Source organism: Salvelinus fontinalis, chromosome 36, assembly GCF_029448725.1.
Source record: "Salvelinus fontinalis isolate EN_2023a chromosome 36, ASM2944872v1, whole genome shotgun sequence".
NCBI classification, from domain to species: Eukaryota; Metazoa; Chordata; class Actinopteri; order Salmoniformes; family Salmonidae; genus Salvelinus; species Salvelinus fontinalis.
This window is the reverse complement of record NC_074700.1, coordinates 32,820,438-32,892,526: the sequence shown is the minus strand read 5'-3', so window position 1 is coordinate 32,892,526 and position 72,089 is coordinate 32,820,438.

The following is a 72,089-nucleotide window of genomic DNA, read 5'->3' as shown; positions in this document are numbered from 1 at the left end:
ATTATGCCCCCAGCCTTTAGTTACTATGGCCCCAGCCTTTAGTTACTATGCCCCCAGCCTTTAGTTACTATAACCCCAGCCTTTAGTTATTATACCCCCAGCCTTTAGTTCTATGCCCCCAGCCTTTAGTTACTATGGCCCCAGCCTTTAGTTATTATACCCCCAGCCTTTAGTTACTATGCCCCCAGCCTTTAGTTACTATGGCCACCGCCTTTAGTTACTATGCCCCCAGCCTTTAGTTACTATAACCACAGCCTTTAGTTATTATGTCCCCAGCCTGTAGTTACTATGCCCCCAGCCTTTAGTTACTATGCCCCCAGCCTGTAGTTACTATGTCCCCAGCCTGTAGTTACTATAACCCCAGCCTTTAGTTATTATACCCCCAGCCTTTAGTTACTATGCCCCCAGCCTTTAGTTACTATGCCCCCAGCCTTTAGTTAGTATGTCCCCAGCCTCTAGTTACTATGTCCCCAGCCTTTAGTTACTATGCCCCCAGCCTTTAGTTACTATGCCCCCAGCCTTTAGTTACTATGCCCCCAGCCTTTAGTTACTATGCCCCCAGCCTTTAGTTACTATGTGTCTAGTTACTATGCCCCCAGCCTGTAGTTACTATGCCCCCAGCCTTTAGTTACTATGGCCCCAGTCTTTAGTTACTATGCCCCAAGCCTTTAGTTACTATGCCCCCAGCCTTTAGTTACTATGCCCCCAGCCTTTAGTTACTATGCCCCCAGCCTTTAGTTACTATGTCCCCAGCCTCTAGTTACTATGCCCCCAGACTTTAGTTACTATGCCCCCAGCCTTTAGTTACTATGCCCCCAGCCTTTAGTTACTATGCCCCCAGCCTTTAGTTACTATGCCCCCAGCCTTTAGTTACTATGCCCCCAGCCTTTAGTTACTCTGCCCCCAGCCTGTAGTTACTATGCCCCCAGCCTTTAGTTATTATGTCCCCAGCCTCTAGTTACTATGCCCCCAGCCTGTAGTTACTATGCCCCCAGCCATTAGTTACTATGCCCCCAGCCTTTAGTTACTATGCCCCCAGCCTTTAGTTACTATGCCCCCAGCCTTTAGTTACTATGCCCCCAGCCTTTAGTTACTATGCCCCCAGCCTTTAGTTACTATGTCCCCAGTCTCTAGTTACTATGTCCCCAGCCTCTAGTTACTATGCCCCCAGCCTGTAGTTACTATGCCCCCAGCCTTTAGTTACTATGGCCCCAGCCTTTAGTTATTATACCCCCAGCCTTTAGTTACTATGCCCCCAGCCTTTAGTTACTATGGCCCCAGCCTTTAGTTACTATGCCCCCAGCCTTTAGTTACTATAACCACAGCCTTTAGTTATTATGTCCCCAGCCTGTAGTTACTATGCCCCCAGCCTTTAGTTACTATGCCCCCAGCCTGTAGTTACTATGTCCCCAGCCTGTAGTTACTATAACCCCAGCCTTTAGTTATTATACCCCCAGCCTTTAGTTACTATGCCCCCAGCCTTTAGTTACTATGCCCCCAGCCTTTAGTTAGTATGTCCCCAGCCTCTAGTTACTATGTCCCCAGCCTTTAGTTACTATGCCCCCAGCCTTTAGTTACTATGCCCCCAGCCTTTAGTTACTATGCCCCAGCCTTTAGTTACTATGCCCCCAGCCTTTAGTTACTATGTCTCTAGTTACTATGCCCCCAGCCTGTAGTTACTATGCCCCCAGCCTTTAGTTACTATGGCCCCAGTCTTTAGTTACTATGCCCCAAGCCTTTAGTTACTATGCCCCCAGCCTTTAGTTACTATGCCCCCAGCCTTTAGTTACTATGCCCCCAGCATTTAGTTACTATGTCCCCAGCCTCTAGTTACTATGCCCCCAGCCTTTAGTTACTATGCCCCCAGCCTTTAGTTACTATGCCCCCAGCCTTTAGTTACTATGCCCCCAGCCTTTAGTTACTATGCCCCCAGCCTGTAGTTACTATGCCCCCAGCCTTTAGTTACTCTGCCCCCAGCCTGTAGTTACTATGCCCCCAGCCTGTAGTTACTATGCCCCCAGCCTTTAGTTATTATGTCCCCAGCCTCTAGTTACTATGCCCCCAGCCTGTAGTTACTATGCCCCCAGCCATTAGTTACTATGCCCCCAGCCATTAGTTACTATGCCCCCAGCCTTTAGTTACTATGCCCCCAGCCTTTAGTTACTATGCCCCCAGCCTTTAGTTACTATGCCCCCAGCCTTTAGTTACTATGCCCCCAGCCTTTAGTTACTATGCCCCCAGCCTCTAGTTACTATGCCCCCAGCCTGTAGTTACTATGCCCCCAGCCTGTAGTTACTATGCCCCCAGCCTTTAGTTACTATGCCCCCAGCCTTTAGTTACTATGCCCCCAGCCTTTAGTTACTATGCCCCCAGCCTTTAGTTACTATGCCCCCAGCCTTTAGTTACTATGTCCCCAGCCTCTAGTTACTATGCCCCCAGCCACTATGCCCCCAGCCACTATGCCCCCAGCCTGTAGTTATTATGCCCCCAGCCTTTAGTTACTATGCCCCCAGCCTGTAGTTACTATGCCCCCAGCCTGTAGTTACTATGTCCCCATCCTTTAGTTACTATGCCCCCAGCCTTTAGTTATTATGCCCCCAGCCTTTAGTTATTATGTCCCCAGCCTCTTGTTACTATGCCCCCAGCCTTTAGTTACTATGGCCCCATCCTTTAGTTACTATGCCCCCTGCCTTTAGTTACTATAACCCCAGCCTTTAGTTATTATGTCCCCAGCCTGTAGTTACTATGCCCCCAGCCTTTAGTTACTATGCCCCCAGCCTTTAGTTACTATGCTCCCAGCCTGTAGTTACTATGCCCCCAGCCTTTAGTTACTATGCCCCCAGCCTTTAGTTACTATGCCCCCAGCCTTTAGTTACTATGCCCCCAGCCTTTAGTTACTATGCCCCCAGCCTTTAGTTACTATGCCCCCAGCCTTTAGTTACTATGCCCCCAGCCTTTAGTTACTATGCCCCCAGCCTTTAGTTACTATGCCCCCAGCCTTTAGTTACTATGCCCCCAGCCTTTAGTTACTATGCCCCCAGCCTGTAGTTACTATAACCCCAGCCTCTGGAATAGCCTGCCAGAGATCCTGTGGTAGCTGAAACATCTTAAAACATATATCTATAGCTTAGCATTTCGTTTTAGTTATTTTTTTGTTTATTTTTATCCTCTTACGTTTTTTGTGTAGTAAAAATGTCCATATATATATTTTTTTTTTGTTGTTTTTACTGTGAAGCGCATTTTGTTGCATTCTGTCTGAAATGTGCTGTATAAATAAAGCTTGATTTAATTTAATCTGTTACAGCATGTTCCGCGCTATTGAGTCTACAAACCATAGGAAACCCCACCCAGTTGACTACTGACGACTTTAAAATGGCAAAGCAAAGCCCTAAATGGTGCTGCACATGCTAAAACAGCCTATTGGCCATTAGCCATCTGTCATTCTTTATGGTAATGCCGTACGACCCCTGTGACTGCTATCCACCATTCATAGTGACAATATAGTCTACCAGTCTGTCTATCTACCATTCATAGTGACAATATAGTCTACCAGTCTGTCCTCTATCCACCATTCATAGTGACAATATAGACTACCAGTCTGTCTATCCACCATTCATAGTGACAATATAGTCTACCAGTCTGTCTTTCCACCATTCATAGTGACAATATAGTCTACCAGTCTGTCCTCTATCCACCATTCATAGTGACAATATAGTCTCCCAGTCTGTCTATCCACCATTCAGAGTGACAATATAGTCTACCAGTCTGTCCTCTATCCACCATTCATAGTGACAATATAGTCTACCAGTCTGTTCTCTATCCACCATTCATAGTGACAATATAGTCTACCAGTCTGTCCTCTATCCACCATTCACAGTGACAATATAGTCTACCAGTCTGTCTATCCACCATTCATAGTGACAATATAGTCTGCCAGTCTGTCTATCCACCATTCATAGTGACAATATAGTCTACCAGTCTGTCTAACCTGTTCTCTATCCACCATTCATAGTGACAATATAGTCTACCAGTCTGTCCTCTATCTACCATTCATAGTGACAATATAGTCTACCAGTCTGTCTAACCTGTTCTCTATCCACCATTCATAGTGACAATATAGACTACCAGTCTGTCCTCTATCCACCATTCATAGTGACAATGTAGTCTACCAGTCTGTCTATCCACCTTTCATAGTGACTATATTGTCTGCCAGTCTGTCTATCCACCATTCATAGTGACAATATAGTCTACCAGTCTGTCTATCCACCATTCATAGTGACAATATTGTCTGCCAGTCTGTCCTCTATCCACCATTCATAATGACAATGTAGTCTACCAGTCTGTCTATCCACCATTCATAGTGACAATATTGTCTGCCAGTCTGTCTATCCACCATTCATAGTGACAATATAGTCTACCAGTCTGTCTATCCACCATTCATAGTGATAATATAGACTACCAGTCTGTCTATCCACCATTCATAGTGACAATATAGTCTACCAGTCTGTCCTCTATCCACCATTCATAGTGACAATATAGTCTACCAGTCTGTCTATCCACCATTCACAGTGACAATATAGACTACCAGTCTGTCCTCTATCCACCATTCATAGTGACAATATAGTCTACTAGTCTGTCTAACCACCATTCATAGTGACAATATAGTCTACCAGTCTGTCCTCTATCCACCATTCATAGTGACAATATATATTTTTTATTTTTTATTTTTTTTTAACCTTTATTTAACCAGGTAGGCAAATTGAGAACACGTTCTCATTTACAATTGCGACCTGGCCAAGATAAAGCAAAGCAGTTCGACACATACAACAACACATAGTTACACATGGAGTAAAACAAACATATAGTCAATAATACAGTGAAAAAAAAAATAAGTCTATATACAATGTGAGCAAGTGAGGTGAGATAAGGGAGGTGATGGCAAACAAATATATGTATAAATAAATAAAAATATAAAAGGCCATGGAGACGAAGTGAGTACAACACAGCAAGTAAAATAAAAACTAAAAAAAAACACTGGAATGGTTGGTTTGCAGTGGAAGAAAGTGCAAAGTAGAGACAGAAATAATGGGGTGCAAAAGAGCAAAGTAAATTAATAAATAAATACAGTAGGTAAAGAGGTAGTTGTTTGGGCTAAATTGTAGATGGGTTATGTACAGGGGCAGTAATCTATGAGCTGCTCTGACAGCTGGTGCTTAAAGCTAGTGAGGGAGATAGGTGTTTCCAGTTTCAGAGATTTTTGTAGTTCGTTCCAGTCATTGGCAGCAGAGAACTGTAAGGAGAGGCGTCCAAAGGAAGAATTGGTTTTGGGGGTGACTAGAGAGATATACCTGCTGGAGCGCGTGTTACAGGTAGGTGCTGCTATGGTGACCAGCGAGCTGAGATAAGGGGGGACTTTACCTAGCAGGGTCTTGTAGATGACCTGGAACCAGTGGGTTTGGCGACGAGTATGAAGCGAGGGCCAGCCAACGAGAGTGTACAGGTCGCAGTGGTGGGTAGTATATGGGGCTTTGGTGACAAAACGGATGGCACTGTGATAGACTGCATCCAATTTATTGAGTAGGGTTTTGGAGGCTATTTTGTAAATGACATCACCGAAGTCGAGGATTGGTAGGATGGTCAGTTTTACAAGGGTATGTTTGGCAGCATGAGTAAAGGATGCTTTGTTGCGGAATAGGAAGCCAATTCTAGATTTGACTTTGGATTGGAGATGTTTGATGTGAGTCTGGAAGGAGAGTTTACAGTCTAACCAGACACCAGGTATTTGTAGTTGTCCACATATTCTAAGTCAGAGCCGTCCAAAGTAGTGATGTTGGACAGGCGGGCAGGAGCAGGCAGCGATCGGTTGAAGAGCATGCATTTGGTTTTACTTGTATTTAAGAGCAGTTGGAGGCCACGGAAGGAGAGTTGTATGGCATTGAAGCTCGCCTGGAGGGTTGTTAACCTGTTATGGCTGCACGCTGTAACAGTCCTGACCTGTTTTATGTTGTTTTTTATGTGTTTTGGTCAGGGCATGTGTTTTGGGTGGGCAGTCTATGTTATCTGTTTCTATGTTGGTTTTGTTTGCCTGGTATGGCTCTTGATTAGAGGCAGGTGGTTTGCGTTTGCCTCTAATTAAGAGTCATATTTAGGTAGGGCATTCTCACTGTTTGTGTGTGGGTGATTGTCTCCTGTGATGTCTTCGTCGTTGTCGATGTATTTCACTTTCGGGACTGTTTGGCTGTTCGTGTGTTTTGATGTACGTTCCTGTCCGTAAGTTTACGTTATGTAATGTGAGTTTATGTTCAGGTTTCGTTCTACGTCGTTTTGTTATTTTGTAAGTTTTGAAAGTATTTTGTTTTGTTTCGTGTTGCCATCAGTTCATCATTTATAAATAAAAGATGGCTTATTTCCCTGACTCCGCATTTTGGTCTGAAGATCCTTCTCTCCTCACCTCATCTGAGGATGAGGAAAGCGACAGCCTTAACAGAATCACCCACCTACAAACAGAGACCAAGCGGTATGGGAATGCTCGACGGAGCAACAGGAACTTCTGGACTTGGGAGGAGATCTTGGACGGTAGAGGACCTTGGGCTCAACCAGGGGAATATCGCCGTCCAAAGGAGGAATTGGAAGCAGCGAAGGCTGAGCGGCGCTGGTATGAGGAGGCAGCGCGACGACGCGGTTGGGAGCCCGTGAGTAAGACCAAAAAATTTCTTGGGGGGGGGCACACGAGGAGTGTGGCAAAGCCGGGTAAGATACCCGAGCAAACTCCCCGTGCTTACCGTGGAGGTAGTAGGCGTCGTACTGGTAAGAGACCGTGTTATGCGGTAGAGCGCACGGTGTCCCCAGTACGCGTGCTTAGCCCAGTGCGGGCTATTCCACCTTGCCGCACTGGGAGGGCTAGGTTGGGCATCGAGTCGAGTGCCATGAAGCCGGCCCAACGTATCTGGTCTCCAGTACGTCTCCTCGGGCCGGTGTACATGGCACCAGCCTTACAGGTGGTATCCCCGGTTCGCCTGCATAGTCCAGTGCGGGCTACTCCACCTCGCCGCACTGGCAGGGCTACGGGGTCCATTCAACCTGGTAGGGTTGGGGAGGCTCGGTGCTCAAGAGCACGTGTCCTCCTTCACGGTCCGGTAGACCCGGTGCCACCTCCATGTACCAGTCCTCCGGTGGCAGCCCCCCGTACCAGGCTGTCTCTCCGGGTTCTCTCTCCTGCTGTTTCCTCCTCTCCAGCGCAGCCGGTGCCTAGACCACGCACCAGGCTGTCTCTCCTTCTCCTCCCTAGTCCAGAGCTATCTGTCTCCCCAGCGCCATCTGAGCCATCCGTCTCCCCAGCGCCATCTGAGCCATCCGTCTCCCCAGCGCCATCTGAGCCATCCGTCTCCCCAGCGCCATCTGAGCCATCCGTCTCCCCAGCGCCATCTGAGCCATCCGTCTCTCCAGCGCCATCTGAGCCATCCGTCTCCCCAGCGCCGTCTGAGCCATCCGTCTGCCATGAGCCTGCAAAGCCGCCTGTCTGCCATGAGCCTGCAAAGCCGCCCGTCTGCCATGAGCCTACAGAGCCATCCGCCAGACAGGAGCCGCTAGAGCCGTCAGCCAGACAGGAGCCGCTAGAGCCGTCAGCCAGACAGGATCTGCCAGAGCCGCCAACCAGACAGGATCTGCCAGAGCCGCCAACTAGACAGGATCTGCCAGAGCCGCCAACCAGACAGGATCTGCCAGAGCCGCCAACCAGACAGGATCTGCCAGAGCCGCCAACCAGACAGGATCTGCCAGAGCCGCCAGCGAGCCATGAGCAGCCAGAGCCGTCAGAGAGCCATGAGCAGCAAGAGCCGTCAGAGAGCCATGAGCAGCAAGAGCCGTCAGAGAGCCATGAGCAGCCAGAGCCGTCAGAGAGCCATGAGCAGCCAGAGCCGTCAGCCTGCCATGAGCGTCGAGAGCCGTCAGCCTGCCATGAGCGTCGAGAGCCGTCAGCCTGCCATGAGCGTCGAGAGCCGTCAGCCTGCCATGAGCGTAGAGAGCCGTCAGTCTGCCATGAGTGTCGAGAGCCGTCAGCCTGCATGGACCTGCCAGAGCCGTCCAGCCAGGACCTGCCAGAGCCGTCCAAACAGGACCTGCCAGAGTCCTTCAGCCGGGATCTGCCCCTTGTCCCGGTGCTGCCCCTTGTCCCGGTGCTGCCCCTTGTCCCGGTGCTGCCCCTTGTCCCGGTGTTGCCCCTTGTCCCGGTGCTGCCCCTTGTCCCGGTGTTGCCCCTTGTCCCGGTGCTGCCCCTTGTCCCGGTGCTGCCCCTTGTCCCGGTGCTGCCCCTTGTCCCGGTGCTGCCCCTTGTCCCGGTGCTGCCCCTTGTCCCGGTGCTGCCCCTTGTCCCGGTGCTGTCCCTTATTCCGGTGCTGGTCCTTATCCTGGTGCTGCCCCTTGTTCCGGTGCTGCCCCTTGTCCCGGTGCTACCCCTTGTCCCGGTGCTGCCCATTGTCCCGGTGCTGCCCCTTGTTCCGGTGCTGGCCGTTTATTTAGGGGAGGGTAGTGTTAGGGTGGTCATTAGAAGGGGTAGACAGAAGAGGGGAGTGACTATGTTGGTATGGGGACAGCGTCCTGAGCCGGAACCACCACCGTGGTCAACTGCCCACCCGGACCCTCCCCTGGACTTTGTGCTGGTGCGCCCGGCGTGCGCACCTTGAGGGGGGGGTACTGTAACAGTCCTGACCTGTTTTATGTTGTTTTTTATGTGTTTTGGTCAGGGCATGTGTTTTGGGTGGGCAGTCTATGTTATCTGTTTCTATGTTGGTTTTGTTTGCCTGGTATGGCTCTTGATTAGAGGCAGGTGGTTTGCGTTTGCCTCTAATTAAGAGTCATATTTAGGTAGGGCATTCTCACTGTTTGTGTGTGGGTGATTGTCTCCTGTGATGTCTTCGTCGTTGTCGATGTATTTCACTTTCGGGACTGTTTGGCTGTTCGTGTGTTTTGATGTACGTTCCTGTCCGTAAGTTTACGTTATGTAATGTGAGTTTATGTTCAGGTTTCGTTCTACGTCGTTTTGTTATTTTGTAAGTTTTGAAAGTATTTTGTTTTGTTTCGTGTTGCCATCAGTTCATCATTTATAAATAAAAGATGGCTTATTTCCCTGACTCCGCATTTTGGTCTGAAGATCCTTCTCTCCTCACCTCATCTGAGGATGAGGAAAGCGACAGCCTTAACACACGCTGAATATTGAAAAAACTGGAAAATGTGTGCACATTTTCAGACGGCCTCCTAAGAAACTTTTTATTTTCCAATATGCATATATTTACTACTGTTGGATAGATAACAGTCTGTAGTTTCTAAAAAGGTTTGAATTGTTTCTCTAAGTCGAACAGAAATATTTTTACAGCCATTTTCCCAGCCGAATTGAGTTTTCCAAAATGCGATGTGTCTCTTTAAGACCTTCTCTATAAAAGGCCCTTTGACTTAGGACAATAGGGACACGTCACAGGCGTTCGTCAGACTGTAATGCGGAAGTGAGAATTGAAAGGAGTCGAATATCTCTTCCATGGACTGAATAACACACCTTCTTGTGAGACCTGCGCAGTTAAAAAAAAAATCCGGGCGCGAAGGATAATTTGTTCTCGGCTTCTGGAACAAGGTAGATAACGTTGAATATGATGCCTGACTACGATATTATTTGATACATGTCACAAAATCATCCTAAAGTATGTTTTTTCAATATACTTTAATTATATTATTGCAATTTATTCTGGACTTTAGATGTGAAACGACGGAAGAATTTTTTGAAGAAATGCTTTCTAGCTCCGCAATGCTATCGTGCCTGCTAACCAAAGAGGGAAATAATTCGTTCTGGAACCCAACTAAAGACTCTACTGGACATTGGACCCCGTTACAACATTCTGATGGAACATCAAGAAAGATAAGACCCAATTTGGGATGCTTTTTCATATATATGTCGAACTGTTGAATGCTAACTCTGCTAACTGTGCTAGGCTAGCGCTTGACCAGAATCAATGCTGCCTTATGCTAGCTTCTGTTGTTAGCTAATATAACGATATATTGTGTTTTCGCTGTAAAACACTTCAAAAATCGGAAATGTTGGCTTTATTCACACGATATCTGTCTTTCATTAGTTATCCACCATATGTTTTTCTGAAATGTTTTATGAGGTGTAATTAGTAGCCGACGTTGGTGTATGTATTTTCTCTGGCTACTCCCGGCTGGATTCAGACTCAAGCTATGTATTAGCATTTTTGGGTAGCATCAATGTAAAACTGATTTATAGCTAAAATATGCACTTTTTATGAACAAAACATAGATTTATTGTGTAACATGTTATATGACTGTCATCTGAGGTAGTTTTTTCTGGGCTCTTTAGGTTGGTTTTAGTTTATTTCGGTTGGTTGTGCATGCTACTTCAATCATAATTCATACTTCATAATCATAATTCATACGTGTCTGTCCACTTTTGTATTTGGTGGTGAGCTAACATAAATATATGTGGTGTTTTCTCTGTAAAACATTTAAAAAATCGGACATGTTGGCTGGATTGACAAGATGTTTATCTTTCAAATGCTGTATTGGACTTGTTAATGTGTAAAAGTTAAATATTTTTAAAAAATAGATTTTGAATTTCGCGCCCTGCAGGGGTGTCATTTTCGGTCCGATTTCGGGCTTGCACCCCAAACAGGTTAACACAGTGTCAAAAGAAGGGCCAGAAGTATACAGAATAGTGTCGTCTGCGTAGAGGTGGATCAGAGAATCACCAGCAGCAAGAGCGACATCATTGATGTAAACAGAGAAGAGAGTCGGTCCAAGAATTGAACCCTGTGGCACCCCCATAGAGACTGCCAGAGGCCCGGACAACAGACCCTCCGATTTGACACACTGAACTCGATCAGAGAAGTAGTTGGTGAACCAGGCGAGGCAATCATTAGAGAAACCAAGGCTGTCGAGTCTGCCAATGAGGATGTGGTGATTGACAGAGTCAAAGGCCTTGGCCAGGTCAATGAATACGGCTGCACAGTATTGTTTCCTATGTCCTCTATACACCATTAATAGTGACAATATAGTCTACCAGTCTGTCCTCTATCCACCATTCATAGTGACAATGTAGTCTACCAGTTTGTCTATCCACCATTCATAGTGACAATATAGACTACCAGTCTGTCCTCCATCCACCATTCATAGTGACAATATAGTCTACCAGTCTGTCTATCCACCATTCATAGTGACAATATAGTCTACCAGTCTGTCTATCCACCATTCATAGTGACAATATAGTCTACCAGTCTGTCTATCCACCATTCATAGTGACAATATAGTCTACCAGTCTGTCCTCTATCCACCATTCATAGTGACAATATAGTCTACCAGTCTGTTCTCTATCCACCATTCATAGTGACAATATAGATTTTTGTAGTTCGTTCCAGTCATTGGCAGCAGAGAACTGGAAGTAGAGGCGGCCAAATGAAGAATTGGTTTTGGGGGTGACTAGAGAGATATACCTGCTGGAGCGCGTGCTACAGGTGGGTGCAGCTATGGTGACCAGCGAGGTGAGATAAGGGGGGACTTTACCTAGCACGGTCTTGTATATGACCTGGAGCCAGTGGGTTTGGTGACGAGTATGAAGCGAGGGCCAGCCAACGAGAGTGTACAGGTCGCAGTTGTGGGTAGTATATGGGGTTTTGGTGACATGAGTGAAGGATGCTTTGTTGCGGAATAGGAAGCCAATTCTAGATTTAACTTTGGATTGGAGATGTTTGATGTGAGTCTGGAAGGAGAGTTTACTGTCTAACCAGACACCTAGGTATTTGTAGTTGTCCACATATTCTAAGTCAGAGCCGTCCAGAGTAGTGATGTTGGACAGGCGGGCAGGTGCGGGCAGAGATCGGTTGAAGAGCATGCATTTAGTGTTACTTGTATTTAAGAGCAATTGGAGGCCACGGAAGGAGAGTTGTATGGCATAGAAGCTTGCCTGGAGGGTTGTTAACTTCTACCTAGTCAGAAACCCGGATCCGGGAGCACCCCCCACCCCCCACCAGTAAAAAAGCTGAATAGCATAGCTAGCATAGCGTCACAAGTAAATAGTAGCATCTAAATATCATTCAATCACAAGTCCAAGATACCAGATGAAAGATCCACTTCTTGTGAATCCAGCAATCATTTCTGATTTTTAAAATGTTTTACAGGGAAGACACAATATGTAAATCTATTAGCTAACCACATTAGCAAAAGACACCATTTTTCTTTGTCCACCATTTTTTCTCTCCACCAGTAGCTATCACCAATTCGGCCAAATATAGATATTGATAGCCACTAACCAAGAAAAAACCTCATCAGATGACAGTCTGATAACATATTTATTGTATAGGATAGTTTTTGTTAGAAAAATGTGCATATATCAGGTAGAAATCATAGTTTACAATTGCACCCACCATCACAACTCGACTAGAATAAATACAGAGAGCAACGTGTATTACCAATTTACTCATCATAAAACATTTCATAAAAATAGACAAAGCATAGCAATGGAAAGACACAGATCTTGTGAATTCAGACAATATTTCAGATTTTCTACGCGTTTTACAGCGAAAACACAATAAATCGTTATATTAGCATACCACATGTGCAAACGTTACCCCAGCATGAATCCAAGGCAACGGGAGCGATAACGTTATGATCACCAAAATATATTAATTTTCTCAGAATTCTTCCGATGACACTTCTGTAACATCATATTACAACATACATATAGAGTTTGTTCGAAAATGTGCATATTTAGCCACAAAAAAACGTGGTTATACAATGAGAATAATAGCAAAACTGGCCTGAAAATGTCGGGCGCTATCTTTGAGAGTGATCTAGTCTAATCGATAGCTAATCATAAACTTGACTAAAAAATACAGGGTTGACAGGAATCGAAAGACAAATTAGTTCTTAATGCAATCGCTGACTTACATTTCAAAAATTATCCTTACTGTGCAATACCGGGTCCGCCAAGCGAAGCTACACATAACAAAATGGCGATATATGCGTTTAAAATTTTTCAACAGAACAGCGATTTATCATCATAAATAGTTCTTACTGTGAGCTGTTCTTCCATCAGAATCTTGGCCAATGTATCCTTTCTCCGGTCTAATCGTCTTTTGGTCAAAAGATGTCCTCTTGTCCCGTCGAAATGGCCAATAACGTTCGGTATGTACAGGAAACGTGCCCAGCTCATGGAAGGGTGTCACAAATAAATGCCTCAAAATCGCACTAAACGGATATAAATTGCTATAAAACGGTTTAAATTAACTACCTTATGATGTTTTTAACACCTATAACAAGTAAAAACATGACCGGCGATATATTACTGGCTAAACCAAGGATTGGAAAGAGGTCGGTCCAACGTCCTTCTCGCGTCGAGGAAGGTGTAGGCAGTGTTTGTATCCTCATAGCATTCACAGGGACATTAAAACTGACCTGGGACCAGAGGCCAAGATTTCTGAAATCTCACTCCCTGTCAGGAAAAGTGCTGTAGATAGAGTTCTGTTCCACTCAGAGACATAATTCCAACGGTTATAGAAACTAGAGAGTGTTTTCTATCCAATAATAACAATAATATGCATATTGTACGAGCAAGAATTGACTACTAGGCAGTTTAATTTGGCAATGTCAAAGAAAATAAAGTGCTAACAGCACCCCCTATTGACAAAAGGTTATTAACACAGTGTCCAAAGAAGGGCCAGAAGTATACAGAATGGTGTCGTCTGCGTAGAGGTGGATCAGAGACTCACCAGCAGCAAGAGCGACATCATTGATGTATACAGAGAAGAGAGTCGGTCCAAGAATTTAACCCTGTGGCACCCACATAGAGACTGCCAGAGGCCCGGACAACAGACCCTCCGATTTGACACACTGAACTCTATCAGAGAAGTAGTTGGTGAACCAGGCGAGGCAATCATTTGAGAAGCCAAGGCTATCGAGTCTGCCGATGAGGATGTGGTGATTGACAGAGTCGAACGACCTGGCCAGGTCAATGAATACGGCTGCACAGTATTGTTTCTTATCAATGGCGGTTAAGATGTCGTTTAGGACCTTGAGCGTGGCTGAGGTGCACCCATGACCAGCTCTGAAACCAGATTGCATAGCGGAGAAGGTATGGTGGGATTCGAAATGGTCAGTAATCTGTTTGTTGACTTGGCTTTCGAAGACCTTAGAAAGGCAGGGTAGGATAGATATAGGTCTGTAGCAGTTTGGGTCAAGAGTGTCCCCCCCTTTGAAGAGGGGGATGACCGCAGCTGCTTTCCAATCTTTGGGAATCTCAGACGACACGAAAGAGTTAGTACAGGCTAGTAATAGGGGTGGCAACAATTTCAGAAGATATTTTTAGAAAGAAAGGGTCCAGATTGTCTAGCCCGGCTGATTTGTAGGGGTCCAGATTTTGCAGCTCTTTCAGAACATCAGCTGACTGGATTTGGGAGAAGGAGAAATGGGGAAGGCTTGGGTGAGTTGCTGTGGGGGGTGCAGTGCCGTTGACCGGGGTAGGGGTAGCCAGGTGGAAAGCATGGCCAGCCGTATAAAAATGCTTATTGAAATTCTCAATTATAGTGGATTTATCAGTGGTGACAGTGTTTCCTATCTTCAGTGCAGTGGGCAGCTGGGAGGAGGTGTTCTTATTCTCCATGGACTTCACGGGGGCTGTTTGATGCTAATGCAGAACGCCATAGGATGTTTTTGTGTTGGTTAACCTGTTGGGGATGGGGGCGCTGTTTAGACTATTTATGCTAATGTGGCTAATTTTTTAAACGGCTTCCCACAAAATCCTTGATCGTACAATATGCATATTATTATTATTATTGGATAGAAAACAGTCTATAGTTTCTATAGGAGTTGAAATTTTGTCTCTAAGTGGAACAGAGCCCATTCTACAGCAATTTCCCTGACATGGAGTCAGATTTGAGAAACGTTGGCCACTTTTCTGAAGTCATTTAAACGGGCACTGTCGTTGCTATGACTATACGGACACTTCTTACGTCTTCCCCTGGATGCCTTTACGTGATGACGATTCCAACGGGCTCGATTGCTCGTTCACAGGCCCTACAAATGAAAAAAACCTTTAGCTAGCAAGTCTTTTCTTGCTGCGTAACGCGCGTGGAAGACACCGACCCTCTCCTGTTCCAAGCGTTAGTTTAGCCTGTTATATTTCTCCGGTCATCTTTTCACTCGTTATAGGAGTTACAAACATCACAAAGTAGTTAATTTAAAGCGTTTTATAGCAATTTATATCCGTTTAGTGCGATTTTGGGACATTTATTTTTGCAACGATGTGAAAAGTTGGTCACGCTTTTCAGTTCATCCCGAACGTAGTTGACATTTCCACATGGCAAGAGGACAGCTTTCCACCAAAAGACGATTTCTCCCAAGAAAGGATCCTTTGCCCAAGATACTGATGGAAGAACAGCTCAAGGTAGGACATTTTTATTATGATAAATCGTGTTTCTGTCGAAACATTTTAGTGGCTTAGGACGCCATGTTTTTTGACGTAGCTTCGCTTGGCGCAAACTGTATTGAAAAGTAAGGATAAATTAAAAAATGTAATAACGCAATTGTATTAAGAATTAAATTGTCTATCAATCCCTGTCCACCCTATATTTTTTAGTCACGTTTATGAGTATTTATGTATAAGAGTAGATCACTGTCTAAGTGGCGCAAGGACAAATTCTGACCAGCTGAGTTACATTTCACATTGTCTAACCATGATTTTGGTGGCTAAATATAAACATTTTCGATCAAACTGTATATGCATGTTGTAATGTGATGTTACAGGAGTGTCATCGGAAGAATTCTGAGAAGGTTAGTGAAAAAATTAATATCTTTTGGCGATGTTGACTTTTATCGCTCACTTTGGCTAGAATCAATGCTGGGCTGCTAATTGCTATGTGCTAAGCTAATATAACGATTTATTGTGTTTTCGCTGTAAGACACTTAGAAAATCTGAAATATTGTCTGTATTCACAGGATCTGTGTCTTTCGATTCGTGTATGCTGTGTATTTTTACGAAATGTTTGATGATTAGTAGTTAGGTAAACACGTTGCTCATTGTAATTATTCTAGTCCATTTGTGATGGTGGGTGCAATTGTAAACTATGCCATATACCTGAAATATGCACTTTTTTCTAACAAAACCTATCCCATACCATAAATATGTTATCAGACTGTCATCTAATGAGTTTTTTTGTTGGTTAGGGGCTATAAATATCTTAGTTTAGCCGAATTGGTGATGGCTACTGGTGTTGGTGGACAAATAAAAGATGGTGGAATATGCTAATGTGTTTTTTAGGTAATAGATGTACATCTTTACATATTGTGTCTTCCCTGTAAAACATTTTAAAAATCGGAAATGTTGACTGGATTCATAAGATCTGTGTCTTTCATTAGCTGTATTGGACTTTAATGTGTGAAAGTTAAATATTTTAAAAAAATATTTTTTTTGAATTTCGCGGCACTGGTTTTTCAGTGGGGGGGGGGGGGGAGTGCCGCTAGCGCCACGCTGATCCTAGACAGGTTAAGGGCAGTCAGGTCTGGAGAGAACCAAGGGCTATATCTATTCCTTTTTTTTGTTCCTGGTTCAAATTTCTTGAACGGGGCATGCTTATTTAAGATGGTGAGGAAGGCATTTTTTTTAAAATAACCAGGCATCCTCTACTGACGGGATGAGATCAATATCCTTCCAGGATACCCTGGCCAGGTCGATTAGAAAGGCCTGCTCGCTGAAGTGTTTCAGGGAGCGTTTGACAGTGATGAGTGGAGGTCGTTTGACCGCTGACCCATTACGGATGCAGGCAATGAGGCAGTGATCGCTGAGATCTTGGTTGAAAACAGCAGAGGTGTATTTAGAGGGCAAGTTGGTTAGGATGATATCTATGAGGGTGCTTACGGCTTTGGGGTGGTACCTGGTAGGTTAATTGATAATTTGTGTGAGATTGAGGGCATCAAGCTTAGATTGTAGGATTGCTGGGGTTTTAAGCATGTTCCAGTTTAGGTCACCTAGCAGCACGAGCTCTGTAGATAGATTGGGGGCAATCAGTTCACATATGGTCTCCAGAGCACAGCTGGGGGCAGAGGGTGGTCTATAGCAGGCGGCAACGGTGAGAGACTTGTTTTTAGAGAGGTGGATTTTTAAAAGTAGAAGTTCAAATTGTTTGGGTACGGACCTGGATAGTAGGACAGAACTCTGCAGACTATCTTTGCAGTAGATTGCAACACCGCCCCCTTTGGCCGTTCTATCTTGTCTGAAAATGTTGTAATTAGGAATGGAGATTTCAGAATTTTTGGTGGTCTTCCTAAGCCAGGATTCAGACACGGCTAGAACATCCGGGTTAGCAGAGTGTGCTAAAGCAGTGAATAAAACAAACTTAGGGAGGAGGCTTCAAATGTTAACATGCATGAAACCAAGGCTATTACAGTTACAGAAGTCATCAAAAGAGAGCGCCTGGGGAATAAGAGTGGAGCATGGCACTGCAGGGCCTGGATTCACCTCTAAATCACCAGAGGAACAGAGGAGTAGGATAAGGGTATGGCTAAAAGCAATGAGAATTGGTCGTCTAGAACGTCCGGAACAGAGAGTCAAAGGAGGTTTCTGGGGGCGATAAAATAGCGTCAAGGTATAATGTACAGACAAAGGTATGGTAGGATGTGAATACAGTGGAGGTAAACCTAGGTATTGAGTGATGATGAGAGAGATATTGTCTCTAGAAACATCATTGAAACCAGGTGATGTCATCGCATGTGTGGGTGGTGGAACTGAAAGGTTGGATAAGGTATAATGAGCAGGGCTAGAGGCTCTACGGTGAAATAAGCCAATAAACACTAACCAGAACAGCAATGGACAAGGCATATTGACATTAAGGAGAGGCATGCTTAGTCGAGTGATCATAAGGGTCCAGTGAGTCGTGAGGTTGGTTGGGGTCACGGCGAATTCAGACAGCTAGCCGGGCCATCGGTAGCAAGCTAGCATAGGATGGAGGTCTGTTTTTAGCCACCTCGTGCGTTTCCGACGGTAGATTACTGGGGTTCCGTGTGGTAGAGGGGATCAATCCAATTGGCAAAATAGATATAGTTATAGTGACCCAGACAGCTAACGATTAGCGTGCCGCAGATGGGCGTTCAGGTAACGTCGCGACGGAGGGGCCAGTTGGATAACTCCCTCGGGCAGATAACGTCGGTAGTCCAGTCGTGAAGGCCCGGTGGGGCTCCGAATCGGCAGTAAAACGGGTCCGGATAGGTGATTGTAGCCCAGGAGTGGCTGATGGAACTCTTCAGCTGGCTAGCTCCGGAATAATTGATGTTTGCTCCAGGATCGACGTAAGCCAATAGTCACACGGATAGCAGCTAGCTAGCTGCGAGATCCAGGTGTAAATGTCCAGAGCTTGCGGTTGAAATCCGGGGATATGGAGAGAAAAATAGGCCCGCTAGGTTCTGGTCTGAGTCGCGTTGAATACTAACGTTAGCCAGTAAACTGGCTAGCTTCTGGCTAGGTTCTGGTTAGCTTCTGGCTAGCTTCTGGTTAGCCTACCTGGTTAAATAAAGCCTACCTGGTGAAATACATTTTTTTTTTTATATAACATGATGCTCTGGTCTGGTGGCTAACATTTAAACAGTATAACATGATGCTCTGGTCTGGTTGCTGACATTTAAACCGTATAACATGATACTCTGGTGGCTGACATTTAAACAGTATAACATGATGCTTTGGTCTGGTGGCTGACATTTAAACAGTATAACATGATGCTCTGGTCTGGTGGCTGACATTTAAACAGTATAACATGATGCTCTGGTCTGGTGGCTGATATTTAAACAGTATAACATGATGCTCTGGTCTGGTGGCTGACATTTAAACAGTATAACGTGATGCTATGGTCTGGTGGCTGACATTTAAACAGTATAACATGATGCTCTGGTCTGGTGGCTGACATTTAAACAGTATAACATGATGCTCTGGTCTGGTGGCTGACATTTAAACAGTATAACATGATGCTCTGGTCTGGTGGCTGACATTTAAACAGTATAACATGATGCTCTGGTCTGGTGGCTGACATTTAAACAGTATAACATGATGCTCTGGTCTGGTGGCTGACATTTAAACAGTATAACATGATGCTCTGGTCTGTTGGCTGACATTTAAACAGTATAACATGATGCTCTGGTCTGGTGGTTGACATTTAAACAGTATAACATGATGCTCTGGTCTGGTGGCTGACATTTAAACAGTATAACATGAATCTCTGGTGGCCGACATTTAAACAGTATAACATGATGCTCTGGTCTAGTGGCTGACATTTAAACAGTATAACATGATGCTCTGGTGGCTGACATTTAAACAGTATAACATGATGCTCTGGTCTGGTGGCTGACATTTAAACAGTATAACATGATACTCTGGTCTGGTGACTGACATTTAAGCAGTATAACATGATGCTCTGGTGGCTGACATTTAAACAGTATAACATGATGCTCTGGTGGCTGACATTTAAACAGTATAACATGATGCTCTGGTCTGGTGGCTGACATTTAAACAGTATAACATGATGCTCTGGTCTGGTGGCTGACATTTAAACAGTATAACATGATGCTCTGGTTGCTGACATTTAAACAGTATAACATGATGCTCTGGTGGCTGACATTTAAACAGTATAACATGATGCTCTGGTCTGGTGGCTGACATTTAAACAGTTTAACATGATGCTCTGGTCTGGTGGCTGACATTTAAACAGTATAACATGATGCTTTGCTCTGGTGGCTGACATTTAAACAGTATAAGATGATGCTCTGGTCTGGTGGCTGACATTTAAACAGCATAACATGATGCTCTGGTCTGGTGGCTGACATTTAAACAGTATAACATGATGCTCTGGTCTGGTGGCTGACATTTAAACAGTATAACATGATGCCCTGGTGGCTGACATTTAAACAGTATAACATGATGCTCTGGTCTGGTGGCTGACATTTAAACAGTATAACATGATGCTCTGGTCTGGTGGCTGACATTTAAACAGTATAACATGATGCTCTGGTCTGGTGGCTGATATTTAAACATTATAACATGATGCTCTGGTCTGGTGGCTGACATTTAAACATTATAACATGATGCTCTGGTCTGGTGGCTGACATTTAAACAGTATAACATGATGCTCTGGTGGCTGACATTTAAACAGTATAACATGATGCTCTGGTCTGGTGGCTGACATTTAAACAGTATAACATGATGCTCTGGTGGCTGACATTTAAACAGTATAACATGATGCTCTGGTCTGGTGGCTGACATTTAAACAGTATAACATGATGCTCTGGTGGCTGACATGTAAACAGTATAACATGATGCTCTGGTGGCTGACATGTAAACAGTATAACATGATGCTCTGGTCTGGTGGCTGACATTTAAACAGTATAGCATGATGCTCTGGTGGCTGACATTTAAACAGTATAACATGATGCTCTGGTCTGGTTGCTGACATTTAAACAGTATAACATGATTCTCAAAATACCCAAAGTCACCAAGCCAAATGTCCTTACAGCTGAAAGCATTAGTAAAAATAGAGGCTGTCTCCACCCCACATAGACTTATCAGAGCAGGAGATCTGTGTCTGTTTGAGGTTAGAGCTATATGTGAACAACATCACCCACACCTCTGTTATTCTGTCACACATTTTACATGTATTTTTATATGTTTTGGTCATTTAGCGACTTACAGTAAGTAGTGAGTCATTTACAAGACGCTCTTGTCCAAAGCGACTTACTGTAGATACATACAATTTTGTACTTTTCCAAGCTCTCTACCAACTGAGCCACACAGAACACAGACTGAGCCACAGACACTCAAACTGAGCCACACACACAGACACACATGCAGAGAAACAAAAAACACACACACAGAGACCCTCACGGACTCACAGACACACACAAACACACACAGGGATGCACGTGTACCTCCCTCTTCTTCCCTTTGTTGACTGTTGCAGCAGGTCTATTTTAGTCTGAATGGGAACGTACAGTTGAAGTCGGAAGTTTACATACACTTAGGTTGGAGTCATTAATACTCATTTTTCAACCACTCCACACATTTCTTGTTAACAATGTCAAAATAAGATAAGATAGGTGAATATTTATAATTGTCATGCGTTGACCTTAGTTATCTATGTTTTAGCTTGTCTAGGGTTTTTGTATATCTAGGGGTTTTTGTAAGTCTATGTAATTGTAGGTCTATGGTGGCCTGCATTGGTTCCCAATCAGCTGTTTATCGTTGTCTCTGATTGGGGATCCTATTTAGGTAGCCATTTTTCCATTTTGGTTTCGTGGGTTCTTGTCTATGTGTAGTTGCCTGTTCGCACTCATTTGTATAGCTTCACGGTTTGTTTTGGTATTTTTGTTATTTTTGTTTAGTGTTCATTCTTAGAATAAAGAGAATGTACCAGGCTGTGCCTTGGTCTCCTCCACATGACAAACAAACTACAGTTTTGGTCGTTTTTGACATCTACTTTGTGCATGACACAAGACATTTTTCAAAACAATTGTTTACAGACAGATTATTTCACTTATAATTCACAGTATCACAATTCCAGTGGGTCAGAAGTTCACATACACTAAGTTGACTGTGCCTTCAAACAGCTTGGAAAATTCCAGAAAATGATGTCTTGGCTTTAGAAGCTTCTGATAGGCTAATTGACATAATTTGAGTCAATTGGAGGTGTATCTGTGGATGTATTTCAAGACCTACCTTCAAACCCAGTGCCTCTTTACTTGACATCATGTGAAAATCAAAAGAAATCAGCCAAGACCTCATAAAAAAACTACTACTTCAACCTTTTTTTGCAATTTCCAAACGCCTGAAGGTACCACGTTCATCTGTAGAAACAATAGTATGCAAGTATAAACACCATGGGACCACGCAGCCGTCATAACGCTCAGGAAGGAGACGCGTTCTTTCTCCTAGAGATTAATGTACTTTGGTGCGAAAAGTGCAAATCAATCCCAGAACAACAGCAAAGGAGCTTGTGACGATGCTGGAGGAAACAGGTACAAAAGTATCTATTTCCACAGTAAAACAAGTCCTATATCGACATAACCTGAAAGGCCGCTCAGCAAGGAAGAAGCCACTGCTCCAAAACCATCATAAAAAAGCCAGACTACGGTTTGCAAATGCACATGGAGACAAATATCGTATTTTTTGGAGAAATGTCCTCTGGTCTGATGAAACAAAAATAGAACTGTTTGGCCATAATGACCATCGTTATGTTTGGAGGAAAAGGGGGAGGCTTGCAAGCTGAAGAACTCCATCCCAACCGTGAAGCACGGGGGTGGCAGCATCATGTTGTGGGGGTGCTTTGCTGCAGGAGTGACTGGTGCACTTTATAAAATAGATGACATCATGAGGGAGGAAAATGATGTGGATATACTGAAGCAACATCTCAAGACATCAGTCAGGAAGTTAAAGCTTGGTCGCAAATGGGTCTTCCAAATGGACAATGACCCCAAGCATACTTCCAAAGTTGTGGCAAAATGGCTTAAGGACAACAAAGTCAAGGTATTGTAAGGGAACTCCCCCCTCAAATGAATGGGAACATATTGGTACGAACCATATGCACGGTGTCCAATACCACCCAATTCGGCGTTGTTTCATTCAAAGTTGAATGCAAATGCCATATGGCAAATGCCAAGTTTAAAAATCCAACAGATGGCGAGTGCGCTTCACCGTGGTTTTTCATATTGCAAATGTAACACAAGTCAAGAGTAAAATTTTGAAAAACTGAAAAAAAAATCAAAGTGCTTTCAGGACCGTTTCTTGAAATTCTTTCGATTTTCTTTGTCAATTATTGTAAGAACTGTATGAATATACTTTTGTCCAATTTTATTATCATAATTATTATATATATGTTTTTACATAAGGCATATGTTTTTGACCATTTGCAATATGATTTCATAGGAAGTCAAATGTCACTTTTTTTTTAGTTGGCCAAATGCCATAAAAAAATTCCAAATGCAATATGAAAGATTTGAAAGTACCAAATCAGGATGTTATTGGCCATGTACGATCATAGGAAGTCGGTTTACAAACCCAAAAGTCAGTGAACCAGGTCCAAATGGCATTTTATACTGCCAAATTTTTTTTCTGAAAAATGTCCAAATTGACAAGGACACATACATGACAAGTACAGGAGAGGGCTCAGAACGCACCCTTGTGGGGCCCCAGTGTTGAGGATCAGCGGGGTGGAGATGTTTCCTACCCTCACCACCTGGGGGTGGCCCGTCTGAAAGTTCAGGACCCAGTTGCACAGGGCAGGGTCAAGACCCAGGGTCTCAAGCTTAATGACGAGTTTGGAGGGTACTATGGTGTTAAATGCTGAGCTGTAGTCGATGAACAGCATTCTTACATAGGTATTCCTCTTGTTCAGATGGGTTAGGGCAGTGTGCAGTGTGATTGCGATTGTGTCTTCTGTGGACCTATTGGGGCGGTAAGCAAATTGGAGTGGGTCTAAGGTGTCAGGTAGGGTGGAGGTGATATGATCCTTGACTAGTCTCTCAAAGCACTTCATGATGACGGAAGTGAGTGCTACGGGGCAATGGTCGTTTAGCTCAGTTACCTTAGCTTTCTTGGGAACAGGAACAATGGTGGCCCTCTTGAAGCATGTGGAAACAGAAGACTGGGATAAGGATTGATTGAATATGTCCGTAAAGACACCAGCCAGCTGGTCTGCGCATAATCTGAGGACTCGGCTAGGGATGTCGTCTGGGCCGGCAGCCTTGCGAGGGTTAACACGTTTAAAAGTTTTACTCACGTTGGCTGCGGTGAAGGAGAGCCCGCAGGTTTTGGTAGCGGGCCGTGTCAGTGGCACTGTATTGTCTTCAAAGCAAGCAAAGAAGTTGTTTAGTTGGTCTGGTAGAAAGACATCGGTGTCCGCGATGGGGCTGGTTTTCTTTTTGTAGTCCGTGATTGACTGTAGACCCTGCCACATACGTTTCGTGTCTGAACCGTTGAATTGCGACTCTACTTTATCTCTATACTGACGCGTTGCTTGTTTGATTGCCTTGCGGAGGGAATAACTACACTGTTTGTATTCGGTCATGTTTCCGATCGCCTTGCCATGGTTAAGGCAAGGCGAAGTAGTTCGCGCTTTCAGTTTTGCGAGAATGCTGCCAATCAATCCACAGTTTCTGGTTGGGGAAGGTTTTCATATTCACCGTGGGTACCATATCACCAATGCACTTGCTAATAAACTCGCTCACCGAATCAGCGTATACATCAATGTTATTGTCTGAGGCTATCCGGAACATATCCCAGTCCACGTGATCGAAGCAATCTTGAAGCGTGGAATCAGATTGGTCGGACCAGCGTTGAACAGACCTGAGCATGGGCGTTTTATTTTCTGTCTATAGGCTGGGAGCAACTAAATGGAGTCGTGGTCAGATTTGCCGAAAGGAGGGCGAGGGAGTGTCACGCCCTGACCTTAGTTCCTTGTTTATGTCTCTATTTTGGTTTGGTCAGGGCGTGAGTTGGGGTGGGCATTCTATGTTTTGTATTTCTAGGTGTTTTGCCTGGTGTGGTTCTCAATCAGAGGCAGCTGTCTATCGTTGTCTCTGATTGATAACCATACTTAGGTTGCCTTTTCTTTTTTTTGCCTCATTCCCACCTGTGCTTGGTGGGTAGTTGTTTTGTGTATTGCACCTTGCAGAACTGTTCGTTTGTTGCTTTGTTGTTTTTGTTCAAGTGTTTGTATTTATTAAAAGTATTATGAATAATTACCACGCTGGTCCTCTTCTCCTTCTCCCGACGACGTTCGTTACAGGGAGGGCTTTGTATGCATCGCGGAAATTAGATGATCCAGAGTTTTATCAGCCCGTGTCTCGCATTCGCTGATAAAATTTTGGGAGTCTTCTTTTCAGATTAGCCTTGTTAAAATCCCCAGCTACAATAAATGCAACCTCAGGATATGTTGCTTCCAGTTTACATAGAGTCCAATTAAGTTCTTTCAGGGCCGTCGAGGTGGCTGCTTTGGGGGAGGGATATATACGGCTACCAGTTTAACTGAATCATCATTATAATCCACAGATGAGAAACAGGATCCATGCTGAGAAGTATATTCTGTTTTTACAATATATTGATCGGATTGACCCCAGAGGTTAGTCTGTATATTATATTGATGGATTGACCCCAGAGGTTAGTCTGTATATTATATTGATGGATTGACCCCAGAGGTTAGTCAGTACATTATATTGATGAATTGACCCCAGAGGTTAGTCAGTACATTATATTGATAGATTGAACCCAGAGGTTAGTCTGTATATTATGTTGATGGATTGACCCCAGAGGTTAGTCAGTACATTATATTGATGGATTGAACCCAGAGGTTAGTCAGTATATTATATTGATGGATTGAACCCAGAGGTTAGTCAGTACATTATATTGATGTATTGACCCAAGAGGTTAGTCAATACATTATATTGATGGATTGAACCCAGAGGTTAGTCAGTACATTATGTTGATGGATTGAATCCAGAGGTTAGTCAGTACATTATATTGATGGATTGACCCCAGAGGTTAGTCAGTATATTATATTGATGGATTGACCCCAGAGGTTAGTCAGTATATTATATTGATGGATTGACCCCAGAGGTTAGTCAGTATATTATATTGTGGTCATCTACTCTACTGGAGCTGCAGCTACTATCAGGTCCAACATTATCTTGATTAAGATTAGTTAGAAATACTGTATAAAATAAATTATACAATACTGAGCTATATGGTATGCTCCAACATTTTGTATTTTATATTAATACGGAGAACAGCATTTTTCAGCCCTCCTTCCATCCCTCCATCCAGCCCTCCATCCATCCCTCCATCCAGCCCTCCATCCATCCCTCCATCCATCCCTCCTTCCAGCCCTCCATCCAGCCCTCCATCCAGCCCTCCTTCCATCCCTCCATCCAGCCCTCCATCCATCCCTCCATCCATCCCTCCATCCAGCCCTCCTTCCATCCCTCCATCCAGCCCTCCTTCCATCCAGCCCTCCATCCAGCCCTCCTTCCAGCCCTCCATCCATCCCTCCATCCAGCCCTCCATCCATCCCTCCATCCAGCCCTCCTTCCATCCCTCCATCCAGCCCTCCATCCATCCCTCCATCCAGCCCTCCATCCATCCCTCCATCCAGCCCTCCATCCATCCCTCCTTCCATCCCTCCATCCAGCCCTCCATCCATCCCTCCATCCAGCCCTCCTTCCAGCCCTCCATCCAGCCCTCCATCCATCCCTCCATCCATCCAGCCCTCCTTCCATCCAGCCCTCCTTCCATCCAGCCCTCCATCCAGCCCTCCATCCAGCCCTCCTTCCAGCCCTCCTTCCAGCCCTCCATCCAGCCCTCCTTCCAGCCCTCCATCCAGCCCTCCTTCCATCCCTCCATCCAGCCCTCCATCCAGCCCTCCTTCCAGCCCTCCTTCCATCCCTCCATCCAGCCCTCCATCCAGCCCTCCTTCCAGCCCTCCTTCCAGCCCTCCATCCAGCCCTCCTTCCATCCCTCCATCCAGCCCTCCATCCAGCCCTCCTTCCATCCCTCCATCCAGCCCTCCATCCAGCCCTCCTTCCATCCCTCCATCCAGCCCTCCATCCAGCCCTCCTTCCAGCCCTCCATCCAGCCCTCCATCCATCCCTCCATCCAGCCCTCCATCCAGCCCTCCTTCCAGCCCTCCTTCCAGCCCTCCATCCAGCCCTCCTTCCATCCCTCCATCCAGCCCTCCATCCAGCCCTCCTTCCAGCCCTCCTTCCAGCCCTCCATCCATCCCTCCATCCATCCAGCCCTCCTTCCATCCAGCCCTCCTTCCATCCAGCCCTCCATCCAGCCCTCCTTCCAGCCCTCCTTCCAGCTTTCATTCCATCCAGCCCTCCTTCCATCCAGCCCTCCTTCAATCCAGCCCTCCTTCCATCCCAGTCTCCACTTCCGGGTTGGAGCGAGTAGTCGCATTTCGCTTTGCTCCACAGGTAGTATTACATTTCATTTCATTTCATTACAGTACAACGGTTTGATTTGTTTGATCTTAGCACTTCTTTTCTTAGCTAGCTACATAGCCGTCTTTGTATCAAAGATATTAGATTATCATCGAATTATCGAACCTCAACACTGCTAGCTAGCCAGCTAGCCAACTTCTACCGAAACAGTACAACGGAACGATTTGATTAGTGTAGTGTTAGCTAGCTACATAGTTGTCTTTGCTGTCTTGTATCCAAGATAATTGTGTAGTTTAGAGTAATTATCTAGCCAGTTATCGAGGTTACCTAGCCAGCTCCACTTTCAAACAAAGTCAGCTAGCCAGCTATTTTCGCCGTCCTAACGAGGTTACCTAGCCAGTTATCGAGGCTACCTAGCAGTAACACTTTCAAACAAAGTCAACAACGCAGCCACTGCTAGCTAGCCTACTTCACCAGCCAGCAGTACTGCATCATTTTAATCATTTTAGTCAATAAGAGTTTTGCAACGTAAGCTTAACTTTCTGAACATTCGAGACGTGTAGTCCACTTGTCATTCCAATCTCCTTTGCATTAGCGTAGCCTCTTCTGTAGCCTGTCAACTATGTGTCTGTCTATCCCTGTTCTCTCCTCTCTGCACAGACCATACAAACGCTTCACACCGCGTGGCCGCTGCCACCCTAACCTGGTGGTCCCAGCGCGCACGACCAACGTGGAGTTCCAGGTCTCCGGCAGCCTCTGGAACTGCCGATCTGCGGCCAACAAGGCAGAGTTCATCCCAGCCTATTGTCGTGTCTTTCCTATCGTTAAATTGAGGACTTATAGTTTTTATCATAGATTCCTATAATTAGGGATTACGCGGTCACTTGAGTAATAACGTAACTAATTAACTATGAATGAGGGCACCAGGAAAAGTTATTAGATTACAAGGTTATAATTTCTCAATCTAACCTTTCAGATATTTCCATATCTGATCAATAGTCTTCTAATTAAAGATTTATTTACTCTACCTTACGTCAGTCTCATTCCAAACGTCGTAAATCGTTGATCTGCACGAACCCAGTCTTCACTATGAGTCATCCATACATCAATTGTCTTAAATCATTTATTTATTACTAACTAATTAATTCACAGAAATGCATAAACAAACAAACTTAAAATAAAGTAGTTACATGAAATGGGAGAAAATATGCCCTAGTGGGCTAAACCGGCATGGCGGCTGTTAGACAAAGGGAAAGTTGCGTTCGACTAAGAATTCACTACAGAGTCCATAACTATAACAATTGACATGCTAATCCTTACACATGAACGCTCACTCATTCGGGAACAATTGCAATCAATATATATATATAGTTACGTCCAGTGTGTGTGTCCTTGGTCGTTGGAGAGAAGTTCGTTTTGGTTGTGGATTGTTCAGAGTGTCATTCGTAATAGAATGGATGTTTCGGTGGTTGTCTTTCTTCGCGTTCAATGATACAGAATTCCTAGCTGCAGACTAGAAGTCAATATCAAAACTTGTTATTATTGGTATAAGAGTCTTAACCACGTGGTATAGAAAGTAATTCTACTCAACCTTCGTTCTCCTCCTTGGAGGATAACATGGTCTCAACCTTTGTCCTCTCGTGATTGAGAGAAACATGGTCTAATGGTAATTTCTTAAAGTTGGCTTTTATTCAGATAGCAGAGAGGGGTGGTCCCATGGTCTCTGACCCAACTGGCTCAGGGGCGGTCCTTGGATTTAGTTCAAATACAACCGGGAGTTGTATTTTCCTTAATTAAACAGTTCAAAATCATATTACACAATTATACAAACAGTATCATACTCACTCATTCATTTTATACAACAAACAGATGTAAACCTCATATCTGAGGTTATTATATAAACAGCGGTATGGTAATGTGGTCCCACAGTCTCACGTGAGTTTCCCACGTGGTGACCAATGTACCGGTTCATAGCTGGACCTTCACCGATCATTCCTACTTGTGCAGGAATATGAAATATGTTCGTACCTCAAGTTCTGTGAGGTGGAAGAGAATTCCTTTGTCCTGAAAGTTTACCCTCTCTCTTAATACTGTTTAGCCATGAGGAGATCCTCAGGAATTTACAACGTCTCTCTTTGATCACAGCATGGGTTGAAGGAGCAAAGGGGGAGGCAGGGAGAGGGGGATGGGGTTTGCTATACCCACGCAGGCAACGTCATGACACTATGCTTCCCTCCAGTCCCTCGACTTCTTGGCACTGACGGAAACATGGATTACCACAGATAACACTGCTACTCCCACTGCTCTCTCCTCGTCTGCCCACGTGTTCTCGCACACCCCGAGAGCTTCTGGTCAGCGGGGTGGTGGCACTGGGATCCTCATCTCTCCCAAGTGGACATTCTCTCTTTCTCCCCTGACCCATCTGTCTATCGCCTCCTTTGAATTCCATGCTGTCACAGTTACCAGCCCTTTCAAGCCTAACATCCTTATCATTTATCGCCCTCCAGGTTCCCTTGGAGAGTTCATCAATGAGCTTGACGCCTTGATAAGCTCCTTCCCTGAGGATGGCTCACCCCTCACAGTTCTGGGTGACTTTAACCTCCCCACGTCTACCTTTGACTCATTCCTCTCTGCCTCCTTCTTTCCACTCCTCTCCTCTTTTGACCTCACCCTCTCACCTTCCCCCCCCCTACTCACAAGGCAGGCAATACGCTTGACCTCATCTTTACTAGATGCTGTTCTTCCACTAATCTCATTGCAACTCCCCTCCAAGTCTCCGACCACTACCTTGTATCCTTTTCCCTCTCGCTCTCATCCAACACCTCCCACTCTGCCCCTACTCGGATGGTATCGCGCCGTCCCAACCTTCGCTCTCTCTCCTCCGCTACTCTCTCCTCTTCCATCCTATCATCTCTTCCCTCTGCTCAAACCTTCTCCAACCTATCTCCTGATTCTGCCTCCTCAACCCTCCTCTCCTCCCTTTCTGCATCCTTTGACTCTCTTTGTCCCCTATCCTCCAGGCCGGCTCGGTCCTCCCCTCCTGCTCCGTGGCTCGACGACTCATTGCGAGCTCACAGAACAGGGCTCCGGGCAGCCGAGCGGAAATGGAGGAGAACTCGCCTCCCTGCGGACCTGGCATCCTTTCACTCCCTCCTCTCTACATTTTCCTCTTCTGTCTCTGCTGCTAAAGCCACTTTCTACCACTCTAAATTCCAAGCATCTGCCTCTAACCCTAGGAAGCTCTTTGCCACCTTCTCCTCCCTCCTGAATTCCCCCCCCCCTCCTCCCTCTCTGCGGATGACTTCGTCAACCGTTTTGAAAAGAAGGTCGACGACATCCGATCCTCGTTTGCTAAGTCAAACGACACTGCTGGTTCTGCTCACACTGCCCTACCCTGTGCTTTGACTTCTTTCTCCCCTCTCTCCCCAGATGAAATCTCGCGTCTTGTGACGGCCGGCCGCCCAACAACCTGCCCGCTTGACCCTATCCCCTCCTCTCTTCTCCAGACCATTTCCGGAGACCTTCTCCCTTACCTCACCTCGCTCATCAACTCATCCTTGACCGCTGGCTACGTCCCTTCCGTCTTCAAGAGAGCGAGAGTTGCACCCCTTCTGAAAAAACCTACACAATATCCCTCCGATGTCAACAACTACAGACCAGTATCCCTTCTTTCTTTTCTCTCCAAAACTCTTGAACGTGCCGTCCTTGGCCAGCTCTCCTGCTATCTCTCTCAGAATGACCTTCTTGATCCAAATCAGTCAGGTTTCAAGACTAGTCATTCAACTGAGACTGCTCTTCTCTGTGTCACGGAGGCGCTCCGCACTGCTAAAGCTAACTCTCTCTCCTCTGCTCTCATCCTTCTAGACCTATCGGCTGCCTTTGATACTGTGAACCATCAGATCCTCCTCTCCACCCTCTCCGAGTTGGGCATCTCCGGCGCGGCCCACGCTTGGATTGCGTCCTACCTGACAGGTCGCTCCTACCAGGTGGCGTGGCGAGAATCTGTCTCCGCACCACGTGCTCTCACCACTGGTGTCCCCCAGGGCTCCGTTCTAGGCCCTCTCCTATTCTCGCTATACACCAAGTCACTTGGCTCTGTCATAACCTCACATGGTCTCTCCTATCATTGCTGTGCAGACGACACACAATTAATCTTCTCCTTTCCCCCTTCTGATAACCAGGTGGCGAATCGCATCTCTGCATGTCTGGCAGACATATCAGTGTGGATGACGGATCACCACCTCAAGCTGAACCTCGGCAAGACGGAGCTGCTCTTCCTCCCGGGGAAGGACTGCCCGTTCCATGATCTCGCCATCACGGTTGACAACTCCATTGTGTCCTCCTCCCAGAGCGCTAAGAACCTTGGCGTGATCCTGGACAACACCCTGTCGTTCTCAACTAACATCAAGGCGGTGGCCCGTTCCTGTAGGTTCATGCTCTACAACATTCGCAGAGTACGACCCTGCCTCACACAGGAAGCGGCGCAGGTCCTAATCCAGGCACTTGTCATCTCCCGTCTGGACTACTGCAACTCGCTGTTGGCTGGGCTCCCTGCCTGTGCCATTAAACCCCTACAACTCATCCAGAACGCCGCAGCCCGTCTGGTGTTCAACCTTCCCAAGTTCTCTCACGTCACCCCGCTCCTCCGCTCTCTCCACTGGCTTCCAGTTGAAGCTCGCATCCGCTACAAGACCATGGTGCTTGCCTACGGAGCTGTGAGGGGAACGGCACCTCCGTACCTTCAGGCTCTGATCAGGCCCTACACCCAAACAAGAGCACTGCGTTCATCCACCTCTGGCCTGCTCGCCTCCCTACCTCTGAGGAAGTACAGTTCCCGCCCAGCCCAGTCAAAACTGTTCGCTGCTCTGGCACCCCAACTCCCTCACGACGCCAGGTCAGCGGAGTCAATCACCACCTTCCGGAGACACCTGAAACCCCACCTCTTTAAGGAGAACCTAGGATAGGATAAAGTAATCCTTCTAACCCCCCCCTTAAAAGATTTAGATGCACTATTGTAAAGTGGCTGTTCCACTGGATATCATAAGGTGAATGCACCAATTTGTAAGTCGCTCTGGATAAGAGCGTCTGCTAAATGACTTAAATGTAAATGTAAATATAATCCGTCCATCCAGCCCTCCTTCCAGCCCTCCTTCCAGCCTTCATTCCTTCCAGCCCTCATTCCATCCAGCCCTCCTTCCATCCAGCCCTCCTTCCATCCAGCCCTCCTTCCATCCCTCCATCCAGCCCTCCTTCCAGCCCTCCTTCCAGCCCTCCATCCAGCCCTCCATCCAGCCCTCCATCCATCCAGCCCTCCATCCAGCCCTCCATCCATCCAGCCCTCCATCCAGCCCTCCTTCCAGCCCTCCTTCCAGCCCTCCTTCCAGCCCTCCTTCCAGCCCTCCTTCCAGCCCTCCGTCCAGCCCTCCATTCAGCCCTCCATCCAGCCCTCCTTCCAGCCCTCCTTCCAGCCCTCCTTCCAGCCCTCCTTCCAGCCCTCCTTCCATCCAGCCCTCCTTCCAGCCCTCCATCCAGCCTTCCTTCCAGCCCTCCTTCCAGCCCTCCTTCCAGCCCTCCTTCCAGCCCTCCATCCAGCCCTCCTTCCAGCCCTCCATCCAGCCTTCCTTCCAGCCCTCCTTCCAGCCCTCCTTCCAGCCCTCCTTCCAGCCCTCCATCCAGCCCTCCTTCCATCCCTCCATCCAGCCCTCCTTCCAGCCCTCCTTCCATCCCTCCATCCAGCCCTCCTTCCAGCCCTCCTTCCAGCCCTCCTTCCAGCCCTCCTTCCAGCCCTCCTTCCAGCCCTCCTTCCAGCCCTCCTTCCATCCAGCCCTCCTTCCAGCCCTCCTTCCAGCCCTCCATCCAGCCTTCCTTCCATCCCTCCATCCAGCCCTCCTTCCAGCCCTCCTTCCAGCCCTCCTTCCAGCCCTCCTTCCAGCCCTCCTTCCAGCCAGCCCTCCTTCCATCCAGCCCTCCTTCCATCCAGCCCTCCTTCCAGCCCTCCATCCAGCCCTCCATCCAGCCCTCCTTCCAGCCCTCCTTCCAGCCCTCCATCCAGCCCTTTTTCCATCCCTCCATCCATCCAGCCCTCCTTCCATCCCTCCTTCCAGCCCTCCTTCCAGCCCTCCTTCCAGCCCTCCATCCAGCCCTTTTTCCATCCCTCCCTCCTTCCAGCCCTCCTTCCAGTCCTCCTTCCATCCCTCCTCAAGAGTATTAGTGAGGAGGACTGATAGCAAATCAAATGAAATCGTATTTGTCACATGCACTATTCAGAAGGTGACTAGGCAAGACAAAATATGTAAGTGCCTTTGAACGGGGTATGGTAGTAGGTGCCAGGCACACTGGTTTGTGTCAAGAACTGCAACTCTGCTGGGTTTTTCACGCTCAACAGTTTCCCGTGTGTATCAAGAATGCTCCACCACCCAAAGGACATCATGCCAACTTGAAACAACTGTGGGAAGCATTGGAGTTAAAATAGGCCAGAAATCCTGTGGAACGCTTTCGACACCTTGTAGAGTTCATGCCCCGACGAATTGAGGCTGTTGAGTAGGGTATCAAATGATGACTGTGATGTAGAGTTAGTATCTTATCAGGCCTCACCAATGTCCCCCTTCCTGAGAATATGGAGACACCAACAAAAGGTTGGTTGAACCTCACAAAGCAATACATCGGTCTATATTTTCTCATACTATTTTGACTTTTAGGGATTCAACAGTCTTAGTCAAGGGTTTCATAAAATGTGTTTTATTTCAGCAGTTACTCTTTCATACATGGACTGTTCTCAAACACACACCCACACATATATTTGGACACACCTACTCATTCAAGGGTTTTTCTTTATATATAATATTTTCTACATTGTAGAATAATAGTGAAGACATCAAAACTATGAAATAACACATATGGAATCATGTAGTAACCAAAAAAAGAGTTAAACAAATCAAAATATATTTTATATTTGAGATTCTTCAAAGTAGCCTATGCCTTGATGACAGCTTTGCACACTCTTGACATTCTCTCAACCAGCTTCATGAGGTAGTCACCTGGTATGCATTTCAATTAACAGGTGTGCCTTGTTCAAAGTTAATTTGTGGAATTTCTTTCCTTCTTAATGCGTTTGAGCCAATCAGTTGTGCTGTGACAAGGTAGGGTTGGTATACAGAAGATAGCCCTATTTGGTAAAAGACCATATTATATTATATTATGGCAAGAAGAGCTCAAATGTGCAAAGAGAAACGACAGTCCATCATTGCTTTAAGACATGAAGGTCAGTCAATCCGGACAATTTGTTTTTTGCTCTGACATGCACTGTCAACTATAGGACCTTATATAGACAGGTGTGTGCCTTTCCAAATCATGTCCAATCAATTGAATTTACCATAGGTGGACTCCAATCAAGTTGTAGAAACATCTCAAGGATGATCAATGGAGACAGGATGTACCTAAGCTCAATTTCGAAGTTTTATTGCCAAGGGTCTGAATAGTTATGTAAATAAGGTATTTCTGTTAAAAAAATATATATGCAAAAATGTCTATAAACCTGTTTTCGCTTCGTCATGATGGGGTTGTGTGTAGAATGATGAGGGGAAAAAAAGTAATTTAATCAATTTTAGAATAAGGCTGTAACGTAATTTTTTTGAAGGGGTCTGAACACTTTCCAAATGCACTGTACCTTCCACAGAGTGAGAGGTGCTCCTTGAGGGTGTGGAGAGGAACCATGTGGCCACAAGTTTGGCATTTCTCAAGGAGCATGTCCTGAAAATGTCATTGCAAGAAAAAAACTGCTATTTTTGTTTTATTTGACTTTTATTTAACTAGGCAAGTCAGTTAAAACCTGTCTGGGAACGGGGTTCCGCTAGCGAAATTGCAGGGCGCGAAATTCAAAACAACAGAAATGTCATAATTCAAATTGCTCAATCATACAAGTATTATACACCATTTTAAAGATAAACTTCTCGTTAATCCAACCACAGTGTCCGATTTCAAAAAGAGGAGTCACAAAAAGCAGAAATAGAGATAAAATGAATCACTAACCTTTGATGATCTTCATCAGATGACACTCATAGGACTTCATGTTACACAATACATGTATGTTTTGTTCGATAAAGTTCATATTTATATCCAAAAATCTCAGTTTACATTGGCGCGTAATGGTCAGTAATGTTTTGCTTCCAAAACATCCGGTGATTTTGCAGAGCCACATCAATTTACAAAAATACTCATCATAAATGTTGATGAAATACATGGAACTTTAGATAAACATCTCCTTAATGCAACCGCTGTGTCAGATTATTTTTTTTTAAATACAGAAAAAGCACACCATGCAATAATGTGAGTACGGCGCTCAGACACAAAAACAAACCATACCCGCCATGTTGTGGAGTCAACAGAAGTCAGAAATAGCATTATAAATATTCACTTACCTTTGATGATCTTCATCGGAATGCCAGTTCCACAATAAATGTTTGTTTTTTCCGATAAAGTACATTGATAGTCTGTTTTGTTTGCGCGTTTAGTACACAAATCCAAAAGCACAAAGCGCGTTACCATTATCTAGATGAAAAGTCAAAAAGCTCCATTACAGTTCGTAAAAACATGTCAAACGATGTTTTAAATCAATCCTTAGGGTATTTTTATCATAACTATGTAATAATATTTCAACCGGTTTCCATTACAGAGGAAAAGGAACGACCGGCGTGCCCACGTGCCCGAGAGGTAAACATCCCATTGTTCCTAATCAAACTGGTCTTATTCGACTCCCTTTCTCAATAGAAGTCTGGAAACAACTTCTATAGACTGTTGACATCTGCTGGAAGCCTTGGGAAGTGCAATTTGACCCCACAGACACTGGATATTAGATCGAGGATGAAATGAAAACTACAATTTCCCACTTCCTGGTTGGATTTTTCTCAGGTTTTCGCCTGCTATATGAGTTCTGTTACACTCACAGACATTATTTTAACAGTTTTGGAAACTTTAGAGTGTTTTCTATCCAAACTACACATTATATGCATATCATATTTTCTGGGCCTGAGTAACAGGCAGTTTACTCTGGGCACACTTTTCATCCAAACTCCCCAATGCTGCCCCCTATCCCAAACAGGTTTTAGGAGCAAATTGTTATTTACAATGACGGCCTTCCAAAATGCAAAAGACCACCAAAATCATGTGCAGGATCTGTCATTCTCATTGAAAGAAAGTCTATGAAGCTGTAAATCTGTTCTATGTGTTATAGATCTGTCATTCTCATTGAAAGAAAGTCTATGAAGCTGTAAATCTCTTCTATGTGTTATAGATCTGTCATTCTCATTGAAAGAAAGTCTATGAAGCTGTAAATCTCTTCTATGTGTTATAGATCTGTCATTCTCATTGAAAGAAAGTCTATGAAGCTGTAAATCTCTTCTATGTGTTATAGATCTGTCATTCTCATTGAAAGAAAGTCTATGAAGCTGTAAATCTCTTCTATGTGTTATAGATCTGTCATTCTCATTGAAAGAAAGTCTATGAAGCTGTAAATCTCTTCTATGTGTTATAGATCTGTCATTCTCATTGAAAGAAAGTCTATGACACTGTAAATCTCTTCTATGTGCGCTATTTCTATTGTTCCCAGTTATTTAAGTTCTATTTAATTTGACTTGAAATTCTCCTTACCTCCTCGGAAACGGCTGTCATCACAACCGGAAGGTCAGTCTGGATGGGCCTTATGTAGGCAATGGTTAATGCCACAATCCTCCATAACGTACCTTACAGTTTACCTGGTTGGATGCATACGCAGAAGGGTCAGAGACCGGGCTCTGGACACTGACCGGAGGATTTCGAATCCTCCGTCATGAGCTAGGGAAAGGAAATAGGACTCAAAGGTGTCCCGAAAAATCCCAGGCCCACCGTCCTCGAACGTGACCCATTTCTTCCACAGGCAAACGCTGCCCAAGAGAGCCCTCTCCGCTGAGGTGGGCAGCTCTAGAGGACTTGAGGCAATAACAAAAAAAGTGTGACTCCAGGTCTCATGCTTCCTCTTCCTCTTTGCTTTGGTCCCTAGAGGATTGAACTGGGTTGCATACGGCTGGAAAAGCAGTGTCAATATTTGTTGAGTGTTGAGTGGGGTACGTAAAGGTGTTTGAAAATTGTGAACACTCCCACTCGGGGTAGTTGAGGAAAAACGTTGGAGCAGGTGAGGGAACACTTAGAGCAGGTGAGGGAACACTTAGAGCAGGTGAGGGAACACTCGGAGCAGGTGAGGGAACACTCGGAGCAGGTGAGGGAACACTCAGAGCAGGTGAGGGAACACTCAGAGCAGGTGATATGAGAACACTCAGAGCAGGTGATATGAGAACACTCAGAGCAGGTGACATGAGAACACTCAGGGCAGGTGATATGAGAACACTCAGAGCAGGTGATATGAGAACACTCAGAGCAGGTGATATGAGAACACTCAGAGCAGGTGATATGAGAACACTCAGAGCAGGTGATATGAGAACACTCAGAGCAGGTGATATGAGAACACTCAGAGCAGGTGATATGAGAACACTCAGAGCAGGTGATATGAGAACACTCAGAGCAGGTGATATGGGAACACTCAGAGCAGGTGATATGAGAACACTCAGAGCAGGTGAGGGAACACTCAGAGCAGGTGATATGAGAACACTCAGAGCAGGTGATATGGGAACACTCAGAGCAGGTGATATGAGAACACTCAGAGAAGGTGATATGAGAACACTCAGAGCAGGTGATATGAGAACATTCAGAGCAGGTGATATGAGAACACTCAGAGCAGGTGAGGGAACACTCAGAGCAGGTGATATGAGAACACTCAAAGCAGGTGAAATGGGAACACTCAGAGCAGGTGATATGAGAACACTCAGAGCAGGTGATATGAGAACACTCAGAGCAGGTGATATGAGAACACTCAGAGCAGGTGATATGAGAACACTCAGAGCAGGTGATATGAGAACACTCAGAGCAGGTGATATGACAACACTCAGAGCAGGTGATATGACAACACTCAGAGCAGGTGAAGGGTTAAAGTTGATTCTGGGGGTCTTCTAAAGACCCCCACCATTGATCATGTTGTTATTCATTTGCTTACGTGCCATTGTACTTATGCTCACTGTATAGCGGAATATTGAGGCCTCTCTGTGTCTAGCTCTCTGCCAAAACCCGCAGCCCCGCGTCTGTGAGAAAAGGTGAGAAAAGGGACTGAGGGTGATAGCGAGACACAAAGAGACAGCGTCTGTTTTTCTCTGAAACAAGGGCAGATTTGCATACCGCTGAGACAGGTTCTCAGAAACCTTGTGTTATGAATAACTTGTTCTTTTAGCTGCACATGCAGGTTTTGACATAGGAGATCACGCCATAAGGTGTCTTTCTTTTGTTCAGGGCAGAACTCAGGAGAGACATAAGTTGTATGTTGATCTTTGACTTCTGTCTATGGCTGTATTTTAATTAAAATATATTAATCATATATATGCACATTTTGAGTATTCCTTATTTGTTAAGTAAATAACGGAGCCAAGAAAAGGTGGAACCAACAAAGGTGATATGAGAACACTCAGAGCAGGTGATATGAGAACACTCAGAGCAGGTGATATGAGAACACTCAGAGCAGGTGATATGAGAACACTTAGAGCAGGTGATATGAGAACACTCAGAGCAGGTGATATGAGAACATTCAGAGCAGGTGATATGAGGACACTCAGAGCAGGTGATATGAGAACACTCAGAGCAGGTGATATGAGAACACTCAGAGCAGGTGATATGAGGACACTCAGAGCAGGTGATATGAGAACACTCAGAGCAGGTGAGGGAACACTCAGAGCAGGTGAGGGAACACTCAGAGCAGGTGATATGAGAACACTCAGAGCAGGTGAGGGAACACTCAGAGCAGGTGAGGGAACACTCAGAGCAGGTGATATGAGAACACTCAGTGCAGGTGAGGGAACAGTCGGAGCAGGTGAGGGAACACTCAGAGCAGGTGAGGGAACACTCAGAGCAGGTGATATGAGAACACTCAGAGCAGGTGAGGGAACACTCAGAGCAGGTGATATGAGAACACTCAGAGCAGGTGAGGGAACACTCAGAGCAGGTGAGGGAACACTCAGAGCAGGTGAGGGAACACTCAGAGCAGGTGATATGAGAACACTCAGAGCAGGTGAGGGAACAGTCGGAGCAGGTGAGGGAACACTCAGAGCAGGTGAGGGAACACTCGGAGCAGGTGAGGGAACACTCGGAGCAGGTGAGGGAACACTCGGAGCAGGTGAGGGAACACTCAGAGCAGGTGAGGGAACAGTCGGAGCAGGTGAGGGAACACTCGGAGCAGGTGAGGGAACACTCGGAGCAGGTGAGGGAACACTCGGAGCAGGTGAGTGAACACTCAGAGCAGGTGAGTGAACATTCGGAGCAGGTGAGGGAACACTCAGAGCGGGTGAGGGAACACTCAGAGCAGGTGATTTGAGAACACTCGGAGCAGGTGATATGAGAACACTCGGAGCAGGTGAAGGGTTAAAGTTGATTCTGGGGGTCTTCTAAAGACCCCCACCATTGATCATGTTGTTATTCATTTGCTTACGTGCCATTGTACTTATGCTCACTGTATAGCGGAATATTGAGGCCTCTCTGTGTCTTGCTCTCTGCCAAAACCCGCAGCGCCGCGTCTGTGACAAAAGGTGAGAAAAGGGACTGAGGGTGATAGCGAGACACAAAGAGACAGCGTCTGTTTTTCTCTGAAACAAGGGCAGATTTGCATACCGCTGAGACAGGTTCTCAGAAACCTTGTGTTATGAATAACTTGTTCTTTTAGCTGCACATGCAGGTTTTGACATAGGAGATCACGCCATAAGGTGTCTTTCTTTTGTTCAGGGCAGAACTCAGGAGAGACATAAGTTGTATGTTGATCTTTGACTTCTGTCTATGGCTGTATTTTAATTAAAATATCTTACTCATATATATGCACATTTTGAGTATTACTTATTTGTTAAGTAAATAACGGAGCCAAGAAAAGGTGGAACCAACTAGGGTGATATGAGAACACTCAGAGAAGGTGATATGAGAACACTCAGAGCAGGTGAGGGAACACTCAGAGCAGGTGATATGAGAACACTCAGAGCAGGTGATATGGGAACACTCAGAGCAGGTGATATGAGAACACTCAGAGCAGGTGATATGAGAACACTCAGAGCAGGTGATATGAGAACACTCAGAGCAGGTGATATGAGAACACTCAGAGCAGGTGATATGAGAACACTCAGAGCAGGTGATATGAGAACACTCAGAGCAGGTGATATGACAACACTCAGAGCAGGTGATATGACAACACTCAGAGCAGGTGAAGGGTTAAAGTTAATTCTGGGGGTCTTCTAAAGACCCCCACCATTGATCATGTTGTTATTCATTTGCTTACGTGCCATTGTACTTATGCTCACTGTATAGCGGAATATTGAGGCCTCTCTGTGTCTAGCTCTCTGCCAAAACCCGCAGCCCCGCGTCTGTGAGAAAAGGTGAGAAAAGGGACTGAGGGTGATAGCGAGACACAAAGAGACAGCGTCTGTTTTTCTCTGAAACAAGGGCAGATTTGCATACCTGTCACGTTCCTGACCTGTTTTCTGTTTAGTTTTGTGTGTTAGTTGGTCAGGACGTGAGTTTGGGTGGGCATTCTATGTTGTCTGTTTCTATGTTGGTTTAGGGTTGCCTGGTATGGCTCTCAATTGGAGGCAGGTGTTTGGCGTTCCTCTAATTGAGAGTCATATTTAGGTAGGCGGTTCACAGTGTTTGTTTGTGGGTGGTTGTCTCCTGTGTCCGTGTCAATGTTTGCACCATACGGGACTGTATACGGTTTGTTCATTTCATGTAGTCTGTTCCTGTTCATTTCGTTCGTCACGTTGTATGTAAGTTCGTCGTTCAGGACTGTCTACTTTCGTTTTGTTATTTTGTATCATTTTCAAGTATAGTTCGTTTTGTCTTATTAAATAAATTCATCATGTCATTTCAACGCGCTGCACCTTGGTTCCCTCAATACTCCTCCTTTTCGGATGAAGAGGAGGAGGATTATCGTTACAGAACCACCCACCAAATTACCAGAGCCAAGCAGCGGAGTCAACGGAGTAAGGGACGGAGCAACAAGGACTTTTGGACTTGGGAGGAGATCCTGTCTGGTAGAGGACCCTGGGCGCAAACTGGAGGAAATCGCTGCTCTCGTGAGAAGAGTGAGGCAGTCACAGCCCAGGAGCGCTGGTATGAGGAGGCAGCTAGGAGACGTGGATGGAAGCCGGAGATTCAAGCTCGTAACCGGAATTATGAGGGGACACGTCTTGCACGGAAGCCCGAAAAGCCCGTGAGTAACTCCCAAAAATTTCTTGGGGGGGGGCTAAGGGGTTGTGGGCCAAGGGCAGGTAGGAGACCTGCGCCCACTTCCCAGGCTAACCGTGGAGAGCGGGAGTACGGGCAGACACCGTGTTACGCAGTAGAGCGCACGGTGTCTCCTGTACGTGTGCATAGCCCAGTGCGGGTTATTCCACCTCCCCGCACTGGTAGGGCTAGATTGGGCATTGAGCCAGGTGTCATGAGGCCGGCTCAACGCGTCTGGTCTCCAGTGCGTCTCCTCGGGCCGGCATACATGGCACCTGCCTTACGCATGGTTTCCCCGGTTCGCCTGCATAGCCCAGTGCGGGCTATTCCACCTCGCCGCACTGGCAGGGCGACCGGGAGCATTCAACCAGGTAAGGTTGGGCAGGCTCAATGCTCAAGAGAGCCAGTACGCCTGCACGGTCCGGTATTTCCTGCGCCACCTCCCCGCCCCAGCCTAGTACCTACAGTGCCTACATTACGCACTAGGCTACCAGTGCATTTCCAGAGCCCTGTTCCTCCTCCACGCACTCTCCCTGTAGTGCGTGCATCTAGCCCGGTGCCTCCAGTTCCGGCCCCACGCACTAAGCTACCAGTGCGTCTCCAGAGCCCTGTACACACTATATATTCTCCCCCTACTAATCCTGATGTGCTTGTCCTCAGCCCGGCGTCACCAGTGCCGGTACCACGCATCAGGGGTAGAGTAGGCTTTGAGGATACAGTGTGCCCTGTCCCTGCTCCCCGCACTAGTAGGAAGGTGCTTATCATTAGCACGGTGCCTCCAGTTCCGGCACCACGCACCAGGTCTACAGTGCGCCATATCCGGCCAGAGCCATCCGTCTCACCAGCGCCATCTGAGCCATCCGTCTCCCCAGCGCCATCTGAGCCATCCGTCTCCCCAGCGCCATCTGAGCCATCCGTCTCCCCAGCGCCATCTGAGCCATCCGTCTGCCAGGAGCCTGCAAAGCCGCCCGTCTGCCATGAGCCTACAGAGCCGTCAGCCAGACAGGAGCCGCTAGAGCCATCAGCCAGACAGGAGCCGCTAGAGCCGTCAGCCAGACAGGATCCGCCAGAGCCGCCAACCAGACAGGATCTGCCAGAGCCGCCAACCAGACAGGATCTGCCAGAGCCGCCAACCAGACAGGATCTGCCAGAGCCGCCAGCGAGCCATGAGCAGCCAGAGCCGTCAGAGCGCCATGAGCAGCCAGAGCCGTCAAAGAGCCATGTGCAGCCAGAGCCGTCAGTGAGCCATGAGCAGCCAGAGCCGTCAGAGAGCCATGAGCAGCCAGAGCCGTCAGAGCGCCATGAGCGTCGTGAGCCGTCAGCCTGCCATGAGCGTCGAGAGCCGTCAGCCTGCCATGAGCGTCGAGAGCCGTCAGCCTGCCATGAGCGTCGAGAGCCGTCAGCCTGCCATGAGCGTCGAGAGCCGTCAGCCTGCCATGAGCGTCGAGAGCCGTCAGCCTGCCATGAGCGTCGAGAGCCGTCAGCCTGCCATGAGCGTCGAGATCCGTCAGCCTGCCATGAGCGTCGAGAGCTGTCAGCCTGCCATGAGCGTCGAGAGCCGTCAGCCAGCCATGAGCATCGAGAGTCGTCAGTCAGCCATGAGCTGCCCTTCAGCCTGAAAAGGCTGGATACCCAGAACTGCCCATCAGTCCAGAGCTGTCTCTCTGTCCGGAGCTGCCTTTCAGTCCGGAGTTGCCCCTCTATCCTAATCTCCCTCTCTATCTTCATCTATCTCTATAGTCTTATCTATCCCTCTATCTTGATTTATCTCTCTGTCCTGGTGTTATCTTTATTTAATATATTATTAAGAGAATTGTGTGGGGGAAGAAAGAGGGTGGACATTCTTTGTGGGAGGAAGTTAGGATGGATTATGGTGGGGTGGGAACCGCGCCCGGAGCCTGAGCCACCACCGTGGTTAGATGCCCACCCAGACCCTCCCCTAGACTTTGTGCTGGTGCGTCCGGAGTTCGCACCTTGTGGGGGGGGTACTGTCACGTTCCTGACCTGTTTTCTGTTTAGTTTTGTGTGTTAGTTGGTCAGGACGTGAGTTTGGGTGGGCATTCTATGTTGTCTGTTTCTATGTTGGTTTAGGGTTGCCTGGTATGGCTCTCAATTGGAGGCAGGTGTTTGGCGTTCCTCTAATTGAGAGTCATATTTAGGTAGGCGGTTCACAGTGTTTGTTTGTGGGTGGTTGTCTCCTGTGTCCGTGTCAATGTTTGCACCATACGGGACTGTATACGGTTTGTTCATTTCATGTAGTCTGTTCCTGTTCATTTCGTTCGTCACGTTGTATGTAAGTTCGTCGTTCAGGACTGTCTACTTTCGTTTTGTTATTTTGTATCATTTTCAAGTATAGTTCGTTTTGTCTTATTAAATAAATTCATCATGTCATTTCAACGCGCTGCACCTTGGTTCCCTCAATACTCCTCCTTTTCGGATGAAGAGGAGGAGGATTATCGTTACAATACCGCTGAGACAGGTTCTCAGAAACCTTGTGTTATGAATAACTTGTTCTTTTAGCTGCACATGCAGGTTTTGACATAGGAGATCACGCCATAAGGTGTCTTTCTTTTGTTCAGGGCAGAACTCAGGAGAGACATAAGTTGTATGTTGATCTTTGACTTCTGTCTATGGCTGTATTTTAATTAAAATATATTAATCATATATATGCACATTTTGAGTATTCCTTATTTGTTAACCTGTCTAGGATCAGCGTGGCGCTAGCGGCACCCCCCCCCCCCCCCACTGAAAAACCAGTGCCGCGAAATTCAAAAAAAATATTTTTTTTAAATATTTAACTTTCACACATTAAAGTCCAATACAGCTAATGAAAGACACAGATCTTATGAATCCAGTCAACATTTCCGATTTTTAAAATGTTTTACAGGGAAGACACAATATGTAAAGATGTACATCTATTACCTAAAAACACATTAGCATAATCCACCATCTTTTATTTGTCCACCAACACCAGTAGCCATCACCAATTCGGCTAAACTAAGATATTTATAGCCCCTAACCAACAAAAAAACTCATTAGATGACAGTCTGATAACATATTTATGGTATGGGATAGGTTTTGTTAGAAAAAAGTGCATATTTCAGGTATATGGCATAGTTTACAATTGCACCCACCATCACAAATGGACTAGAATAATTACAATGAGCAACGTGTTTATCTAACTACTAATCATCAAACATTTCGTAAAAATACACAGCATACACGAATCGAAAGACACAGATCCTGTGAATACAGACAATATTTCAGATTTTCTAAGTGTCTTACAGCGAAAACACAATAAATCGTTATATTAGCTTAGCACATAGCAATTAGCAGCCCAGCATTGATTCTAGCCAAAGTGAGCGATAAAAGTCAACATCGCCAAAAGATATTAATTTTTTCACTAACCTTCTCAGAATTCTTCCGATGACACTCCTGTAACATCACATTACAACATGCATATACAGTTTGATCGAAAATGTTTATATTTAGCCACCAAAATCATGGTTAGACAATGTGAAATGTAGACAAGCTGGTAAAGAAAACGTCCTTGCGCCACTTAGACAGTGATCTACTCTTATACATAAATACTCATAAACGTGACTAAAAAATATAGGGTGGACAGGGATTGATAGACAATTTAATTCTTAATACAATTGCGTTATTACATTTTTTAATTTATCCTTACTTTTCAATACAGTTTGCGCCAAGCGAAGCTACGTCAAAAAACATGGCGTCCTAAGCCACTAAAATGTTTCGACAGAAACACGATTTATCATAATAAAAATGTCCTACCTTGAGCTGTTCTTCCATCAGTATCTTGGGCAAAGGATCCTTTCTTGGGAGAAATCGTCTTTTGGTGGAAAGCTGTCCTCTTGCCATGTGGAAATGTCAACTACGTTCGGGATGAACTGAAAAGCGTGCCCAACTTTTCACATCGTTGCAAAAATAAATGTCCCAAAATCGCACTAAACGGATATAAATTGCTATAAAACGCTTTAAATTAACTACTTTGTGATGTTTGTAACTCCTATAACGAGTGAAAAGATGACCGGAGAAATATAACAGGCTAAACTAACGCTTGGAACAGGAGAGGGTCGGTGTCTTCCACGCGCGTTACGCAGCAAGAAAAGACTTGCTAGCTAAAGGTTTTTTTCATTTGTAGGGCCTGTGAACGAGCAATCGAGCCCGTTGGAATCGTCATCACGTAAAGGCATCCAGGGGAAGACGTAAGAAGTGTCCGTATAGTCATAGCAACGACAGAGCCCTTTTAAATGACTTCAGAAAAGTGGCCAACGTTTCTCAAATCTGACTCCATGTCAGGGAAATTGCTGTAGAATGGGCTCTGTTCCACTTAGAGACAAAATTTCAACTCCTATAGAAACTATAGACTGTTTTCTATCCAATAATAATAATAATATGCATATTGTACGATCAAGGATTTTGTGGGAAGCCGTTTAAAAAATTAGCCACATTAGCATAAATAGTCTAAACAGCGCCCCCATCCCCAACAGGTTAAGTAAATAACGGAGCCAAGAAAAGGTGGAACCAACAAAGGTGATATGAGAACACTCAGAGCAGGTGATATGAGAACACTCAGAGCAGGTGATATGAGAACACTCAGAGCAGGTGATATGAGAACACTCAGAGCAGGTGATATGAGAACACTTAGAGCAGGTGATATGAGAACACTCAGAGCAGGTGATATGAGAACATTCAGAGCAGGTGATATGAGGACACTCAGAGCAGGTGATATGAGAACACTCAGAGCAGGTGATATGAGAACACTCAGAGCAGGTGATATGAGGACACTCAGAGCAGGTGATATGAGAACACTCAGAGCAGGTGAGGGAACACTCAGAGCAGGTGAGGGAACACTCAGAGCAGGTGATATGAGAACACTCAGAGCAGGTGAGGGAACACTCAGAGCAGGTGAGGGAACACTCAGAGCAGGTGATATGAGAACACTCAGTGCAGGTGAGGGAACAGTCGGAGCAGGTGAGGGAACACTCAGAGCAGGTGAGGGAACACTCAGAGCAGGTGATATGAGAACACTCAGAGCAGGTGAGGGAACACTCAGAGCAGGTGATATGAGAACACTCAGAGCAGGTGAGGGAACACTCAGAGCAGGTGAGGGAACACTCAGAGCAGGTGAGGGAACACTCAGAGCAGGTGATATGAGAACACTCAGAGCAGGTGAGGGAACAGTCGGAGCAGGTGAGGGAACACTCAGAGCAGGTCAGGGAACACTCGGAGCAGGTGAGGGAACACTCGGAGCAGGTGAGGGAACACTCGGAGCAGGTGAGGGAACACTCAGAGCAGGTGAGGGAACAGTCGGAGCAGGTGAGGGAACACTCGGAGCAGGTGAGGGAACACTCGGAGCAGGTGAGGGAACACTCGGAGCAGGTGAGTGAACACTCAGAGCAGGTGAGTGAACATTCGGAGCAGGTGAGGGAACACTCAGAGCTGGTGAGGGAACACTCAGAGCAGGTGATATGAGAACACTCGGAGCAGGTGATATGAGAACACTCGGAGCAGGTGAAGGGTTAAAGTTGATTCTGGGGGTCTTCTAAAGACCCCCACCATTGATCATGTTGTTATTCATTTGCTTACGTGCCATTGTACTTATGCTCACTGTATAGCGGAATATTGAGGCCTCTCTGTGTCTTGCTCTCTGCCAAAACCCGCAGCGCCGCGTCTGTGACAAAAGGTGAGAAAAGGGACTGAGGGTGATAGCGAGACACAAAGAGACAGCGTCTGTTTTTCTCTGAAACAAGGGCAGATTTGCATACCGCTGAGACAGGTTCTCAGAAACCTTGTGTTATGAATAACTTGTTCTTTTAGCTGCACATGCAGGTTTTGACATAGGAGATCACGCCATAAGGTGTCTTTCTTTTGTTCAGGGCAGAACTCAGGAGAGACATAAGTTGTATGTTGATCTTTGACTTCTGTCTATGGCTGTATTTTAATTAAAATATCTTAATCATATATATGCACATTTTGAGTATTACTTATTTGTTAAGTAAATAACGGAGCCAAGAAAAGGTGGAACCAACTAGGGTGATATGGGAACACTCAGAGCAGGTGATATGAGAACACTCAGAGCAGGTGATATGAGAACACTCAGAGCAGGTGATATGAGACCACTCAGAGCAGGTGATATGAGAACACTCAGAGCAGGTGAGGGAACACTCTGAGCAGGTGATATGAGAACACTCAGAGCAGGTGATATGAGAACACTCAGAGCAGGTGATTTGAGAACACTCAGAGCAGGTGATATGAGAACACTCAGAGCAGGTGATATGAGGACACTCAGAGCAGGTGATATGAGAACACTCAGAGCAGGTGATATGAGAACACTCAGAGCAGGTGAGGGGACACTCAGAGCAGGTGATATGAGGACACTCAGAGCAGGTGATATGAGAACACTCAGAGCAGGTGAGGGAACACTCAGAGCAGGTGATATGAGAACACTCAGAGCAGGTGACATGAGAACACTCAGAACAGGTGATATGAGAACACTCAGAGCAGGTGATATGAGAACACTCAGAGCAGGTGATATGAGAACACTCAGAGCAGGTGATATGAGGACACTCAGAGCAGGTGATATGAGAACACTCAGAGCAGGTGATATGAGGACACTCAGAGCAGGTGATATGGGAACACTCAGAGCAGGTGATATGAGAACACTCAGAGCAGGTGAGGGAACACTCAGAGCAGGTGATATGAGGATACTCAGAGCAGGTGATATGAGAACACTCAGAGCAGGTGAGGGAACACTCAGAGCAGGTGATATGAGAACACTCAGAGCAGGTGATATGAGAACACTCAGAACAGGTGATATGAGAACACTCAGAGCAGGTGATATGAGGACACTCAGAGCAGGTGATATGGGAACACTCAGAGCAGGTGATATGAGAACACTCAGAACAGGTGATATGAGAACACTCAGAGCAGGTGATATGAGGACACTCAGAGCAGGTGATATGAGAACACTCAGAGCAGGTGATATGAGAACGCTCAGAGCAGGTGATATGGGAACACTCAGAGCAGGTGATATGAGGACACTCAGAGCAGGTGATATGAGAACACTCAGAGCAGGTGAGGGAACACTCAGAGCAGGTGATATGAGAACACTCAGAGCAGGTGACATGAGAACACTCAGAACAGGTGATATGAGAACACTCAGAGCAGGTGATATGAGGACACTCAGAGCAGGTGATATGAGAACACTCAGAGCAGGTGATATGAGGACACTCAGAGCAGGTGATATGGGAACACTCAGAGCAGGTGAGGGAACACTCAGAGCAGGTGATATGAGAACACTCAGAGCAGGTGACATGACAACACTCAGAGCAGGTGATATGACAACACTCAGAGCAGGTGATATGAGAACATTCAGAGCAGGTGATATGAGAACACTCAGAGCAGGTGAGGGAACACTCAGAGCAGGTGATATGAGAACACTCAGAGCAGGTGATATGGGAACACTCAGAGCAGGTGATATGAGAACACTCAGAGCAGGTGATATGAGAACACTCAGAGCAGGTGATATGAGAACACTCAGAGCAGGTGATATGAGAACACTCAGAGCAGGTGATATGAGAACACTCAGAGCAGGTGATATGAGAACACTCAGAGCAGGTGATATGACAACACTCAGAGCAGGTGATATGACAACACTCAGAGCAGGTGAAGGGTTAAAGTTAATTCTGGGGGTCTTCTAAAGACCCCCACCATTGATCATGTTGTTATTCATTTGCTTACGTGCCATTGTACTTATGCTCACTGTATAGCGGAATATTGAGGCCTCTCTGTGTCTAGCTCTCTGCCAAAACCCGCAGCCCCGCGTCTGTGAGAAAAGGTGAGAAAAGGGACTGAGGGTGATAGCGAGACACAAAGAGACAGCGTCTGTTTTTCTCTGAAACAAGGGCAGATTTGCATACCGCTGAGACAGGTTCTCAGAAACCTTGTGTTATGAATAACTTGTTCTTTTAGCTGCACATGCAGGTTTTGACATAGGAGATCACGCCATAAGGTGTCTTTCTTTTGTTCAGGGCAGAACTCAGGAGAGACATAAGTTGTATGTTGATCTTTGACTTCTGTCTATGGCTGTATTTTAATTAAAATATATTAATCATATATATGCACATTTTGAGTATTCCTTATTTGTTAAGTAAATAACGGAGCCAAGAAAAGGTGGAACCAACAAAGGTGATATGAGAACACTCAGAGCAGGTGATATGAGAACACTCAGAGCAGGTGATATGAGAACACTCAGAGCAGGTGATATGAGAACACTCAGAGCAGGTGATATGAGAACACTTAGAGCAGGTGATATGAGAACACTCAGAGCAGGTGATATGAGAACATTCAGAGCAGGTGATATGAGGACACTCAGAGCAGGTGATATGAGAACACTCAGAGCAGGTGATATGAGAACACTCAGAGCAGGTGATATGAGGACACTCAGAGCAGGTGATATGAGAACACTCAGAGCAGGTGAGGGAACACTCAGAGCAGGTGAGGGAACACTCAGAGCAGGTGATATGAGAACACTCAGAGCAGGTGAGGGAACACTCAGAGCAGGTGAGGGAACACTCAGAGCAGGTGATATGAGAACACTCAGTGCAGGTGAGGGAACAGTCGGAGCAGGTGAGGGAACACTCAGAGCAGGTGAGGGAACACTCAGAGCAGGTGATATGAGAACACTCAGAGCAGGTGAGGGAACACTCAGAGCAGGTGATATGAGAACACTCAGAGCAGGTGAGGGAACACTCAGAGCAGGTGAGGGAACACTCAGAGCAGGTGAGGGAACACTCAGAGCAGGTGATATGAGAACACTCAGAGCAGGTGAGGGAACAGTCGGAGCAGGTGAGGGAACACTCAGAGCAGGTGAGGGAACACTCGGAGCAGGTGAGGGAACACTCGGAGCAGGTGAGGGAACACTCGGAGCAGGTGAGGGAACACTCAGAGCAGGTGAGGGAACAGTCGGAGCAGGTGAGGGAACACTCGGAGCAGGTGAGGGAACACTCGGAGCAGGTGAGGGAACACTCGGAGCAGGTGAGTGAACACTCAGAGCAGGTGAGTGAACATTCGGAGCAGGTGAGGGAACACTCAGAGCTGGTGAGGGAACACTCAGAGCAGGTGATATGAGAACACTCGGAGCAGGTGATATGAGAACACTCGGAGCAGGTGAAGGGTTAAAGTTGATTCTGGGGGTCTTCTAAAGACCCCCACCATTGATCATGTTGTTATTCATTTGCTTACGTGCCATTGTACTTATGCTCACTGTATAGCGGAATATTGAGGCCTCTCTGTGTCTTGCTCTCTGCCAAAACCCGCAGCGCCGCGTCTGTGACAAAAGGTGAGAAAAGGGACTGAGGGTGATAGCGAGACACAAAGAGACAGCGTCTGTTTTTCTCTGAAACAAGGGCAGATTTGCATACCGCTGAGACAGGTTCTCAGAAACCTTGTGTTATGAATAACTTGTTCTTTTAGCTGCACATGCAGGTTTTGACATAGGAGATCACGCCATAAGGTGTCTTTCTTTTGTTCAGGGCAGAACTCAGGAGAGACATAAGTTGTATGTTGATCTTTGACTTCTGTCTATGGCTGTATTTTAATTAAAATATCTTAATCATATATATGCACATTTTGAGTATTACTTATTTGTTAAGTAAATAACGGAGCCAAGAAAAGGTGGAACCAACTAGGGTGATATGGGAACACTCAGAGCAGGTGATATGAGAACACTCAGAGCAGGTGATATGAGAACACTCAGAGCAGGTGATATGAGACCACTCAGAGCAGGTGATATGAGAACACTCAGAGCAGGTGAGGGAACACTCTGAGCAGGTGATATGAGAACACTCAGAGCAGGTGATATGAGAACACTCAGAGCAGGTGATTTGAGAACACTCAGAGCAGGTGATATGAGAACACTCAGAGCAGGTGATATGAGGACACTCAGAGCAGGTGATATGAGAACACTCAGAGCAGGTGATATGAGAACACTCAGAGCAGGTGAGGGGACACTCAGAGCAGGTGATATGAGGACACTCAGAGCAGGTGATATGAGAACACTCAGAGCAGGTGAGGGAACACTCAGAGCAGGTGATATGAGAACACTCAGAGCAGGTGACATGAGAACACTCAGAACAGGTGATATGAGAACACTCAGAGCAGGTGATATGAGAACACTCAGAGCAGGTGATATGAGAACACTCAGAGCAGGTGATATGAGGACACTCAGAGCAGGTGATATGAGAACACTCAGAGCAGGTGATATGAGGACACTCAGAGCAGGTGATATGGGAACACTCAGAGCAGGTGATATGAGAACACTCAGAGCAGGTGAGGGAACACTCAGAGCAGGTGATATGAGGATACTCAGAGCAGGTGATATGAGAACACTCAGAGCAGGTGAGGGAACACTCAGAGCAGGTGATATGAGAACACTCAGAGCAGGTGATATGAGAACACTCAGAACAGGTGATATGAGAACACTCAGAGCAGGTGATATGAGGACACTCAGAGCAGGTGATATGGGAACACTCAGAGCAGGTGATATGAGAACACTCAGAACAGGTGATATGAGAACACTCAGAGCAGGTGATATGAGGACACTCAGAGCAGGTGATATGAGAACACTCAGAGCAGGTGATATGAGAACGCTCAGAGCAGGTGATATGGGAACACTCAGAGCAGGTGATATGAGGACACTCAGAGCAGGTGATATGAGAACACTCAGAGCAGGTGAGGGAACACTCAGAGCAGGTGATATGAGAACACTCAGAGCAGGTGACATGAGAACACTCAGAACAGGTGATATGAGAACACTCAGAGCAGGTGATATGAGGACACTCAGAGCAGGTGATATGAGAACACTCAGAGCAGGTGATATGAGGACACTCAGAGCAGGTGATATGGGAACACTCAGAGCAGGTGATATGAGAACACTCAGAGCAGGTGAGGGAACACTCAGAGCAGGTGATATGAGGACACTCAGAGCAGGTGATATGAGAACACTCAGAGCAGGTGAGGGAACACTCAGAGCAGGTGATATGAGAACACTCAGAGCAGGTGATATGAGAACACTCAGAACAGGTGATATGAGAACACTCAGAGCAGGTGATATGAGGACACTCAGAGCAGGTGATATGGGAACACTCAGAGCAGGTGATATGAGAACACTCAGAACAGGTGATATGAGAACACTCAGAGCAGGTGATATGAGGACACTCAGAGCAGGTGATATGAGAACACTCAGAGCAGGTGATATGAGAACGCTCAGAGCAGGTGATATGGGAACACTCAGAGCAGGTGATATGGGAACACTCAGAGCAGGTGATATGAGAACACTCAGAGCAGGTGATATGAGAACACTCAGAGAAGGTGATATGAGAACACTCAGAGCAGGTGCTATGAGAACACTCAGAGCAGGTGATATGGGAACACTCAGAGCAGGTGATATGGGAACACTCAGAGCAGGTGATATGAGAACACTCAGAGCAGGTGATATGAGAACACTCAGAGCAGGTGATATGAGAACACTCAGAGCAGGTGATATGAGAACACTCAGATCAGGTGATATGGGAACACTCAGAGCAGGTGATATGAGAACACTCAGAGAAGGTGATATGAGAACACTCAGAGCAGGTGATATGGGAACACTCAGAGCAGGTGATAAAACCAGGGTAAACAGGACAGGCAGGTTAACACAATACAATAGACCAGGGTAACAGGACAGGCAGGTGAATACAATACAACAGACCAGGGAAACAGGACCGGCTGGTTATCACAATACAATAGACCAGGGTAACAGGTCACAGGACAGGCAGGTTAACACAATACATTAGACCAGGGAAACAGGACACAGGACAGGCAGGTTAACACAATACAATAGACCAGGGTAACAGGACAGGCCGGTTAACACAATACAATAGACCAGGGTAACAGGACAGGCAGGTGAATACAATACAATAGACCAGGGAAACAGGACACAGGACAGGCAGGGAATCACAATACAATAGACCAGGGTATAAGGACAGGCAGGTTAACACAATACAATAGACCAGGGTAACAGGACCGGCTGGTTATCACAATACAATAGACCAGGGTAACAGGTCACAGGACAGGCAGGTTAACACAATACATTAGACCAGGGAAACAGGACAGGCAGGTTAACACAATACAATAGACCAGGGTAGCAGGACAGACAGGTTAACACAATACAATAGAACAGGGTAACAGGACAGGCAGGGTAACACAATACAATAGACCAGGGTAACAGGACAGACAGGTTAACACAATACAATAGACCAGGGTAACAGGACACAGGACAGGTAGGTTAACACAATACAATAGACCAGGGTAACAGGACACAGGACAGGTGATCACAATTCAATAGACCAGGGTAACAGGACAGGCAGGTTAACACAATGCGATAGACCAGGGTAACAGGACAGGCAGGTTAACACAATACAATAGACCAGGGTAACTGGACACAGGACAGGCAGGTTAACACAATGCAATAGACCATGGTAACAGGACAGGCAGGTTTACACAATACAATAGACGAGGGTAACAGGACACAGGACAGGCAGGTTAACACAATACAAAATACCAGGGTAACAGGACAGGTAGGTTAACACAATACAATAGACCAGGGTAACAGGGCAGACAGGTTAACACAATACAATAAACCAGGGTAACAGGACAGGCAGGTAAATACAATACAATAGACCAGGGTAACAGGACAGGCAGGTTAACACAATACAATAGGCCAGGGTAACAGGACAGGCAAGTGAATACAATACAATAGACCAGGGAAACAGGACACAGGACAGGCAGGGAATCACAATACAATAGACCAGGGTATAAGGACAGGCAGGTTAACACAATACAATAGACCAGGGTAACAGGACCGGCTGGTTATCACAATACAATAGACCAGGGTAACAGGTCACAGGACAGGCAGGTTAACACAATACATTAGACCAGGGAAACAGGACACAGGACAGGCAGGTTAACACAATACAATAGACCAGGGTAACAGGACAGGCCGGTTAACACAATACAATAGACCAGGGTAACAGGACAGGCAGGTGAATACAATACAATAGACCAGGGAAACAGGACACAGGACAGGCAGGGAATCACAATACAATAGACCAGGGTATAAGGACAGGCAGGTTAACACAATACAATAGACCCGGGTAACAGGACCGGCTGGTTATCACAATACAATAGACCAGGGTAACAGGTCACAGGACAGGCAGGTTAACACAATACATTAGACCAGGGAAACAGGACAGGCAGGTTAACACAATACAATAGACCAGGGTAGCAGGACACATGACAGGTTAACACAATACAATAGAACAGGGTAACAGGACAGGCAGGGTAACACAATACAATAGACCAGGGAAACAGGACCGGCTGGTTATCACAATACAATAGACCAGGGTAACAGGTCACAGGACAGGCAGGTTAACACAATACATTAGACCAGGGAAACAGGACACAGGACAGGCAGGTTAACACAATACAATAGACCAGGGTAACAGGACAGGCCGGTTAACACAATACAATAGACCAGGGTAACAGGACAGGCAGGTGAATACAATACAATAGACCAGGGAAACAGGACACAGGACAGGCAGGGAATCACAATACAATAGACCAGGGTATAAGGACAGGCAGGTTAACACAATACAATAGACCAGGGTAACAGGACCGGCTGGTTATCACAATACAATAGACCAGGGTAACAGGTCACAGGACAGGCAGGTTAACACAATACATTAGACCAGGGAAACAGGACAGGCAGGTTAACACAATACAATAGACCAGGGTAGCAGGACAGACAGGTTAACACAATACAATAGAACAGGGTAACAGGACAGGCAGGGTAACACAATACAATAGACCAGGGTAACAGGACAGACAGGTTAACACAATACAATAGACCAGGGTAACAGGACACAGGACAGGTAGGTTAACACAATACAATAGACCAGGGTAACAGGACACAGGACAGGTGATCACAATTCAATAGACCAGGGTAACAGGACAGGCAGGTTAACACAATGCGATAGACCAGGGTAACAGGACAGGCAGGTTAACACAATACAATAGACCAGGGTAACTGGACACAGGACAGGCAGGTTAACACAATGCAATAGACCATGGTAACAGGACAGGCAGGTTTACACAATACAATAGACGAGGGTAACAGGACACAGGACAGGCAGGTTAACACAATACAAAATACCAGGGTAACAGGACAGGTAGGTTAACACAATACAATAGACCAGGGTAACAGGGCAGACAGGTTAACACAATACAATAAACCAGGGTAACAGGACAGGCAGGTAAATACAATACAATAGACCAGGGTAACAGGACAGGCAGGTTAACACAATACAATAGGCCAGGGTAACAGGACAGGCAAGTGAATACAATACAATAGACCAGGGAAACAGGACACAGGACAGGCAGGGAATCACAATACAATAGACCAGGGTATAAGGACAGGCAGGTTAACACAATACAATAGACCAGGGTAACAGGACCGGCTGGTTATCACAATACAATAGACCAGGGTAACAGGTCACAGGACAGGCAGGTTAACACAATACATTAGACCAGGGAAACAGGACACAGGACAGGCAGGTTAACACAATACAATAGACCAGGGTAACAGGACAGGCCGGTTAACACAATACAATAGACCAGGGTAACAGGACAGGCAGGTGAATACAATACAATAGACCAGGGAAACAGGACACAGGACAGGCAGGGAATCACAATACAATAGACCAGGGTATAAGGACAGGCAGGTTAACACAATACAATAGACCCGGGTAACAGGACCGGCTGGTTATCACAATACAATAGACCAGGGTAACAGGTCACAGGACAGGCAGGTTAACACAATACATTAGACCAGGGAAACAGGACAGGCAGGTTAACACAATACAATAGACCAGGGTAGCAGGACACATGACAGGTTAACACAATACAATAGAACAGGGTAACAGGACAGGCAGGGTAACACAATACAATAGACCAGGGTAACAGGACAGACAGGTTAACACAATACAATAGACCAGGGTAACAGGACACAGGACAGGTAGGTTAACACAATACAATAGACCAGGGTAACAGGACACAGGACAGGTGATCACAATTCAATAGACCAGGGTAACAGGACAGGCAGGTTAACACAATGCAATAGACCAGGGTAACAGGACAGGCAGGTTAACACAATACAATAGACCAGGGTAACTGGACACAGGACAGGCAGGTTAACACAATGCATTAGACCATGGTAACAGGACAGGCAGGTTTACACAATACAATAGACGAGGGTAACAGGACACAGGACAGGCAGGTTAACACAATACAAAATACCAGGGTAACAGGACAGGTAGGTTAACACAATACAATAGACCAGGGTAACAGGGCAGACAGGTTAACACAATACAATAAACCAGGGTAACAGGACAGGCAGGTAAATACAATACAATAGACCAGGGTAACAGGACAGGCAGGTTAACACAATACAATAGGCCAGGGTAACAGGACAGGCAAGTGAATACAATACAATAGACCAGGGAAACAGGACACAGGACAGGCAGGGAATCACAATACAATAGACCAGGGTATAAGGACAGGCAGGTTAATGCAAAACAATAGATCAGGGTAACAGGACAGGCTGGTTATCACAATACAGTAGACCAGGTTAATAGGACAGGCAGGTTAACACAATACAATAGACCAGGGTAACAGGACAGACGGGTTAACACAATACAATAGACCAGGTTAATAGGACAGGCAGGTTAACACAATACAATAGACCAGGGTAACAGGACACAGGACAGGCAGGTTAACACAATACAATAGACCAGGGTAAAAGGACACAGGACAGGTGATCACAATTCAATAGACCAGGGTAACAGGACAGGCAGGTTAACACAATACAATAGACCAGGGTAACAGGACAGGCAGGTTAACACAATACAATAGACCAGGCTAACAGGACAGGCAGGTTAACACAAAACAATAGACCAGGCTAACAGGACACATGACAGGTGATCACAATACAATAGACCAGGGTAACTGGACAGGCAGGTTAATACAATACATTAGACCAGGGTAACAGGACACATGACAGGCAGGTTAACACAATACAATAGACCAGGGTAACAGGACACATGACAGGCGGGTGATCACAATGCAATAGACCAGGGTAACAGGACACAGGACAGGCAGGTTAACACAATACAATATACCAGGGTAACAGGACAGGCAGGTTAACACAATACTATAGACCAGGGTACCAGGACAGGCAGGTTAACACAATACAATAGACCAGGGTAACAGGACACAGGACAGGCAGGTTAACACAATATAATAGACCAGGATAACATGACACAAGTCAGGCAGGTTAACACAATACAATAGACCAGGGTAACAGGACAGGCAGGATAACACAATACAAGAGACCAGGGTAACAGGACAGGCAGGTTAACACAATACAATAGACCAGGGTAACAGGACACAGGACAAGCAGGAAAACACAATACAATAGACCTGGCTAACAGGACACATGACAGGTGATCACAATACAATAGACCAGGGTAACTGGACAGGCAGGTTAATACAATACATTAGACCAGGGTAACAGGACACATGACAGGCAGGTTAACACAATACAATAGACCAGGGTAACAGGACACAGGACAGGCAGGTTAACACAATACAATAGACCAGGGTAACAGGACACAGGACAGGCGATCACAATTCAATAGACCAGGGTAACAGGACAGGCAGGTTAACACAATACAATAGACCAGGCTAACAGGACACATGACAGGTGATCACAATACAATAGACCAGGGTAACTGGACAGGCAGGTTAATACAATACATTAGACCAGGGTAACAGGACACATGACAGGCAGGTTAACACAATACAATAGACCAGGGTAACAGGACACATGACAGGCGGGTGATCACACTACAATAGACCAGGGTAACAGGACAGGCAGGTTAACACAATACAATAGACCAGGCTAACAGGACAGGCAGGTTAACACAAAACAATAGACCAGGCTAACAGGACACATGACAGGTGATCACAATACAATAGACCAGGGTAACTGGACAGGCAGGTTAATACAATACATTAGACCAGGGTAACAGGACACATGACAGGCAGGTTAACACAATACAATAGACCAGGGTAACAGGACACATGACAGGCGGGTGATCACAATGCAATAGACCAGGGTAACAGGACACAGGACAGGCAGGTTAACACAATACAATATACCAGGGTAACAGGACAGGCAGGTTAACACAATACAATAGACCAGGGTACCAGGACAGGCAGGTTAACACAATACATTACACCAGGGTAAAAGGACAGGCAGGTTATCACAATACAATAGACTAGGGGAAAAGCACACAGGACAGGCAGGTTAACACAATACAATAGACCAGGGTAACAGGACACAGGACAGGCAGGTTAACACAATACAATAGACCAGGGTAACAGGACAGGCAGGTTAATACAATACAATAGACCAGGGTAACAGGACAGGCAGGTTAACACAATACAATAGACCAGGGTAACAGGACACTGGACAAGCAGGTTAACACAATACAATAGACCTGGCTAACAGGACACATGACAGGTGATCACAATACAATAGACCAGGGTAACTGGACAGGCAGGTTAATACAATACATTAGACCAGGGTAACAGGACACATGACAGGCAGGTTAACACAATACAATAGACCAGGGTAACAGGACACAGGACAGGCAGGTTAACACAATACAATAGACCAGGGTAACAGGACAGGCAGGTTAACACAATACAATAGACCAGGGTAACCAGGACAGGCAGGTTAACACAATACAATAGACCAGGTTAACAGGACGGACAGGTTAACACAATACAATAGACCAGGGTAACGGGACAGGCAGGTTAACACAATACAATAGACCAGGGTAACAGGACAGGCAGGTTAACACAATACAATAGACCAGGGTAACAGGACAGGCAGGTTATCACAATACAATAGACCAGGGTAACAGGACACAGGACAGGCAGGTTAACACAATACAATAGACCAGGATAACAGGACAGGCAGGTTAACACAATACAATAGACCAGGGTAACAGGACAGGCAGGTTAACACAATACAATAGACCAGGGTAACAGGACAGGCAGGTTAACACAATACAATAGACCAGGGTAACAGGACAGGCAGGTTATCACAATACAATAGACCAGGTTAACAGGACAGGCAGGTTAACACAATACAATAGACCAGGGTAACAGGACAGGCAGGTTAACACTATACAATAGACCAGGGTAACAGGACAGGCAGGTTAATACAATACATTAGACCAGGGTAACAGGACCGGCAGGTTAACACAATACAATAGACCAGGGTAACAGGACACAGGACAGGTAGGTTAACACAATACAATAGACTAGGTTAACATGACACAGGTCATGCAGGTTAACACAATACAATAGACCAGGGTAACAGGACACAGGAAAGGCAGGTTAACACAATACAATAGACCAGGGTAACAGGACAGGCAGGTTAATACAAAACAATACACCAGGGTAACAGGACAGGCAGGTTAACACAAAACAATAGACCAGGGTAACAGGACAGGCAGGTGATCAGAATATAATAGACCAGGGTAACAGGACAAAGGACAGGCAGGTTAACACAATACAATAGACCAGGGTTACAGGACAGGCAGGCGAACACAATACAACAGACCAGGGTAACAGGACAGGCGGGTTAATACAATACATTAGACCAGGGTAACAAGACAGGCTGGTTATCACAATACAATAGACCAGGGTAACAGGACAGGCAGGTTAACACAGTACAATAGACCAGGGTAAACAGGACAGGCAGGTTAACACAATATAATAGACCAGGGTAACAGGATAGGCAGGTTAACACAATACAATTTACCAGGGTAACAGGACAGGCAGGTTAACACAATACAATAGACCAGGGTAACTGGACAAGCAGGTTAACACAATACAATAGACCAGGTTAACAGGACAGGCAGGTTAACACAATACAATAGACCAGGGTAACAGGACAGGCAGGTTAACACTATACAATAGACCAGGGTAACAGGACAGGCAGGTTAATACAATACATTAGACCAGGGTAACAGGACCGGCAGGTTAACACAATACAATAGACCAGGGTAACAGGACACAGGACAGGCAGGTTAACACAATACAATAGACTAGGTTAACATGACACAGGTCATGCAGGTTAACACAATACAATAGACCAGGGTAACAGGACACAGGACAGGCAGGTTAACACAATACAATAGACCAGGGTAACAGGACAGGCAGGTTAATACAAAACAATACACCAGGGTAACAGGACAGGCAGGTTAACACAATACAATAGACCAGGGTAACAGGACAGGCAGGTGATCAGAATATAATAGACCAGGGTAACAGGACAAAGGACAGGCAGGTTAACACAATACAATAGACCAGGGTAACAGGACAGGCAGGCGAACACAATACAACAGACCAGGGTAACAGGACAGGCGGGTTAATACAATACATTAGACCAGGGTAACAGGACAGGCAGGTTATCACAATACATTAGACCAGGGTAACAAGACAAGCTGGTTATCACAATACAATAGACCAGGGTAACAGGACAGGCAGGTTAACACAATACAATAGACCAGGGTAACAGGATACAGGACAGACAGGTTAACATAATACAATATACCAGGGTAACAGGACACAGGACAGGCAGGTTAACACAATACAATAGACCAGGGTAACAGGACATGCAGGTTATCACAATACAATAGACCAGGGTAACAGGACAGGCAGGTTAACACAATACAATAGACAAGGGTAACAGGACACAGGACAAGCAGTTTAACACAATACAATAGACCAGGGTAACAGGACAGGCTGGTTATCACAATACAATAGACCAGGGTAACAGGACAGGCAGGTTAACACAATACAATAGACCAGGGTAACAAGACAGGCTGGTTATCACAATACAATAGACCAGGGTAACAGGACAGGCAGGTTAACACAATACAATAGACCAGGGTAAACATGACAGGCAGGTTAACACAATTCAATAGACCAGGGTAACAGGACAGGCAGGTTAACACAATCCAATAGACCAGGGTATCAGGACAGGCAGGTTAACACAATACAATAGACCAGGGTAAGCAGGACAGGCAGGTTAACACAATCCAATAGACCAGGGTAACAGGACAGGCAGGTTAACACAATACAATAGACCAGGGTAACAGGACACAGGACATGCAGGTTAACACAATACAATAGACCAGGGTAACTGGACAGGCAGGTTAACACAATACAATAGACCAGGGTAACAGGACAGGCAGGTTAACACAATACAATAGACCAGGGTAACAGAACAGGCAGGTTAACACAATACAATAGACCAGGGTAACAGGACACAGGACATTCAGGTTAACAATACAATAGACCAGGGTAACAGGACATGCAGGTTAACACAATACAATAGACCAGGGTAAACAGGACAGGCAGGTTAACACAATCCAATAGACCAGGGTAACAAGACAGGCTGGTTATGACAATACAATAGACCAGGGTAACAGGACAGGCAGGTTAACACAATACAATAGACCAGGGTAAACAGGACAGGCAGGCTAACACAATCCAATAGACCAGGGTAACAAGACAGGCAGGTTAACAAAATCCAATAGACCAGGGTAAAAGGACAGGTATGTTAATACAATACATTAGACCAGGGTAACAGGACACAGGACAAGCAGGGTAACAAAATACAATAGACCAGGGTAACAGGACAGGCAGGTTATCACAATATACAATAGACCAGGGTAACAGGACAGGCAGGTTATCACAATATACAATAGACCAGGGTAACAGGACAGGCAGGTTAGCACAATACAATAGACCAGGGTAAACAGGACAAGCAGGTTAACACAATCCAATTGACCAGGGTAACAGGACAGGCAGTTTAACACAATCCAATAGACCAGGGTAAAAGGACAGGTAGGTTAACACAATCCAATAGACCAGGTTATCAGGACAGGCAGGTTAACACAATACAATAGACCAGGGTAACAGGACAGGCATGTTAACACAATAAAAAAGACCAGGGTAACAGGACAGGCAGGTTAACACAATACAATAGACCAGGCTATCAGGACACATGACAGGTGATCACAATACAATCGACCAGGGTAACAGGACAGGCAGGTTTACACAATACAATAGACCAGGGTAAACAAGACAGGCAGGTTTACACAATACAATAGCCCAGGGTAACAGGACAGACAGTTTAACACAATACAATAGACCAGGGTAACAGGACAGGCAGGTTAACACAATACAATAGACCAGGCTAACAGGACACATGACAGGTGATCACAATACAATCGACCAGGGTAACAGGACAGGCAGGTTTACACAATAAAATAGACCAAGATAACAGGAGAGGCGGGTTAATACAATACAATAGACCAGGGTAACAGGACAGGCTGGCGAACACAATACAATAGACCAGGGTAACAGGACAGGCGGGTTAATACAATACATTAGACCAGGGTAACAGGACACAGGACAAGCAGGTTAACAAAATACAATAGACCAGGGTAAACAGGACAAGCAGGTTAACACAATCCAATAGACCAGGGTAACAGGACAGGCAGTTTAACACAATACAATAGACCAGGGTAACAGGACACAGGACATGCAGGTTAACACACTACAATAGACCAGGTTAACAGGACAGGCAGGTTTAAACAATAAAAAAGACCAGGGTAAACAGGACAGGCAGGTTTACACAATACAATAGACCAGGTTAACAGGACAGGCAGGTTAACACAATACAATAGACCAGGGTAACAGGACACAGGACAGGCAGGTTAACACAATACAAAAGACCAGGGTAAACAGGACAGGCAGGTTAACACAATACAATAGACCAGGGTAACAGGACACAGGACAGGCAGGTTAACACAATACAATAGACCAGGTTAACAGGACAGGCGGGTTAACACAATAATAGACCAGGGTAACAGGACAGGCAGGATAACACAATATAATAGAACAGGGTAACAGGACAGACAGGATAACACAATACAATAGTCCAGGGTAAAAGGACAGGCAGGTGAACACAATAAAAAAGACCAGGGTAACAGGACAGGCAGGTTAACAAAATACAATAGATCAGGGTAAACAGGACAGGCAGGTTAACACAATGCAATAGACCAGGGTAACAGGACAGGCAGGTTAACAAAATACAATAGATCAGGGTAAACAGGACAGGCAGGTTAACACAATACAATAGACCAGGGTAACAGGACAGACAGGTTTACACAATACAATAGACCAGGGTAACAGGACACAGGACATGCAGGTTAACACAATACAATAGACCAGGGTAAACAGGACAGGCAGGTTAACACAACACAATAGACCAGGGTAACAGGACAGACAGGTTAACACAATACAGTAGACCAGGGTAACAGGACACAGGACATGCAGGTTAACACAATCCAATAGACCAGGGTAAACAGGACAGGCAGGTTAACACAACACAATAGACCAGGGTAACAGGACAGACAGGTTAACACAATACAATAGACCAGGGTAAACAGGACAGGCAGGTTAACACAACACAATAGATCAGGGTAAACAGGACAGGCAGGTTTACACAATACAATAGACCAGGTTAACAGGAAAGGCAGGTTAACACAATACAATAGACCAGGGTCACAGGACACAGGACAGGCAGGTTAACACAATACAATAGACCAGGTTAACAGGACAGGCAGGTTAACACAACACAATAGACCAGGGTAACAGGACAGGCAGGTTAACACAATACAATAGACCAGGGTAACAGGACAGGCAGGTAAACTCAATACAATAGACCAGGGTAACAGGACACAGGACAGGCAGGTTAACACAATACAATAGACCAGGGTAAACAGGACAGGCAGGATAACACAATACAATAGACCAGGGTAACAGGACAGACAGTTGAACACAATAAAAAAGACCAGGGTAACAGGACAGGCAGGTTAACACAGTACAATAGATCAGTGTAAACAGGACAGGCAGGTTAACACAATACAATAGACCAGGGTAGCAGGACAGACAGGTTAACACAATACAATAGACCAGGGTAACAGGACACAGGACATGTAGGTTAACACAATACAATAGACCAGGGTAACAGGACAGACAGGTTTACACAATACAATAGACCAGGGTAACAGGACAGGCAGGTTAACACAATACAATAGACCAGGGTAACAGGACAGGCAGGTTATCACAATACAATAGACCAGGGTAACAGGACAGACAGGTTAACACAATACAATGGACCAGGGTAACAGGACACAGGACATGCAGGTTAACACAATACAATAGACCAGGGTAACAGGACACAGGACAGGCAGGTTAACACAATACAATAGACCAGGGTAACAAGACACAGGACATGCAGGTTAACACAATACAATAGACCAGGGTAAACAGGACATGCAGGTTAACACAACACAATAGACCAGGGTAACAGGACAGACAGGTTAACACAATACAATAGACCAGGGTAACAGGACACAGGACATGCAGGTTAACACAATACAATAGACCAGGGTAAACAGGACAGGCAGGTTTACACAATACAATAGACCAGGTTAACAGGACAGGCAAGTTAACACAATACAATAGACCAGGGTAACAGGACACAGGACAGGCAGGTTAACACAATACAATAGACCAGGGTAACAGGACAGGCAGGTTAACACAATACAATAGACCAGGGTAACAGGACACAGGACAGGCAGGTTAACACAATACAATAGACCAGGTTAACAGGACAGGCAGGTTAACACAATACAATAGACCAGGGTAACAGGACAGGGAGGTTAACACAATACAATAGACCAGGGTAACAGGACACAGGACAGGCAGGTTAACACAATACAATAGACCAGGGTAACAGGACACAGGACAGGCAGGTTAACACAATACAATAGACCAGGGTAACAGGACAGGGAGGTTAACACAATACAATAGACCAGGGTAAACAGGACAGGCAGGATAACACAATACAATAGACCAGGGTAACAGGACAGGCAGGTTAACACAATACAATAGACCAGGGTAACAGGACACAGGACAGGCAGGATAACACAATACAATAGACCAGGGTAACAGGACAGGGAGGTTAACACAATACAATAGACCAGGGTAAACAGGACAGGCAGGATAACACATACAATAGACCAGGGTAACAGGACAGGCAGGTTAACACAATACAATAGACCAGGGTAACAGGACAGGCAGGTTAACACAATACAATAGACCAGGGTAACAGGACAAAGGACAGGCAGGATAACACAATACAATAGACCAGGGTAACAGGACAGGCAGGATAACACAATACAATAGACCAGGGTAAACAGGACAGGCAGGATAACACAATACAATAGACCAGGGTAACAGGACAGACAGGATAACACAATACAATAGACCAGGGTAACAGGACAGGCAGGTTAACACAATAGAATAGACCAGGGTAACAGGATAGGCAGGTTAACACAATACAATTGACCAGGGTAACAGGACAGACAGGATAACACAATACAATAGACCAGGGTAACAGGACAGGCAGGATAACACAATACAATAGACCAGGGTAAACAGGACAGGCAGGATAACACAATACAATAGACCAGGGTAAACAGGACAGGCAGGTTAACACAATAGAATAGACCAGGGTAACAGGATAGGCAGGTTAACACAATACAATTGACGAGGGTAACAGGACAGGCAGGTTAACACAATACAATTGACGAGGGTAACAGCACAGGCAGGTTAACGCAATACAATAGACCAGGGTAACAGGACAGACAGGATAACACAATACAATAGACCAGGGTAACAGGACAGGCAGGTTAACGCAATACAATAGACCAGGGTAACAGGACACAGGACAGGCAGGATAACACAATACAATAGACCAGGGTAACAGGACAGGGAGGTTAACACAATACAATAGACCAGGGTAAACAGGACAGGCAGGATAACACATACAATAGGCCAGGGTAACAGGACAGGCAGGTTAACACAATACAATAGACCAGGGTAACAGGACAGGCAGGTTAACACAATACAATAGACCAGGGTAACAGGACAAAGGACAGGCAGGATAACACAATACAATAGACCAGGGTAACAGGACAGGCAGGATAACACAATACAATAGACCAGGGTAAACAGGACAGGCAGGATAACACAATACAATAGACCAGGGTAACAGGACAGACAGGATAACACAATACAATAGACCAGGGTAACAGGACAGGCAGGTTAACACAATAGAATAGACCAGGGTAACAGGATAGGCAGGTTAACACAATACAATTGACCAGGGTAACAGGACAGACAGGATAACACAATACAATAGACCAGGGTAACAGGACAGGCAGGATAACACAATACAATAGACCAGGGTAAACAGGACAGGCAGGATAACACAATACAATAGACCAGGGTAACAGGACAGACAGGATAACACAATACAATAGACCAGGGTAACAGGACAGGCAGGATAACACAATACAATAGACCAGGGTAAACAGGACAGGCAGGTTAACACAATAGAATAGACGAGGGTAACAGGACAGGCAGGTTAACACAATACAATTGACGAGGGTAACAGGACAGGCAGGTTAACGCAATACAATAGACCAGGGTAACAGGACAGACAGGATAACACAATACAATAGACCAGGGTAACAGGACAGGCAGGTTAACGCAATACAATAGACCAGGGTAACAGGACACAGGACAGGCAGGATAACACAATACAATAGACCAGGGTAACAGGACAGGGAGGTTAACACAATACAATAGACCAGGGTAAACAGGACAGGCAGGATAACACATACAATAGACCAGGGTAACAGGACAGGCAGGTTAACACAATACAATAGACCAGGGTAACAGGACAGGCAGGTTAACACAATACAATAGACCAGGGTAACAGGACAAAGGACAGGCAGGATAACACAATACAATAGACCAGGGTAACAGGACAGGCAGGATAACACAATAAAATAGACCAGGGTAAACAGGACAGGCAGGATAACACAATACAATAGACCAGGGTAACAGGACAGACAGGATAACACAATACAATAGACCAGGGTAACAGGACAGGCAGGTTAACACAATAGAATAGACCAAGGTAACAGGATAGGCAGGTTAACACAATACAATTGACCAGGGTAACAGGACAGACAGGATAACACAATACAATAGACCAGGGTAACAGGACAGGCAGGATAACACAATACAATAGACCAGGGTAAACAGGACAGGCAGGATAACACAATACAATAGACCAGGGTAACAGGACAGACAGGATAACACAATACAATAGACCAGGGTAACAGGACAGGCAGGATAACACAAAACAATAGACCAGGGTAAACAGGACAGGCAGGTTAACACAATAGAATAGACCAGGGTAACAGGATAGGCAGGTTAACACAATACAATTGACGAGGGTAACAGGACAGGCAGGTTAACACAATACAATTGACGAGGGTAACAGGACAGGCAGGTTAATACAATACAATAGACCAGGGTAACAGGACACAGGACAGGCAGGTTAACACAATACAATAGACCAGGGTAACAGGACAGGCAGGCGAACACAATAAAATAGACCAGGGTAACAGGACACAGGACAAGCAGGTTAACACAATACAAGAGACCAGGGTAACAGGATACAGGACAGGCAGGTTAACACAATACAATAGACCAGGGTAACAGGACAGGCAGGTTAACACAATACAATAGACCAGGGTAACAGGACACAGGACAGGCAGGTTAACACAATACAATAGACCAGGGTAACAGGACAGGCAGTTTAACACAATACAATAGACCAGGGTAAACAGGACAAGCAGGTTAACACAATAGAATAGACCAGGGTAACAGGATAGGCAGGTTAACACAATACAATAGACCGGGGTAAACAGGACAGGCAGGTTTACACAATACAATAGACCAGGGTAACAGGACACACAGTTTAACACAATACAATAGACCAGGGTAAACAGGACAGGCAGGTTAACACAATACAATAGACCAGGGTAACAGGACAGGCAGGCGAACACAATAAAATAGACCAGGGTAACAGGACAGGCGGGTTAATACAATACATTAGACCGGGGTAACAGGACACAGGACAGGCAGGTTAACACAATACAATAGACCAGGGTAACAGGACACAGGACAGGCAGGTTAACACAATACAATAAACCAGGGTAACAGAACAGGCGGGTTATCACAATACAATAGACCAAGGTAACAAGACAGGCGGGTTAACACAATACAATAGTCCAGGGTAAAAGGACACAGGACAGGCAGGTTAACACAATACAAGAGACCAGTGTAACAGGAAACAGGACAGGCAGGTTAACACAATACAATAGACCAGGGTAACTGGACAGGCAGGTTAACACAATACAATAGACCAGGGTAACAGGACAGGCGGGTTAACACAATACAATACACCAGGGTAACAGGACAAAGGACAGGCAGGTTAACACTATACAATAGACCAGGGTAAACAGGACAGGCAGGTTAAAACAATACAATAGACCAGGGTAAACAGGACAGGCAGGTTTGCACAATACAATAGACCAGGGTAAACAGGACAGGCAGGTTAACACAATACAATAGACCAGGGTAACAGGATAGGCAGGTTAACACAATACTATTGACCAGGGTAACAGGTCTTAACACAATAGATTAGACCAAGGTAACAGGACACGGGACGGGCAGGTTAACACAATACACTAGACCAGGGTAACAGGACAGGCAGGCGAACACAATAAAATAGACCAGGGTAACAGGACAGGCGGGTTAATACAATACATTAGACCAGGGTAACAGGACACAGGACAGGCAGGTTAACACAATGCAAGAGACCAGGGTAACAGGATACAGGACAGGCAGGTTAACACAATACAATAGACCAGGGTAACTGGACAGGCATGTTAACACAATACAATAGACCAGGGTAACAGGACATTCAGGTTAACACAATACAATACACCAGGTTAACAGTACAGGCAGGTTAACACAATAAAATAGATCAGGGTAAACAGGACAGGCAGGTTAACACAATGCAATAGACCAGGGTAAACAGGACAGGCAGGTTTACACAATACAATAGACCAGGTTAACAGGACAGGCAGGTTAACACAATACAATAGACCAGGGTCACAGGACACAGGACAGGCAGGTTAACACAATACAATAGACCAGGGTAACAGGACAGGCAGATTAACACAATACAATACACCAGGTTAACAGTACAGGCAGGTTAACACAAAACAATAGATCAGGGTAAACAGGACAGGCAGGTTTACACAATACAATAGACCAGGTTAACAAGACAGGCAGGTTAACACAACACAATAGACCAGGGTAACAGGACAGGCAGGTTAACACAAGACAATAGACCAGGGTAACAGGACACAGGACATGCAGGTTAACTGTCACGTTCCTGACCTGTTTTCTCTTGTTTTGTATGTGTTTTTGGTCAGGGCGTGAGCGGGGTGGGCATTTCTATGTGTTGTGTTTCTATGTTGGGTTAAAGGGTTGCCTGGTATGGCTCTCAATTAGAGGCAGGTGTTTGGCATTTCCTCTGATTGAGAGTCATATTAAGGTAGGTTGTTCTCACTGTTTGTTTGTGGGTGATTGTCTCCTGTGTCTTTCGTGTCAGTGTATGTGCACCACACGGGACTGTTTTGGCTGTTCGTTCGTTTGATGTAGTCTGTTCCTGTTCGTGAGTTCTGCGTGTAGTATGTAAGTTCCATGTTCAGGTCTGTCTACGTCGTGTTTGTTATTTTGTAATTTTCAAGTGTTTTCGTGTTCATTTCGTATTTCAATAAATATAATTTATGTCATCATACCTCGCTGCGTGTTGGTCCGACCCATGCTCCTCCTCTTCGGATGAAGAGGAGGAGGAACGCCGTAACATTAACACAATACAATAGACCAGGTTAACAGGACAGGCAGGTTTACACAATACAATAGACCAGGGTAAACAGGACAGGCAGGTTTACACAATACAATAGACCAGGGTAAACAGGACAGGCAGGTTTACACAATACAATAGACCGGGTTAACAGGACAGGCAGGTTAACACAATACAATAGAACAGGGTAACAGGACACAGGACAGGCAGGTTAACACAATACAATAGACCAGGTTAACAGGACAGGCAGGTTAACACAATACAATAGACCAGGGTAACAGGACAGGCAGGTTAACACAATACAATAGACCAGGGTAACAGGACACAGGACAGGCAGGTTAACACAATACAATAGACCAGGTTAACAGGACAGGCAGGTTAACACAATACAATAGACCAGGGTAACAGGACAGGGAGGTTAACACAATACAATAGACCAGGGTAAACAGGACAGGCAGGATAACACATACAATAGACCAGGGTAACAGGACAGGCAGGTTAACACAATACAATAGACCAGGGTAACAGGACACAGGACAGGCAGGATAACACAATACAATAGACCAGGGTAACAGGACAGACAGGATAACACAATACAATAGACCAGGGTAACAGGACAGGCAGGTTAACACAATACAATAGACCAGAGTAACAGGACACAGGACAGGCAGGATAACACAATACAATAGACCAGGGTAAACAGGACAGGCAGGATAACACAATACAATAGACCAAGGTAACAGGACAGACAGGATAACACAATACAATAGACCAGGGTAACAGGACAGGCAGGATAACACAATACAATAGACCAGGGTAACAGGACAGACAGTTTAACACAATACAATTGACGAGGGTAACAGGACAGGCAGGTTAACACAATACAATAGACCAGGGTAACAGGACACAGGACAGGCAGGTTAACACAATACAATAGACCAGGGTAACAGGACACAGGACAGGCAGGTTAACACAATACAATAGACCAGGGTAAACAGGACAGGCAGGATAACACAATACAATAGACCAGGGTAACAGGACAGACAGTTGAACACAATAAAAAAGACCAGGGTAACAGGACAGGCAGGTTAACACAGTACAATAGATCAGTGTAAACAGGACAGGCAGGTTAACACAATACAATAGACCAGGGTAGCAGGACAGACAGGTTAACACAATACAATAGACCAGGGTAACAGGACACAGGACATGTAGGTTAACACAATACAATAGACCAGGGTAACAGGACAGACAGGTTTACACAATACAATAGACCAGGGTAACAGGACAGGCAGGTTAACACAATACTACAATAGACCAGGGTAACAGGACAGGCAGGTTATCACAATACAATAGACCAGGGTAACAGGACAGACAGGTTAACACAATACAATGGACCAGGGTAACAGGACACAGGACATGCAGGTTAACACAATACAATAGACCAGGGTAACAGGACACAGGACAGGCAGGTTAACACAATACAATAGACCAGGGTAACAGGACACAGGACATGCAGGTTAACACAATACAATAGACCAGGGTAAACAGGACAGGCAGGTTAACACAACACAATAGACCAGGGTAACAGGACAGACAGGTTAACACAATACAATAGACCAGGGTAACAGGACACAGGACATGCAGGTTAACACAA